Below are 71,373 nucleotides of genomic sequence, written 5' to 3'. Positions count from 1 at the left end.
CCTCAGAGAACGGCATCCTGAAAGCCATGTTGCGAAAGTTTGTGGAAGATGAGGGACTGGGATAAGTTTCCCCCAGTTTCTTCACCATGCGAGAGGTGCCACAGGCTTCCACAGGGTTCTACCCCTTCAAACTCCTCTACAGGAGGAAACCCCGGGGAATCTTGGATCTCCTGAGAGAAACATGGGAAGAACAGGAGACCTGGGTCAGAGGATCCATTCAATATATCCTCCACCTACGGGAGTGGCTCTGAGAGTTGGGAGCTTTGGCATGAGAGAACCTGGTGCAGGCCCAATGTCGTCAAGAGGCTCCGTATAATAGGGGGGTGAAGATGAGGAGTTTTGAGCCTGGGGACCGCATCCTCTTGTTACCTGCCTCTAATCAAAGTGGCAAGGCCTCTTCCAGGTGGGCCCGTCAACTACGAAGTTCGGGTGTCGGGGCAAAGGAAAGACACTCTCTGGTCTACCATGTGAACCTCCTCAAGTCCTGGAGAGATTGGGAAGGCCTGATGATCACCCCGTACCCTCCAGAACCTGAATTGGGGCGATTGGCCGGCAAACCAGCAGAGCCAGGGGTAGCAGCCAAAGGCCAGGAGCTTGGCCCAGTACAGCAGGAACAGGTACGACAGTTGATATCCACCTTCCCCACTGTCTTGTCAGCCCAGCCAGGGAAGACCACCTTAAGCAGCTATCATATCGCCACCATCCCCGGCCACAAAGTGAGGGAGAACCACCGCCCGCCCTCAAAAAGATGTGGGAGACCGTGCAGAAAGAGCTCGAGGTGATCCCTGCCGAGCTGGTGGCAAGGGGTACTTGCCACTGCCATGGCCCTGGGTTGGGACCCAGTGGAGTGGGCAGGCCTGGGTCCTCTTACACTTACACACAGTCCCCTTCACCCCCCAACCAGGGGGCGGGGGGCCTCAGCACAGAACCATGTGGACTCCGGCTGCTAGGCCGTGCTACCCTGCCTGAGACGGGTGATTATTATATGGATGTTGGGCCACACTGCCCTGGTGCTGGGGAGATTTCCATGACTGGCCATTGAGCCACACTGCCTTGATGCTTGAGGCGAGCCACTTGGATTCCAGCCGCTAGGCTGCACTATCCCATCCGTGAGGGGGGTTATATGGACTCTAGTCATTGGGCTGCACTGCTTCAATGCTGGGAGCAAGTTATATGGACCCTGGCCAGTGGGCCACCCTGCCCTGATGTTTGGGACGAGTTACAAGGACTCGGGCCGGTAGGCCGAACTACTCCACCTGCGAGGCGTGGTCAAAGGGACTCTGGCCGCTGGGCCGCATCACTCTGACGCTGGGAGTGATTTATATGGATTCCGGCCATTAGGGCACACTACCCTGACCAAGGGGTGTTTGCATGGAGGGAGGCCATTAGGCCGCATCAGGCCACCCACAGAGAGGCGAGCACGTGAACTTGGGAGTGGCAAGGCTCCGACACCTCATCTCCGCCCTGCCCCAAAGGGGTGGTAAGGTGCCAGGCCCGCCAGAGGCAGCAACTAAACATTCTCATTTAAAATGCCTGTCATCCACTCCCTCCATAGCCCTCTCTGGGTGTAAAGTGACTGCTTGTTGCAGAGGGCACATAGCCCTAGAGTGACGCAGCAGGGAGTGGGGAGTATTGACCTGGTAATGTTGCAGGGGAGTTTCACTGGGACTGTCTACATTGGGGGTAGGAGACTTTCCTTGGGGGAAGATATCTGAGCATGTAACATGAGAGCCCAGGACGGGGGTTGGGGCCAGGTGACACCTTCTGCCCAGGAAACTGGACAAAGGCTGGAGGAGGAACCAGGGGAGGGCGGTGAGAGATGGCTGGAGAGGGTTTTAGTTTGGAGCTGGCTGGGGAAACGGAGGGAGCCCCAGAGGACTGGGGTCTAAGCTCCCTGCCCCCCAGAAGGACTTGACTGAGGGGTCCTGGTTGTACCTACAAGCTCTGTTTGGGACTATTTGTGGTCCAATAAGCCTTCCGTTTTACTGGCTGACTGAGAGTCATGATGAATCGCAGGAAGGGGGGTGCAGGACCCTGACTCCCCCACACTCTGACACCTAGTCAACTTCCCTTCCTTCTCTCATGTGCAAAGTGCTGCTTTGGCAGCAGACATCGGATTAGGAGCTTTGGCGAGGGCGGTGGGTCATTGGATGCAGTAGCTTTAACATCAAGTGATCTGGGAGAACCCCAGTGGCAGCTTGATGATGAGATGTGCTCCCTTGAAAATCAACACAGGAGGGCAGCAGAGGGGAAGTTACAGTCAGCCTGAAAGTGCCTTCAGCATTCATCTGCAGAGAACCCACTCATCCTTGGAGCCCTAGCCCACTTACAGCGGAGGGTAAACATGTCAGGGGCCACAGCAGCTCTGGGATCCGCTCCTCTTTCCTGTGTGCTCCACTGATGCTGCCACCTTCAGGAATGAGTTAAATGTGGCTTTGGGGGCAAGCCCTGCCCCAAATCACCCAGACTATGGGGGCTCACTTTACATTTCAACATGTATTTCTTTCTCCTCTGCCATACAGAGACCCACAAGAGACTGAACAGGCAGGACTGGCTGTGTACCCCGACAAACTGACTAGACTGCAGTACTGATAAGTGTGCAGGAAGCAGACTGAAAAAACAGCAAATCATTTTTCCTCCTCTCAGCTGTGGGAATCTTTGGGGATTACTTGTAGTAGCAGGTAAAACTATTGGAGACAAGTGTGACTTTTAGAGTGATACGGTCTCTTTGTAGTTAGAAGTTGAGGTGCCTGTTGGCATGGATACAGTTTCTTTAACACTTTAGAGAGACAATTCCCAACAGCAGAGTAGGACCCCAGTCTCCCAGCACGAAAACTACAGCCCCCTTTGGCAAGTGTGTGGTGTTCTCACACCTCCCTTTTCTCTGCACAGATCTACGCCCTGAACAGAGTGATGACCGAGCTTGAACAGCAGCAGTTCGATGCCTTCTGCAAGCAGATGCAGCCCTCTGGAGAATGAGACCCTCTGTCTGCCATCCCAGGATTGCCAGGGCCATTTTAAAGCAGGAAACAACATGGATGAGTGGTGGTCGGGGCTCAGTGTCCCCAGGCATCTTTCTGCTGACCATGGGGAATAATTAATAAAGGGATCATGCAGAACTGCACACTTGCAGTTATAGAGGGGGTAGGATCACTTGTACGGCATGAACCTTCTTCCACCTGCCCTTCATTGTAACTGCCTCTGACCCATTGTCTGGAGTTTTCCCACAGCAGTGCAGAATTCTCTGGTTCATCCTTGTTAAGATGGCATATTTTTCATTTTTTTTTAAACACTGTCCTCCTTAAAGGTATTTATTACTTTGGTTTGACAAATAAACATTTTTTTAAATAGAAATTGTGGTTGCACTTACCTGGTCCTGATGCATAAGGGAAGCGTCTTTTAAAAGCAGCACGTGTCATGGCTGGAGCTGTGAGCTGTTGGCCAGGAGAATGAGACTACCACCCATTTCTTTTAAATGCTACTGGATACAAGACAGACCAGTAACTGCGTGGGGGCTAAGAACCTGCATGCCACAGGCACACACTGCTTAGAGCAGGTTGGGAGCAGAGAATGGACCTGCAGAAAGCATGCCATAAGCACACAGCTCTGAGCTTGGGAGAGGGTTGGGGAAGAGAATACCCACTGGCAGGATCTGACACCTCTCAGCTATTGTTTCAGTCCGTATTCATCTCCATGGGGGGCAGGGGGGGGAATGTGTGCTCACTCACCTAAGAACTTCCCATTGCGATCAATGGGCCATGTGACACCTTTGTGAGCCTCGTATGCTGCAGATAGACGTGTAGAGTCTCTACCCTAGTAGAATCTACCCCTTGCCGTCCTCCAGCTCGCAGATGCACTCCTCACAGCCCTATGGCTACCACATTCCCTCTCTCTCTCGTATCGCGGGTAGCTTGAGCAGGGATGTAGAGAATCGGTAGATGAGCGGCAGCAAGCTGTGACCGGGGAGCTCCCTGATTGCCTCTTCCCTTGTGTGTTGAGAAAGTGGTGATGGTGAAACAGGTGAAAGGGGAGTTGTGGCTGCCTGGCAGTATCTCGTTTTCTTTCTGAGTGTTTCTGAAAACGTTCACTTTGGCTGAAAAAAATTCAAGTAAATTTTTTGCAGCCAAAGTACAAGTGTGTTTTAAAACATGCATCTGCTTGAATCTCTGACTGAATTGCCCTCACCTTCCCAGCTCAACTTCAGTCACCTTTATTAGACGACGACTCTCTTCGGCACTTGCTTGAATGGTCACTTAGTACAAGTGTCGCTGTTTGTAAGACCAGGACTTGTGAAAGAAGAGTGTCCCCGTGTCTCTGACTGATGCGGGATGGATAAAAATTAATGATTAAAGATATTGTAAAAAATCAGATTTAAATAAAAAATCCAATTTTTGATTTAAATTAAATACAGGTTTATTTTTTAAAAATAAATTTACTTACATTTGAAACTTGAAAATCTATATCAAGACCTGAACATATAGTACCTTAAAATCAATTAAATTAAATACAAACAATAAAAAGCAGTATGTTTTCTGTCAAATTTTAAAGGAAGTCAAACCACTGAACTGGGGGAAGTCTCTGGCTAAGTCCCTGGAACCAGAGTTTGTTGAAGAGCTAAATCAGCTTTTGACAGCAGTCACCCCTGCTGCAGGTGCAGAGAGAATATTTTCTTCATTTTTGTGTATTTAGCTAGTTCACTTCAATGGCTAGTTCATGCAAAATTAAGAAACCGATTGGGAGTTGACAAAGCAGGAAAGCTTATTTTCCTCTTTCAATCTATGAATACAAATTAGGTGTGAGAGGATGAAAACTACTAGTTCTAAAATCTTGAAGAATGTGGTGGCCAGGAACAATCAGTTCAATTCACTAACTTTAGATAACGCTTCCTTCATTTAATAAATCAGTTTTAAATGCAAAACATTCTGATTTTTTTTTCCTTATGTACCCAGCACTGTTAAGGTCGATTTAAGTAATAATTTTTTAAATGCTGTTTTTGTGCAGTTTTATTTGAATTTCCGTAGAAATAGCGTTTGACAAATCACAAGTAAAAAAACCGCAGCATCTAGTAAATAAGAAATACATCATTTGCCATTTTCTACCATAATAAAAAGGTAAAAATTAAAACTATGAATAAATGTAAGTTAAGCTACATAATTGTTTAAATGTGTATAGATAATGTATCTTCCTGGTTAGCAAAAAGAAGCACCGAGTTTAGTGTAAAGGTTATATTTAGTTGCAAATCCACATGTTTTAATGGCTACTGATCAATGAGACTAAATCTTTCTTTAGGCAAGTAACTAAAATGTACAAATGCAAAACATGATTAACATTGATTATTTAAATCAAGGTTTCCTGCTTGCTGATTTAAATCGTAATTAAAATTGGTTATTTAAATCAATCCATCATGAACTAACGTCTTCAGCACTGCTGACTGTAAAATGGCTGGCTAGATTGTCCTATAGCTGATTAGTCCTTGTCTATGTGGGTTCTCGTTATAGATTCTTAGATTTCAAGGGCAGAAGGGACCGTTGGGTCATGTAGTTTGACCTCCTGCTTAACACAGGTGAGAGAATTTCATCCCAGTTACTTCTGTACTGAGCCCAACAATTTTTGTTTGACTAAAGCAGATCTAGAAAGGCATCCCATTTTGATTTGAAAACATGAAGAGATGGAGAGGCTATCCCTTCCCAGTCATTACAAAATAGAAAGGGATGGACAGGTGTAGAGGGAGTTGGTTATTAACTGACCGCTTTTTGGACCGATTGGGGTTCTGGGCTTTCATAAACTTGACTCTAGTAGGCAGGTTTGATTAATCTAGACAGGGGCTATAGTTGAAGAAACAGCTTGGTGTCTGTGTAGTTAACACAAATGCTTATTTGACCTTTGCTCTGTTGGTGTAAATATCCGTCTTTACAGCATCAGTGAGTTTGAAGAACCTTATTGCTAGGAGCGTAGGCACTTGTGGAATGAATCTCCCTCTGTTAGGTGCATAAATTCTTGCATTCCACGCAGGCGGGATTTGATTTAAATCAAATGGATTTAAATCAATCTAAATCACTAGTCTGGAAGACTCGATTTAATCATGGATTTCTACTTAAAAGTGCATTCTTGTTGGTTGTCATAACCTTAATACATATTCTTCACAACTCTGAGATAGAGATGTCAGTTTCATTTTTAGAAGGTACACACTATAGATTTTTTTTAAGTGATTTATATTGAAAACTTTTCAGATGAGTTTTACAGCTATATCAGAAAATGAATGATTGTTTGGCTATTTCATTTACCAAAGGTAATTGAAGCAGATAATTATGAAGTCATTGGGAGGTGAACGATCTCCAATTCAACAGGTTAATCATTAATATTTGGAGGATTTTCTTGCCATGCTGTTTTAGGAGGAGAACATCACCAGAGAGACATTTAAATTGTTTTATTTAACTAAAGCGACGTTATGTATTCTGGATTTTTTCTTCAACAGCAAACATATCATATTTAAATAAAACAAGCATATGAATTTTTGAATTTAAACATTCAAGTTTTTTAAAATCAGGTTTTTGTTAAAATTGTTTTCAACTAAAATAGTTAGATGGAATATTTTTTTAAAAACAAAATTAAATTGACTGCACTTTTAGAGCAAGGTAAGGGATTGACTCTGTGTACACAAATTTGCAGAGGGACAAAGGGGTTGAGGTTTGTTATTTCTCACCTCTATATTATTTACTTAAAAACATTTTTACTGATAACAAGCATGTTATCTTTGGAGACACATCCACAGTTTGAGAACTGCAAAACTAAGCATCTCTGATGGTATCTTCTAGACTGATCACTAAGTCCCAGTGGGTAGATAGAAAAATTAACCTAAATAATCTATACAGAAGCCCCTGGAACCGTATAAGATTGGGTCCCTAATCCATGAACTATTGGAACTCATTTACAAAACTTTTCTTAAACATGACATTAATATATTTTCATACTATAGAATTAGAATTTATAATCCCTATTCTCTGATGAGATATCTTTGAGCTATAATGTATCTTAATTAAAACTATCTTTAGATAGGTTTTTTTTCCCTCAAAAAACATTTTATCAAAAAAATCCAATTTAAAAATATTGGAATCAGGGTGGATAAAAATCACATGCTACCATACAAAATTCCAAACTGACTAGGCCTCTTGAGCAAAAGATACTTCAAAGAGGAAGAGAGAATGAAAAATAGGGTGAAACAAAGCAAAATAACCTCCTTAAACAGAATCTATGGGAGCACGAGGAGCTGTAAATGTTTTCCAGGAAACTTGTGTCACTTACTGCCAACTCCTGCTCTTACGAATGGGAACCCCCCCGGCCCATGGCGATAAAACCTTTCAAATTCCCCACCACAGTGTATCTGCTGTGGGGGGATAGTCTTGTGGGAGCTCAACAGCATGGGCAGAAAATGAGGCTGCTCTGTGCTGCTTTATTATGAAAGAAACGCTGTTGTCTGTTCTACGGGAACACTGATCCAAAGGAACCAGCAAGAACATACAAATTAGGAAATCCCACTGCTGGGAAGGCCATGCTGAAAATACAGGGATATGCCGATGATGTGAGCAGTGAAGGGAAGTGATATGTTCATCTGCGAGTCGTTTTGCAGCTTTGGAGGCTTGTGTCTGAAGAGGCTAATAACTGGGAGGTGAGGGAGATCATAGCCCTTTGTGCAGCTTTCCTGGCGGGAAGTCCCCGTTGTTATGATCAGATGATTATTAACTGATCAGATTTGTGAAAGAATTGCAGATTTTATGATAAAAGCATGAGATTTGCTAGAGTCTTAGGGCATGCCCTAATAAAGATTTTCAGAAAAGGGATCATCACCAGGGATCCTAGTTATCCGTGATAAAAAACTAAAATTCTCTGATAAAAAAACTTAAAAATCTGCATTTTTCTGCTATTAAATTAAAAAGCTGAACTTTCATTTCCCTAGCCACAATATGTTCAAGGATCACTTAAACACAAAGTTTTATTGATATACAGTAGAACCCCACTTATCCAAGCCTCCGCTATCCAGCTCTCCGTATTAACCAAATCATCAGTCTCCCCGGGGCTGACTAGCCGAGACCCCGCTGTCCAGGGCTGACCACCTGAGTCCACCCGGCCTCTTAAAATAAGGAACAGAAAGCTCTTTGCCAATCCTCCTGATTATCCCAATTTTTGATTATCCAATCTGCGCCCAGTCCCAATTAGATCAGATAAACAAGGTTCCACTGTAAATTTAAAGTGCATTCAAAAATCAACCACAAGAGGGGGAGGCTGTGCACATTCAATAAGTCAGTGGTTCTCAACCGGGGGTGCACGTATCTCTGGGGGTACGCAGATATCTTTTAGGGGGTACATCAACTCATATAGATATTTGCCTAGTTTTACAATAGGCTACATAAAAAGCACTAGTGTCATCTACAAACTCAAATTTCATACAATGACTTGTTTATACTGCTCTAAATACTGTACTATACACTGAAATGTAAGCACAATATTGATATTCCAATTGAGTTATTTGATAATTATATGGTAAAAATGAGAAAATAAGCAATGTTTCGGTCCTAGTGTGCTGTGCCACTTTTGTATTTCTACGTCTGATTTTGCAACCAAGTAGTTTTTAAGTGAGATGAAACTTGGGGTACTCAAGACAAATCAGACTCCTGACAGGGGTACAGCAGTTTAGAAAGGTTGAGAGCCATTGGACTAAGGGACACTAGTACTTTCAGTAAAATTTAGTTCAAAATTCATATGTTTTTCCCCCCCACAAAATGTAAAAACTAAAGATTCTCAGTAAAAATGCAAATTCCATATTTTTCAATGGCAAATGGATTTCTAATGTCCTTGGTCATCCTCAGCTCATGCCATGTTGGCTGTGGCAGCCATTTTAAATTACAAACGCTTTTTTTCTACTGATGTTTTTCTGTTATTGATTGGTTATGGTATTAAACTGTGACCAGGCAGGGTTTATATATTTATATTCCTATTTTCTTAGGTGTATTCAAAACTAAAGCAATTAATTGTGATGGCTTGAGATTGTACAGCTATAATAAGAATTAACATGCTCCGTAGTGGATCACCAGGGAGTATTTACTAACATATTAATTATATGGAAAAATAACATGAAGTTTACAATTTTCTGTTCATGAACAGCAAATTATACTTCTCTCTGCTGATAAGGATAGTTCAGATTGATCTGTGCGTAACAGGACATTGGTGTGTCTCAGAAAGACTGAAAAGGCAGTTTACCTAAATATGCAGCCTAATGCTAATTAAGACACAAAAAGGTCTTTCACAGTCTTCAGCATCTGAAACATCCTGTCTTCTCTTCTCCAGACTAAACAAACCCAATTTTTTTCAATCTTCCCTCATAGCTCATGTTTTCTAGATCTTTAATTGTTTTTGTTGCTCTTCTCTGGACTTTCTCCAATTTGTCCACATCCTTTCTGAAATGTGACACCCAGAACTGTACACAATACTCTAGTTGAGGCCAGTGTGGAGTAGAGCAGAAGAATTACTTCTCATGTCTTGCTTACAACATTCCTTCTAATACATCCCAGAGTAATGATCGCTTTTTTTCCCAACGGTGTTACATTGTTGACTCATATTTAGGTTGTGAACCACTATTACCCCAGAGCCCTTTCCTCTGTACTCCTTCCTAGGCCGTCATTTCCCATTGTCTATGTGTGCAACTGATTGTCCCTTCCAAAGTACTACTTTTTATTTGTCCTTATTGAATTTCATCCTACTTACTTCAGACCATTTCTCCAGTTTGTCCAGATCATTTTGAATTTTAATCCTATCCTCCAAAGCACTTGCAACCCCTCCCAGCTTGATATTGTCTGCAAACTTCATAAGTGTTCTCTCTTTGCCATGATCTAAATCAAGGGTCTCCAAACCTTTTGAATCGCGCACTCCCAGGGCCAGCTCTGCGGAAGCAAAAAGAAAAAAAAAAGAGCTGCTGCCAGCGTGCCGCCGAGGACGGAGCGGGAGAGCTGAGCTGCCGCCGGCGTGCGGCCCAAGACGGAGCGGGGAGAGCTGACCCGCCGGCGGGCGGCCCAAGACGGAGCGGGGAGAGCTGACCCGCCGGCGGGCGGCCCAAGACGGAGCGGGGAGAGCTGACCCGCCGGCGGGCGGCCCAAGACGGAGCGGGGAGAGCTGACCTGCCGGCGTGCCGCTGAAGACGGAGCGGGGAGAGCTGACCTGCCGGCGTGCCGCTGAAGACGGAGCGGGGAGAGCTGACCCGCCGGCGTGCCGCTGAAGACGGAGTGGGGAGAGCTGACCCGCCGGCGTGCGGCCCAAGACGGAGCGGGGAGAGCTGACCCGCCGGCGGGCGGCCCGAGACGGAGCGGGGAGAGCTGACCCGCCGGCGGGCGGCCCGAGACGGAGCGGGGAGAGCTGACCCGCCGGCGGGCGGCCCGAGACGGAGCGGGGAGAGCTGACCCGCCGGCGGGCGGCCCGAGACGGAGCGGGGAGAGCTGACCCGCCGGCGGGCGGCCCGAGACGGAGCGGGGAGAGCTGACCCGCCGGCGGGCGGCCCGAGACGGAGCGGGGAGAGCCGAGCTGCTGCCGAAGAATCGAAGGTCCAGGAGCACTGCTGCCACTGCGCCAGCAGGGCTCCTTTTGCCGCACACCCCCAGGGATGGTCTTGCGCACCCCCTGGGGTGCGCGAACCCCACTTTGGAGACCACTGATCTAAATCACTGATGAAGCTATTGAACAGAACCGGATCCAGAACCGATCCCTGTGCGACCCCACTCGTTATGCCCTTCCAGCATGACTGTGAACCACTGATGATTACTCTCTGGGAACAATTTTCCAGCCAGTTATGCACCCACCTTATAGGTTGTATTTCCCTCGTTTGTTTATGAGAAGGTCATGCGAGAGAGTATCAGAAGTCTTACTAAAGTCAAGATATACCACGTCTACCACTTCCCCCCATCACAAGGCTTGTTACCCTGTCAAAGAAAGATATTAGGTTGGTTTGACATGATTTGTTCTTGACAAATCCATGCTGTTACTTATCATTTTACTATCTTTTAGGTGAAGTGTGGTATGCCAGAAATGGAATACTGTTTTCTCTAATTTAACACCCGGGACCTTAGGTATACAGTACTAGGTGTGTGCATATTGGAGCAAGCTGTACAGTCTGCTGGCAGTTACTTGGTGACCATGCCTAATACCTGTGACATGAGACACTTTCAGGAAGGAGTCAGCCTTTTCTAGAGAGGCCACTTTGGCCTGAACAAGGGGTTCAGTCCATCCACTCTCTTTTAGCCAATCTCCAATCACCTTTATGACTTGCCATTTCCAGATGCAGACCACCCACCATAATGACAGATTTGTCCTCTCCATCCCCAGCAGGCCAGGTCCACTGTATCGGTTTGGTTATGGGGAAAAGAGGCTGATTCACAGGGATCACTGGGACTTGGCGTGGTGATGTACAATGTTCCTTATCACATCCATGGCTGGACGAATCATTGCCACAGGCTCAGGAAGGGAAGAAGCACAGTGCAGGCTGGGGTGAAGTCTTGCACTGGCTGTTGCTGGCTTGCCCTGTCGCTCATTCCTAGCTTCTGGCAAACAGAGGATAGAGACACCTTCCCTGCCCATCCTGGCTAATAGCCATTGATAGACCTATCCTCCATGAATTTATCTCGTTCTTTTTTGAACCCTATTATAGTCTTGGCCTTCACAACATCATGTGGCAAAGAGTTCCACAGGTTGACTGTGCGTTGTGTGGAAAAAATACTTGGTTTGTTTTAAACCTGCTGCCTATTAATTTTATTTGGTGACCCCTAGTTCTTGTGCTATGAGATGAAGTAAAGAACACTTCCTTATTTCCTTTCTCCATGTCATGATTTTATAGACCTCTATCATATCCCACCTTAGTTGTCTTTTTTCCAAGCTGAAAAGTCCCAGTCTTATTAATCTCTCCTCAGACAGAAGCCGTTCCATGTCCCTAATAATTTTTGTTGCCCTTTTCTGAACCTTTTCCCACCCCAATGTATCTTTTTTGTGATGGGGCGACCACATCTGCCCGCAGTATTCCAGGTGTGGGCATACCAGGGGTGTATATAGAGGCAATATATTTTCTGTCTTATTATTCCTTTCTTAATGATTCCCAACAGTCTGTTCACTTTTGTGGCTGCTGCTGCACATTGAGTGGATGTTTTCAGAAAACTCTCCACACTGACTCCAAGATCTCTTTCTTGAGTGGTAACAGCTAATTTAGACTCCATCATTTTATACGTATAGTTGGGATTATGTTTTCCAATGTGCATTACTCTGTATTTATCAACATTGAATTTCATCTGCCGTTTTGTTGCCCAGTCACCCAGTTTTGTGAAATCCTTTTTTAGCTCTTCGCAGTCTGCCTGGGACTTAACTATCTTTACTAGTTTTGTGTCATCTGCAAATTTTGCCACCTCACTGTTTACCCCTTTTTCCAGATCATTTATGAATATGTTGAATAGGACTGGTCCCAATACAGACCCGAGGGGGACACCACTATTTACCTCTCTCCATTCTGAAAACTGACCATTTATTCCTACCCTTTGTTTCCTATCTTTTAACCAGTTCCTCTTATCCCATGACGGCTTACTTTGCTTAATACCCTTTGGTGAGGGACCTTGTCAAAGGCTTTCTGAAAATCTAAATACATTATGTCCACTGGATCCCCCTTGTCCACATGCTTGTTGACCCCCTCAAAGAATTCTAGTTGAACACTCCTGCCAACAAAGCACTGTTCACACCAGCACTTAATGTAGACAAAACTTTTGTCTTTTAGTGTGTGTGTTTTTAACATCTCTGAACAAGAAAAGTTTTGTCTTTCACTTGCCAGTGTAGACAAAGCCTTACTTTTTCAAGCACTGATCTGTCAGCTGAACTGCATGCCTGTGGACTTGAGGATCTATGCCCAGAGTAGAAGCTTCATGTGTTTACCAAGCCAAGGTCAGATAAAAGCTGTAACCTTGGGAGTGTAATAAAAATTAATAGAAGCCTGGAGTGGCAAGTATTAATTTTTATTACACTCCCAAGGTTACAGCTTTCTCTGACCTTGGCTTGGTAAACGCTGCCACCACCCAAATGTAAAAAACCCCCTTGGATCCAGGAAAGAGCACTTGGGAATTCCTCCCTGTGCGCACGCTCGCGCGCTCTCTCTCTCTCTCTCTCTCACACACACACCCCCACCCCCCTCCCCGGGAAGAGCTGAGAGAGAAAACAAAGGAAAGTAGCTGTTGCCACCAGCTAATCAAACAGCATATGCACAAACCTCTTAGGACACCAAAAATCCAATCCTGTTCTTAAAAAAGGTAAATTTTATTAAAAACCACAAAGAAAGAAAATACATCTGGAACTTAGGCTTTTGCTAGATTTTAAAAGAGCAATTCCAAAAACCAAGCACCCAAACTAGCTTTCTTAAGGGTTCATCTTAAAAGTTACAAGCAAACAAAAGCATCTGGGATTAGCACAGAGGAGATCCATTAGCCAAAATAAAAAATAAACCTGATTGTGTCTAACTAAACATTCCCTATCCAAATCATTTCCTCTAGATTTGGAAGATGAATTTTCGTACCTGGTTCAAGCCTTACACAGCACTGCAGGGCAAAGCAGATTTCATCCTTGACAAAGTCATTTACTTCTCCCAGAGGTGAGGCCAAGTCAGATCGTACCATATGTGATCTAATGCTTTCTGGGAGTGCGAGAAGCAAGCTCTCCTTGTGACAGGTTTACTCACTGTTAAATAAATTGTGCATTATTCCAGTCTAAATATGTCTAGCTTCAGCTTCCCCCTTGGATCTGGTGATACTTTTGTCTGCTAGACTGACGACTTCTCTGTTCTACATCACTAGCAATTTTTAATTCAAGATCGTATGTTTTTATGAGCTCTGCTCTAGTTCTAACACAGGTTAATTCAGGGATGTCCTATGATCGGCGTTATACAGAACATGCTGGGTGATCACAGTGGACCTTTCTGGCTTTATAACCTATGACCGGTGTGTTAAGTCACATTGCTGCTCCTTGGTAGAAGCAATGGGTTTATTATGGCTGGGGTCAGCTTTTCAAGGCAGCCTTCTTTCTGCTGTAAGTGCAGTGATAAACAAGACCAGGCTCCTGCCATAAGGCGGAGATTGTGTGCTATTAAAATACTGACCAGATCAAAACTGCATGATGCATAATAAATACTGGCCTTTCAAAGCACATTTACAAAAAGGAGGGATTTGCTTTGTTTGTTTTTTGAACACACAGGGAAAGTAGGGGTAGGTGTGTTAATACCATTTCCAAACTTGGATCCATAAAGAAATACGGACTTAGGGGCAATCCTTTTGGTCCAAGAGACTTCACCAAGATCACAATGCAAGTCAGCAGCAGAGCTAGGATGCAGTTCTACTATGCTATCCTTTGCTCTATCTCCTGACTGGTACCTTCTGGAAAGTGTTCTCTTGTCCTCACTGGTCTAGTTTTAGTAGTGGTATCATGTGACAGCGGTGGGAATTCCAATCTCCCATGGGAATGTTTGCTGTACCTCTTTGCATACTAATAAGCAAGCCATTCTGCCAACACCCAGCCAAGCAGGGAACGCACTTTTGTCAAGTTACAATGAGCAGAGTTGTATTTCACAGAATGCCTGTGTTTGAAGGCAAGAATTGTGGAAGATTTTCCTCACATGCTTTCAGTCTCCAGCTTCTTTGCTTTTCAGGAGCAAACAGATTTACAAACAAAGCACAGCATTGGATGTTTCCCCAACAACATTTTATTTCCAGAGATTGAACTTCAATTTCAAGTACAATTTTCCATTCCTGTGCCCTTTCCCCAGATAAAGCAAATGCAGGGGGGAAACAATACGTTTCACTACAGTGATCAGTAAAAAATAAATATTCTAAAACTCCTGGACATCAAGACTTCATGTCATATTTTAAAAGAGCTGGTAGATTATTTTCTTCCCAACCAAAGATTTGATCAATAGAGAAGAGTTCTGTCCCCACAGTGTTCAGGTGGGGACGGAGCTAATTCTCTTTAAAATATATTCAGGACTTCAACAACAATAAAAAAACCACACTACAATTACTTCTGTACATTACATTACTATGTACATTTGTGATACATCTGCCAATTGAATGTTCTCTTGTTCAGATTTCAATTGCCAGAACAGAACAGCTTCGCAGCAGTCTCCGGTCCTGCACACCACAGCTACAGATGAGCTACAGTCCATTTCGCCAGGCAGCTTCTTGCTTGGTGCGTTCGCTTGCTCCAACCCGTTAGTGGTGCCAGCAAATGTGCAAACAAAAAATGGGGACATGGAAGTAATGCCAGGTGTAGTCACAGCATCAGATAAGGGGCCATGTTTAAAAAACACTTGGGAAGAGTCAGAGCACTCTGGGAGCGAAGGCTGTGCCTAATGGGAATGCTTCTGTTTGTCTTCCAGTTTTGCGTGTGTTGTGATAAGGTGCCATACGGGTGGATTCCTAGCTACTCCTTGCTCCACGCCAGAGGGAGGGGTACTGAAGGTCTCATAATGGAGCCATTCTTCTTCTGGCTGCAGAGGTTGCATCAATACCAGCCACAGGGCTATGCCTGCGCGTAGGCAGTCCCTGCTCCAGGGTCCATGAGCAACCACAATGCAAGAGAGACTAGGGCTCCAACAAGGCACTTCTGAGCACAGATAGGAAGCCACTGTTTAGCCTGGCTAGTTTTATCCCCTCTAGTCAACAGGACCAAGTTTAGATACTTCTAAGGATGCTGATGCAATCAGAATTAGGGACTCAATGGCTTGAAAACAGTCAAGTGCCCCTCTGCTTGGACCCACTGCAACAGCTGCCACATGCTATTGTGCCTGAATACCACTGGTGAATGCAAGGATTGCTCTACTGGCCCTCCTGGGGCACGCAAGTGACTCATTTGTCATTTCGAGACTCAAACACAGTGTAGCAGAAATATCAAGGTCTGGCACTGTGAAATGCTGAGCACCTTCAGTTCCCAGCGAAGTCAGTTGCATCTCCCAGGAGGCATTCAGGGCCTCGCAGGATCAGGCCTCTAGAAAAGGAGCTTCAAGGTGCAGGACTTGCTTCGGCAGTTCTCATCAGTCTGCTCTTCCAGGGGCACACTTTGAAGGTCAGGCTTATTTTCACAACCCTAGAGAAGGTAGGAGGCAGAATCTAGGTGCTTACATGACCCACTTTCCCCTTTCCCAGACAGCTCAAGTGAGAAAACCTCAACCTTTATGAGAACACGCATTTGTCAAAAAATTAAGGCAGAAGGATCTTACCCCAGTAGTTTGGCTATTTTATTTTCAAATGCACTCTCAGACTGAATCATTAATTAGGAGGACACCAATGTTAAAAACTAGTTAATCCAATGGTTATTTTAATTAATTTTCTTTATCGGAATGATACTCAAATCATAATTTGTCAATTGAGGCCATAACTTGAACTGTAAGGGCCTGATTTGGGTCTCACTCCAGCTTTACCCAGATGTTAGTCTGGCTTCAGTGACGTTACTCCAGATTGACACCACAGCAAAGAGATCAGAATCAGGTATCAAGTGTTTCCAAAAATTTGTTTTACTGTTTTGCAATAGTTTTTGATCTAGCTACGCCTGGACTGACATAGGTGCATATGTATTAGGTCAATTTCCCTGGTCTTTCATCTGAAGTGAAGTTTGGAGCCTCAGACTTGTAACCACAGGTACAGTCCAAGTTATGTCCAGGGAGAGGTTTTCACATTGCCAAGACGACTCACTGTTGGGTAAAGTCCCTTCACCAGCGAAGTTTACACAGTGGGCCAAATTCCTACCTCAGTAGGTTTCAGAGTAACAGCCGTGTTAGTCTGTATTCGCAAAAAGAAAAGGAGGACTTGTGGCACCTTAGAGACTAACCAATTTATTTGAGCATGAGCTTTCGTGGGCTACAGCTCACTTCATCGGAACCTGTACCTCAGTAGGTACAACTCCAGTACAGGCAATAAAGCTGGGCCAAGTTCAGACCTGGTGCAACTCCACAAACTTCAATGTAGTTACACCAGGATCCCAAACATTTAAGAGGTTATTCTTTATCCCTTGGTCTGCTAGACATTTTTCCCTTTTCAGAGGCAGGTGCTTTGTAGTGGGATAGTCATAACTTTCCTTCCTTCAGCACAGGATTCTCTGAAATGATAAGGTCCCACTGCAGTGGGATTTTGGTCTGGTATAGTGTATGTATGGTTTTACGTTTCACTTACAAGATGATCTCACTAGTCTGATTACTTCTATGTGAGCATTAGAGGAGTTGGTGGTTACAATTTATAATATACAGATCTCAAATTTCAATGGGGAGCTGTTCATAATTATCTAAAATAGTAAAATAACCGATCTACACTACTTTTTAGGTATACCTCTGCTTTCTCAGCCTAACTCTGATGAGAAGCCAAGGCCCTTAGAGCAGGATAAAAGCCCTACCAGATACAGTATCTGCAGAGAATATAGGACTAGGTGATTCAATGTAAGCCATGTGCTTATGTTCAGTTAGTCACTGGCTCTTCTAAACATACATTTCCTAGCTGTGTCCTACCGCAGTCTGGGCTGCATTGCACCACCTCTAGAAAGGGGTGGTACGTTTTCATCTTTCGTGCAAATGCAAACACTGTTGCTGAGAAGGACTGAGAGCAATTTCAAATTGTCCTCAGTGATCCATTAAGAAAAAAGCCACTGTTCTGCTCTCCTGTGTATTACAAATATACAAATAAACCTACTCTAACTATTTTCATGCCATTTCATTGGGTTAGGACAGGGGACCCCACCTACAGGCCACCAGAGCATTTCATAAGGCCCACACCCTGCTTCAACACAATATACTAATGGCCAATACATTAGCGTTTTGTCATCATGTTTACATCATTTTAGTTTACACGAGTGTGTAAACAGACAATACTTTACATAGAAACAACCTAGCTAAATACATACGAAACAAGCAGAACTTCAAATATAAATCAATACAGATGCCTTGAAATCTGATTAAAATCTGTCAAATCTGTTTGGCCCACCCAAGGGTCGTGCTTAAGTTCCTGTGGCCCACCCGTATAATAAGGTTGGGCACCACTGGGTCAAGGTGTTAAGCAGCAGTTTTCAAATCAACATCTCAGTGCTTAAGATACCAATCTCAGTGCTTCTGATACTGATCCCAGCCTTCCTGGGCCTCTTCCAGAGTCACAGCTGAGGTTGGGCCTGTGGGGTCGTTAGAGGAACCCCCATCGTGGGTGTCTACTGCCCTACAACTCTAGAAGAAGCAAATAACTTTATAAATTCATGATTTTAAGCCTAATAAAAATCTGAAAATGAATTTCTCAACTTAAATCCATACAGTATCTTTTTGTAAGGAACATGTGCTCACATCTTCAGCAAACCCTCAAATATCTGGGAGAGTTTAAATGAAGTTTCCCCATTAACAAGCGTTAAACTTCATGTTAGTTATTACATGTGGTGTCAGAGAGCAGGCACGACATGAACACTTTGAAACAGGCAGGGGAACTGCAGGAGCTGTGTTAACACAGATACTTCCTACCACTCCAGTTTGAAAGTGTTATTTGAAGTGACAAGTCGCTGTTACTTTCAAGTATAGATGATTTCAATGATGAAACCTTTAGTAAGGATTAGGCAACTCATGGATGTTAACACAGGATAAGTCTTCATTTAGGTCACAGGTGTTGCCTTTGGCAGGTTATCATGGTGACACATGAAGCTGTCATCTACACAATATCAAGCGTGCAGTTAAACTTTGCTGCTCCACAAGGCGACTGGAAAGAAGATGTAAGTAGTAGACCAAACGAGATAGTAGAGAGAGACTATTGAATAGGAAGAGAACAAAACCATCAGGATACCTGCAACAGGAAAGTAGCACAGAAAAGTAGGTCAGATACAATTGACAAGGTTAAACAAATGTAAATATGCATTTCACACACTTCCCCAAATCCCTGCCTTTCTGTCACTGAAAGATTTTCTAGCAGGTTTGAGCCTAAAAGATTCTTCTGTTCACTGCTGGAAATAAGTCCTTTTAAGAAACACCAGATACAGGTTGTTTAGTATGATCTGGTCTTCTCTTGCACCTTTCACAGCACGTAACTCTGCGGCAAAAGGAGCCATTGCCACCACGTATAATGTACTTCATGATCTTAAAAGAGAAAATATATAATCCATGAAAGTACAAGCTGCCAGAGCTACTCTTCTATACACCAGCAAAAACCTACTGCCTTCAAGGAAGTTGTGTTAAAGACTGCGACAGCAAATAGAGAGAAGGGTACTGCTAGACGCAGATGCAATGCCATTCCCATCGCAGAGTCTCTGCTGTGCAGCATACAGCTACTAGTCAAAGTTCTAACACTTCAACGGTCTCTTGTCACACTGCCTTCCTGCAGCACCATGCACAGTGCAGCTGCCAGCCTGGTGAGTTAGTTTCGTGACCCCACCTTTGTATACACACAGTGCTGTGCTTCTACTGTTTCCATGCCATGCCTAGAAGTCTGACAAAATACTTTTCTGGCTGTTTCATGGCTCCATTTCAGGGTTCTATAAATGAATAAAAACATTAATAAAAAATACAGTTGTCCAGTATGAGCTGCTGGGTATTTTACACCTTCCTCTGAAACATCTGGTACTGGCCATTCCCAGAGAAAGGAAACTGAGCTAGATGGACCATTGACAGGATCTGGCATGACACTTTCTCTGCTTCTGAATCATCTAGGTTTATTTCAGGGAGGAGGGAGCATGACCTAAGAGTTTGATCATAGCAATTGAGAGTTGAGAAACTGGTTCTATTCCTAATCCAAACATGGCCACTATGTGATCTTACACCAGTAACTTCTGTGCCTCTGCCTGTTTGCCAATCCCTAAACACTGAGAAAATCATAGAATCATAGAATCATAGAATATCAGGGTTGGAAGGGACCCCAGAAGGTCATCTAGTCCAACCCCCTGCTCAAAGCAGGACCAATTCCCAGTTAAATCATCCCAGCCAGGGCTTTGTCAAGCCTGACCTTAAAAACCTCTAAGGAAGGAGATTCTACCACCTCCCTAGGTAACGCATTCCAGTGTTTCACCACCCTCTTAGTGAAAAAGTTTTTCCTAATATCCAATCTAAACCTCCCCCACTGCAACTTGAGACCATTACTCCTCGTTCTGTCATCTGCTACCATTGAGAACAGTCTAGAGCCATCCTCTTTGGAACCCCCTTTCAGGTAGTTGAAAGCAGCTATCAAATCCCCCCTCATTCTTCTCTTCTGCAGGCTAAACAATCCCAGCTCCCTCAGCCTCTCCTCATAAGTCATGTGTTCCAGTCCCCTAATCATTTTTGTTGCCCTTCGCTGGACTCTCTCCAATTTATCCACATCCTTCTTGAAGTGTGGGGCCCAAAACTGGACACAGTACTCCAGATGAGGCCTCACCAATGTCGAATAGAGGGGAACGATCACATCCCTCGATCTGCTCGCTATGCCCCTACTTATACATCCCAAAATGCCATTGGCCTTCTTGGCAACAAGGGCACACTGCTGACTCATATCCAGCTTCTCGTCCACTGTCACCCCTAGGTCCTTTTCCGCAGAAAATGCTCTTCCCCATTTTGTAGTGTGTATTCACAATGTCTCTGGTGACAAGCACTATGGACATTCCATGTATTCTTATTTCTGCTTCTCTTAAAGAGGCACACACTGTATTCAGGCAAGTAAGAACCCCCTCATGTTTCAAACACATGTTGAAGAAGATATATATTTTAGGTTTACAGTACAAAAAAGAAATGTATATTTTCATACAGCTCCCAAGAACTCTTCACATTAGTTTACCTTTTCCAGCAGTTCGGCTGAAGGATGAAGTCAGTGAAGGGACTCGATAATGAAGGGCAAAAGCACTATGCCTTCACCCCTTGTGTGTGTGTTATAAGAAACAAATGAGAGCCAAGGTTTTGTGCTGGTTTGTTTTAAAAACTTACCCCCTGCATAGACCATCTTTTTCCAGAGCTGGGACTCCAGTACTTTGTCATGGGGATAGAAGCCCTGGTCAACCATGAACAGGATCATTATCATGGCCACAATCCGTAGAACCACAAGGTTGCCCCCTGTCAAGAGGTATGTGCCCGTCAGGAGGGAAGAAGCATAGGGACAGGGCAGGCCTCGGTACATGAAAGGGATTCCTACAAGAAAGAGGAAGGAATGGGTGACTTTTCCTTTTTAAATGGCCACAAAGCTATAAGACAGAGGATTCTGGGAAATAAAAGAGAATGCTTGGTTCAGCCCTAAAAAGGGGACATGGACAGATTAACCAAAAATTTGAACAGTTCTTCCCCGGTTTTATTTGTAACACCTGAGATAAGAAAAATGAACACTTAAAAATCACGTTTCACCATTTACTGTGTGTATTTTTCGTTTCCCTCAGCTGGACATCACCAACGATTAGACAGGGGAACAGATTATCTGGGAGTTCTCACTGTGCCCATCACTCACCATCTCAACGCTAAGAAAATGGATCATAACCGAAAGAAGGACTGCAACCAAAATAGGGTCGTGGGCTAATTTTCCCTCCCTCCTTCCCCTCGAGCAATCAGGACTACGTTTGTTTTCTTCTTTCCTCTCTTCTCCTCCCCAAGAGGTTTCCTCCCTCTTGCTTTCCTTTCTTCCACCTTCTCTTTTGTTGCTCTCTCACTCCAGCTATTGAAAGGGAAAATGCAGATGTTCACTGAGTCTTGGAGCACTGGGGAAACCCCAGATGACTGGAGGAAAGTCAATGTTGGGCCAGTTTTAAAAAGGGTTTAAACAGGCCGACCCAGGTAGTTATAGGCCTGTCTGCCAAACATCGACCCAAGAATTAAAAGGCGGCAACGCAATTAACGAAAGTCAACATGGGCTTATGGAAAACAGACCCTGCCTCACTAAACGTGGTATCTTTTTGAGGAGAGTACTTTTATCAACCAAATTTATAACCGTGCTACTGTAATTTCCTGAGACTTCTGTAAGGCAAGTGACTCGGTGCCACACCACATTTTAATTCAACAACTAGAACAGTATAAAGTGAACATGGCACACATTCAATGGACTAAACGGGCTAATACAGAGTCTCAACGTGTAACTGTAAATGGGGAGCCGTCACCAAGTGGGTGTGTTTCCACTGGGGTCCCTCAGGGATTGGTTCTTGGCCCTGCGCTATTTCACATTTCTATCAATAACCTGGGAGGAAACATAAAACCACCACTGATAAAGTTTGCAGATGACACAAACATTGGGCAAGTGGCAAATAATGAAGAGGACAGGGCACGGATACAGTTTGGAGAGTTTAATGTGTTGTTAACAGCACAGATAGACACTAAAGTTGAAAGTCTCTAACATATACACAGCATCTCACCCACTCTCTCCCACAGAGGGCAAAACTATATCCTCTGAAAGAAAAACCTGCTGGAGTGGGACAGAGAGACCAGGAAACTCCACAAGGAGAACATGGTGGCCCCGAGGAGCCTGGACCCTTCCCACTGCTCCCCAGCCCCCAGGGGCTGACCTGCTCCCTCCTCCACAGCAGCAGAGATCCATCACTGGGGCCTCCCACACCTCCGAGCACTACCCCTCCCCCTGCCCCTGCCCTTCCCCCTCCCACAGGTGGGAGCAGCAGAGGATATGAAATAAAACCAATGAGAGTCCACACTGTTTAGGGCGGCCTCAGAAACGCACAGGGCATGGCTGCTTCTCAGCTACAGGAGTTCAAAAAGCAGGACCAGCACAATTCTCTCATTCCATTTCCTCCCAGCAGGAGGTGCTGCCCGGCCCGTTAGCAGAGACTGGAGCAGAACTCCTACAACCAGGTGACCGACTTTCAGCCGCATTACACCCTACTTACACGCCCTTACGACTGGCTGCAGCCACGCTCCAGACCCGCGCAGAGGGAGGGAGACCACGCACTTACCACTCGAGAAGAAACACAAGCGGGCAAAGACTGCGAGCACATAGACCATCGCCAGCAAGCCATCCAGGATCCCGTGAGCCTGCAGCAGCAGAGCTGTGGCCAGACCGAATGACGTGAAGTCAGCAAAGTCATCCAGCTTGGCACCTGCAGCGAGTGACAAGTAGCTGCTCAGGTTGCGTGGTCGCTGATCCCAGCACCACAAATGGCAGGAAGGGGCAAACAGATTTCCCAAACCCAGCAGTGCTCTTGGGGTGAGTTCAGCACCACCCACTAGGGAACTCCATGGGCTGGACACGACTAGCATCATCACCACCAACACAGCACGTCCCTTACAGAGACTAAAGGAGCTACAGCTGTGCCTTGCTCAGGACCCAGAAGTGTCTAGACAGGGAGATTTCTGACAGCAGGGGTCTCTTTAGTCCAGCCAAGGCAGAATAAGAGCCAAGAGCTGGAAGTAGAAGCTAGTCACACTCAAGTGGAAATAAGGCCCAACTGTGTAACTTTCAAGATAACAAACCACTGGAAGAACAGGTAAGAGGCATGGTGGGGTTACTCTCTGGCTTGGGCTCCAGTGAGGCAGATGATGGCAGGAAAGATGTTCCAGCTTTGGCGGATGGGAAGAGTCAAGTTTTGACCTTCGATTTTACAAACCACTTGGAACAGTCAGCTAGGCACATTTTAAACTGCCCCCACTTTCTGGTGCAACTCCTTTCACCTCAAGAAAGGCCTGCCCTACTGGCTCCTTAGGGCCTCCTTCTGCCAAAGAGGAGGGTACTGAGCCTGGAGGATGAGGAGAGGAGACGGATCCTCTTGTCAAAGGGTTCATTTTTCCCCACGCTATTTCTGACCCATCCATGATCAAGTTCTACCTGATGAAGAAGGAGCTGAGTTAGGCATTCAGGCTTGGCACCTCCCAGGGCATGCATGAGAAGTTCAGTTTGCAAAGTGGATGAGTTTCTCCACTTTGGGAGCTCTCCTGTCCTCTCAAATGAGCCATATTGCTCCTCCTCGCCTTTCCCCAGCCCTTTCCGCACAGCCGTAGCGGAGCACTGAATTTGGCTTGTTTCACATTCAGTGCACAGTGAGATACACGATTTTCTCTCCCTCAAGGCTACTACGGGTGTGAAAAGGCACCTAGGATCACCACCGCTCCCTCCCCTCCCCACACGCAACAGCCTTGGAAGAGCCGGTGGAGGCGCTCGCTGGAGCGGGACGGTTAGTTTTCAATCAGCCCGGGAATGCTGGAGAAGTTCCAGAAGAAAGCTGGTGTGGTGCTGATATTTAGAAAGGGTAAGTGAGTTGACCCAGGTAATTACAGACCTGTCAGTCTGATCACGGAGCGGCTGACACAGGACTCAATTACTACAGAATTAATAGTGGTGCTGGAAATTCTTTTGTTAATACATTTATTGCGGTTTGCCCTGACTCAGCTGCCACACAAGCATTCTTTTATTAGTCCCAAAGGCCACTTGATGTTGGTTACATCCAAAATACAGATGTAAACAGATAAACTCACAGTCAATATCCACCAACAATACAGTGATAAGCAAATAAGTGATAAGCCAAAACACAACCAGATCAGGCCTGGGAGACACCTTCCCATGAAAGCACGACTCCAGAGAGGTAAGGAAAAGCTCGGACAAGGAACCCATAGAAAAACCATGCTTTATATACACTAATGCATGAGGGATGTCATTGCGAATTACTGGACCTTTGCTAAAGTCAGCTGAAGCAGTTTATATTGCTTTGCCGTATTTTTCCTGAGCTACTGGTCTAAGCATTTCTAACCAATTAGTTACTATGCCTGGGATCCAGTTAACACATTCTCTTTATTTCTGCTGCTTATCCTAAATCTTAAATAAGAAAACTCTAGTACTTCCAGGCCCAATACAAGTCTAACACGAACAATGCTTCATTCTCGTGATTTTTTTTTTTTTTTTGTCTCATGCTTCAGGCCTATCACGCATATTAAAATCCGCACTCAATTTAAAACCATAGTTTAGTGGGGTCTAATGTGGGCTTATATTCCTATAGAAGGGTAATATAATCAATGCCAACCAACACCTGTAAATGGAAAGTATATCCTGTCTAACTCTCTCTTTTTTTGACGGGATTACAAGTTTGGTTGCCAAAGGTAACAGTGACTTAATATACTTAGACTTCTGCAAGGCATTTGACATGGAACTGCATGTTATATGCATTAAAAGCTGCCTAACTGATAGATCTGAAAATGTGATTGTAAGCAGGGGATCATCGAGCCGATGTGTTTGTAATGGGCTCCAACTCTTAGCCTGACGCTGTTTCACATTTTTAATCAGTGACCTGGAGGAAAACAAAATAATCACTAATTATGTTTGCAGAGGCCACAAAACTGGGGGAGTGGTAAATAATGAAGACAGGTCACTGATACAGAGTGATCTGGATCGCTTGGTAAACTGGGCACAAGCAAACAATATGCATTTTAATGTGGCTAAATGTATCCATCTAGGAATAATGAATGTGGGCCATACTTTCAGGATGGGGGACTCTATCCTGGGAAGCAGTGGGGGTCATGGAGGATAATCAGCTGACCATGAGCTCCCAGTGTGACTCTGTGGCCAAAAGAGCTAATGTGATCCTGGGATGCATAAACTTTATTACTCCTGAGGACATTCTGCACCACAAAATAATAAATTCTGCACATAGTATTTTAAAATTCTGCAAAATTCTGAAAATTTTATTTGTCAAATAAATGTGGACACTCCAGATTGGCACTGGGAAGCACAGGCCACTGGCTGCACTGAGGTGGGAAATCACTGTGCGGCTCCCCCCAGGATACAGACTCAGCAGTGAGGCTGCACCCAACCCTGACACAGAGCAAGCCAGGCCTATCCCAGAAACACCCCAGGGCCCTGCTCCTCCGTGCCAGGTATACCAGGTGCGGGCAGGCAGGCTCAGGAAGGCATGATCCAAGTGTGGAGGGGCCTAGTGTGGGGGGATCCAGGTGTGGGTTGAGATACTTCGGTGTGTGGCAATCTGGGCGCGGGAGGGATCTGGATGCACAGTGGCTTGTTGGGGGTTTTTGGGTGCAACAGTAATGGGACTCCACAGGGGGATCCAGGTGAAGGTGGTTGAGGCTTGGCAGGGGGGTCTGGGTGTGGGGAGCTCAGTGGGAGGGTCCAGATGCTGGGGGAGTGCGGCTCAGTGGGGTCGGGATCCAGGTGCAGCTGGTTAGGGCTCAGTAGGGTGTGGATCCGGATGCAGGTGGCTCATTGGGGTGGTTTAGGTGCAGGGGGAGTGGGGCTTGTCGGGGGGGGGGGGTGTGTGTGGGGGGAGCCTCGGGAGGCTCGGTAGGAGGGTCTGGGTTTGAGGGGGTCTAGATGCACAGGGGTTGGGGGGATGGGGGAGCGGCTCCCTGTACAGTGATCTCTTCCCCTGCAGCTGAGGAGCAATAAGTGCAGGAAGGTGAGGGGGAGAAGGGGAAGGCCAGTTTGCAGAGCTTCCTACAGCCGGGGGAGAAGTCTGGGGGTGGGTCTGACACAGCCCCAGATGCTGTGCGGGGGGAAGAGGAAGTCCCGTCCCCCCCAGCCCAGCTGGGACTAGCAGCTGAGCCCAGCACAGGGTGGGAGCAACCAGCCAGGTCTTCCCCAATCCCATCCCCTGCCCCACAGTGAGTTACCGCTCTGCCAGCTGCCCTGGGCACCCGAAACATACTGCTGGGGAGGGTCGTATGACCGCTCTTGTGGCTTCCCTTTGCTTCCTCATCAGAAAGTCATTTTCTGTGGGGAAGAAAAGAAATCTGCAGGGGACATAAATTCTGTGCACGCACAGTGGCACAAAATTCCCCAAGAAGTAATAGACAGGGAATTCTGGAGTAGGAATAGAGGTTATTTTACCTGTGCATTTGGCACTGGTGTGACCGTTGCTGGCATCCTGGGTCCAGATCTAGTTCTCACAATTCAAGGAGGATGTTGGTAAATTAGAGCGGGTTCAAAGAAGAGCCACGAGAATGATTAAAGGATTTGAAAACCTGCCTTATAGTGATAGACTCAAGAAGCTCAATCTATTTAGCTTAACAAAGAGAAGGTTAAGGGGTGACTTGATCACAGTCTGTAAGTACCTACACAGGGCACAACTGCTTAATAATGGGTTCTTCAATCTAGCAGAGAAAGGGCTAACACGATTCAGTGGCTGGAAGTTGAAGCTAGACAAATTCAGACTGGATATTAGGTCTAAAATTTTAACAGTGCGGGGAATTAACTACTGCAACAATTTACCAAAGGTTGTGGTGGATTCTCTGTCACTGAGAATTTTAAAATCAAGATTCAGCGTTTTTCTAAAATATCTGCTCTAGGAATTATTTTAGGTAACTTCTCTGGCCTGTGTAATATCGGAGGTCAGACCAGATGATCACAATGGTCCTGTCTGGCCTTGGAGTCTATTAATCTACAAAGAGTAGGTGCCCTTTGGCTTAAGAACTTTCCTGCTTACTTCAGCTGAGGACTGTCAAAGGCATAACCTGTTTCCCTGCCCTGGCACAAACCCACCCACACCTGAGGACAAGTCAGAGTCCCACACTCCCAAGATTACCAGGTACTGGAGGCAGCCACCATTTACAATTAATCCTGCCAATTCAGATAGTTGGACAGAGCCAGCACTAACCAAGTACTGGCTAAGAGAAAGGCAGTCCTCTGCTTTCCCCACTTCCTGTACTTGCCAAGCTTCCAGTGGAGGCTCCCCATTGACTTGTGCAAGTGTCTTGGTGCACAGCACAGTCAGAAGTAAACCACACCCTAGAGCATGAGACACCAGAATTGGTGCCACCACAAGATGGGTTTGAGTCAATGGGGAAGGACAGGGCATAAATAGCACCAGCACAGTCTAGAGTTATGGGAGACAGGAGGTGCTGCAGGAAAGGAGGAAGAGGAATTGGTCTGGAGAAGGTAATTAAGAGAGCTTCTGTTCTTGCTCTTTCATAACACCAGAACAAGGGACCATTCAATAACATTGAAATGTGACAAATTCAAAACTGATAAAAGAAAATCCTTTACACAGTGGGCCTCATTTACACATTGAGTCTGTGAAACTCATTGCTAGGCTGTTGTTGAGGCCAAGAAGTTGGTAACATTCAACAAGGGATCGAGAACAAGAATATTCAGCATTACAATAACTAATGCTAACAAAAGAAATTTTGGAAGGGAGGGATATAAAACTGGATGCTGCAAGGCTTAGCCTGATCTCTGATTATATGGGGTTAGAACAAGACATTCACGTGGAGGTTCAATTAGCCCACATCTGCCAGCCAAGAGGGTTCGTGCACCTTCCTGAGGCATCTGGTTATGGGGCTGGGCATGTCAGGGGCAGAATACAGGACTAGAAGGACCAGGGGTCTGAGCTGGTATGGTGTCTTCCTATGTTTCTGCTTTCCTCCCCTGAAAGAGTACTAGGACAGAGGTCTGGGTTTTTTTATTGTAAGTTTAAAGCTCTGGATACTCTACTCCCCCGAGCAGATACTTTTACTTCATTCGTCTTGGGGGCCAAAATTATTATTAGTAGCAATTATTTGTTCTGTAAGACACAAAAGACTTTTACTGCACTAGACAGTTAAACCCAGCCCCAAAGAGTTACTGTCTGCAAGAGAAGAGGAGTTCAAGCTCCGTTTTTAGGACTCGGTCTTCGTTTTCCCTGAAGACCCTTTCTTTTAAAATTGGCACCTTCTTCTATGCTCCCTGGGTGTATCAAAGCCTCATCTGCCAACTTCACTGACTAAAATAAGTGTAGTTGTTTTCATTCCCATTGGCCCTGGAGAGCCAAGCTACAGCAGAGGGAGCAGGAATCGGTTCTGGCCTGCGTATCGTCAGAACTGTTGACCCCCTGAGCCTTATGGAACAACCTAGCTTGACTCCTGGTTCCCAAGGGCACCTGGCAGGGCTGCCAGTTAGAAAAATGCTGCTTATAAACCAAGCACACCTGATCTAGAGTCGCTGAGAGACAACAAACCTGGAGAGCACCACAACGCCTTTTTCCCAGGAAACCAGTGAGCCAGTGGGGCCAGAGGCCGAGTTGCTCAGATGGAGGCAGTGTCCACAGCTCAACCCTACGCATGCTGCTCTACTCCCAAACATGGACTTACCTGGCTACATGCACAGGACAATCCTACATGGGGCACAGAGAGTCCATCATAGAGAAACAACCTGGGAATGTCCAGGGGCCTGGCTGTATAGTCCTTGCACTCCCAAAGCCCAATTCGGTGTTGCCCTGGGGCAATCATTCACACCAGTCCAACACAGGTGTTAAATGCCACCATTCAGATTTGGGAGCGGGAGTTTATACTCACTTTGCACTTGTGTAAAAGACTCCCCCAAGTGCAGGGCAATGGCGAATCTGATCCCAGTGACTGCAGTGGAGGCTTTGGGTGGGTTAAAAGTGTAGCACTGGACTCCAGATCCCTACCCATCTCATGAACTTATCTTTTGAATACTATATTTAGCCCTCTGCCTTTGCAAGGCTGATTCTGTATTCACATACTCCTGTGGTACAGCAGGCCTGGAAAACCTAGAACCATACCATATAACTCTCTTCGCGCTGGTCTGAAGGATAACAGATGAAGGCGGACTGCACTGGAAATTTGGATCTAATATACAATTTCTCTCCTCTGCCTCCAAACAGACTCTTCCATTAGCATGCTGCAGGAGTTGACGTAGAGCAATCACTATGGCCCAAATAGTTGGGTGGGAAAAAAAACAGGTGGCAATAGAAAACTAAGGGAGGTTTCTCTCAGTTTCCCCATCAGATCATTTATTGGCGATACAGGGAAGTTGCCTCCCTGCAGAATTAGAAGGGTTTTAAACCCACCCATCGGCAAGACTCACCACTCCAGAGTTTCACATGGATCTTGGGCCAAGCCAGAAACAAGGGCTCTTTGCAGTCAATCTGATGGTGGAAGATGAATGGAGAGCACCCATCCACATATGTGGATCCCCACTGGAAGTAGAGTCAAGGGGAAGAGTGCAGCAGAAGTCTCCATTCCACAGCCTCTGGACAGGAATGCAGTATGTTTCCTCTCTATGTCCAGACGCCAGGGTCAAGGCCTGTCATTTTCCCCTCCCACACGGAATTTGCTCCCCACCTGTGTTTTCCATACCGACAGCTCAAACTGATATGGTTGTTTTAGTGATTCATAACGGCCTGTCTGCAATGCCATCATTTACGAGAACGACTGGAGAAACTGCTGCTGCTGATTGACTACCAGGAGAGGCACCATGTTAATGGCTATTGAGTTTTGGTGTTTCAATTTGCAACAAGGAAGGCTAGAATTAAAAAAGGACATAATCTGAAATCCTCTGGATTCTAATACGTTCCAGGCAAATTGGGGACTAACTGCGATTCTGAAGAATGCTTTTAAAGCACAGAATCCTGACCGAAATCTCAGAAATTCTACAGGCAAACGACCCTACGTTTAGCAAGAAGCCCCCAACACCAACGTGTGTAACGATTACCTGGCACAACAGTCTCTGTGCTTGAAAACCCACTGTCTGGTTGTGCAGTGATGGGGTAGCAATACAGCCCGTGGGCTAATTTTATCCCTAGGGTGCAATTTATCCTGCCCGACAGGGATGAGTGCACCTGTTATGTCTCGTTTGTTCATTAAGTAGATTGGACACTGCCTGTCTCACAGCCTGAGCAACAGGCCTCGTATTCTGAGCTTCTAAAGGACGACAAGATGGAACTCACCCAGGGCTGAGCAAGCATTCAGTTGCCTAGCAACCGCTCCGTCAGCTAGGTCAAGCAGGAACCCGATCAGGAGCAGCCAGCAAGCACAGTGGTATTGCCTAGAGGACAAGAGCAAGGGAAGGACATTAGGGTCTCCATGACTACGTCAGGTTCGGAGGTTTATAACAGGCAACAAGAGCAGGGTTGCTGGGAGACAGCCTGTGAAGCTGGAATGCGCATGGCTCTGCATCAGTGCAGGAGACTGAAGTCAGAGCTCACGCCCAGATCTTCTGATACACGCTGCCTTTCCCACCTCCCAAGCAGTAGCTCTCCCAGGGGCCTGCCCGCACCTCCTGCTGCCTTGTTCACACAGGCTCTCGGGAAGGGGAGGAGCAAATTCCACTCTGTGATGTGGGGGAGACAAGAGTCCTGTTCCATACACATGCCACTTGCTCAGCCTTGGAAGAAGGGGACGTCCTTGACCTTGACCACAGGCAGGGGCTGATAGGCTTTAATAGGGAAGCATTAGAGGATAATCACACAGGGGAGGAGGAGGGCAGTCAGCAGTGTGTCCGGGATGGCATGGCCTTGACTGAACCGGATTAAAGTGCGTAAGAGCTTCCCAGGGAGATCAAGCAGCCAAAACAGATTTGGCAGGGGAGCGTTGCAAGATGCCTTAGCATAGGGGCAATCATTTTTGAAGCGCAAAATAAGTCCCTCCACAGCTCTTCACTCTCCTGCTGATGTCCCCCCAACGTGCCTATGGATCTCCTGCATTGTCCTTCCAAGGGCCCCTCTCTTTTTGTTCAAGTTGTATCTCTGTCCCTCCCAGGTGTAAATGGAGGACAGAATTTGGTCCAACTTAGTAACAGGATACTGACTAGCAGTACAGTGCTGCGACTTCCTGGGCTCTGGGAGTTACTGTAACATCTGGCCAAGGCATCACTCATGGGCGGCGAGAACAACAGACTCAGCCTCCCCTCGTGCAGCCACTGCTGCCGGACCCCTGTTGTGGGTTTGGTGGGGGAAATTTTTGCTTTTTATTATGCCCCATGCAGGTTCTGGGGTGGCTGAGGCAGCGGAATGTGCTACTCAGCTTCCTGGGTTCATCAGTAACTCGCTAGACTCCAGGGAGATGAACCCAGGAAGCTGAGTAAGACATACCGCCTCTCAGCTGCCCCAGAACCTGCATGGGGCATAGCAAAATCTCAGGTTCCTCTTCTGGAAGAGAGACGACAACAGCTTTTGAATTTTCCCATGCGGAGGCTTGGGGTCTGCAGAGGGGAGGTGTGGTCGCGGTGGCTCTGGCCAGCCCAGGGCTCCTCTAAGCAGGTTGGGGGGCCCCCCCTCAGGGCTCCGGCTGGCACGGGGCTCCTTTGGCAGTGGGGGGGGGGCAGGGTGGTTTCAGGGCTCTGGCCGTGGAGGGGAGCAAGGGGAAGGGGTGGAGTGGGGCTCCACTCGCCACTCATGGCTTCGCTGCTTTCATAAGCGCCGCATTTATTCATTCCTGTGCACCAGGCACATCCCTTAGGCTGCTGAGGTACGATCTCCATTTGGTTGCTGTGGTACAAGGTGGTATCCAAACGGCAACAGAATCCCTGCCCTTCAAGGAGTATCTGTTCATCTGTCATCCCCATCTACCTAATTTGTTGTGTTCACTTCACCTTGAGGGAGAAAGGGTGAGCGTCTCTCGTCCAAACAGAGCTAATACATTTCCCTGCAGGCATTCGATGATCGCAGAGGTTCCTAAATATGATTCATGAAAAGGGCCTTACCAAATTCACAGCCATGAAAAACATGTCATGCACCATGAAATCTGGTCTCCCCTGAGAAATCTTGCTATTGTAGGGGGGTCACAGTATTGCCACCCTTTCTTCTGCGCTGCCTTCAGACCTGGGCGGGTGGAGAGTGGTGGCTGCTCGCTGGCACCCAGCTCTGAAGGCAGCACAACAGAAGGGAACCGTCCTTACTTCTGTTGGCAGCAGCGCTACCTTCAGAGCGGGGTGCCCAGCCCCCAGCTACTGCTCTCATGCCCCCGCTACAATAGTCTTGAGACCCTCTTTTGGGTCAGGACCTCCTGTTTGAGAAATGCTGACGTCTGAAGACATCTGCAAAATTTGCTATTTATGCCATGACCAACTCGTGAAAAATTTGTGATTTCTCCATGATTTAAGTAGACCTCTATTCATAAATGGGATATTTGGGTGCAAACCCCAAATTGTGTGGTTTAATACCACTTAGAAACGACAGTAATAGGTGTTATAGAAATATCCAAAATAGGTACTGGGTTGTCCTATTATGTTCTCTCTTGCACAATTTTTGTTTGCCCCATGGATCAAAATGTTTGTATTGTAATTTCATAGTTTTCACTACACTGCATACCGTGAACTCCTGGCCCTTTGCACTGCCAGCCAGGATAGAACTCAGCTCCTCCAGTTATGAAAGCAGAATCTCCTCCCACCTGAGCTAAGTGTTGAATAATAAATGTTCCTTTTGATTTTATAGACTAAGTTTTTTGTTTAAAAAACACCCAAACCTAAATTTGGGGGCTCTATTGCTTGACATCTCCCTTCCCCCCTCACTTTAATATTAACAGGTTTCAGAGTAACAGCCGTGTTAGTCTGTATTCGCAAAAAGAAAAGGAGTACTTGTGGCACCCTAGAGACTAACCAATTTATTTGAGCATGAGCTTTCGTGAGCTACAGCTCACTTCATCGGTTGCATCCAATAAAGTGAGCTGTAGCTTACGAAAGCTCATGCACAAATAAATTGGTTAGTCTCTAGGGTGCCACAAGTACTCCTTTTCTTTTTAATATTAACATAAATTGTGCATTAGGGAGCCATCTGTGTTACCACAACAGAGTCATGTACACCACGATCAGATCTGTAGTGTGGACAGGAGCTAGCCGTATTGTAACCAGGTCACATAACGAAGCTAAAGCCTGGCATGTGACCAAAGCTCAATTACAGAGCTTTACTCTAGTCAGTGGAACTACGCCAATTTACACTATGGGGGACTGTGACAAAGTGGGACTGTTCTTAATGTTTCCTCTGAATAGTGTGGGGGTGCCTCAGTTTCCCCTAGGCAGTTCTTAAGTATCTAGGTGGTGGGGTAAGGGTGTATGATCATTGCAGAGCCCTAGAGGGCAGGGGTGTGCAGGAGTCTGGACACAGAGAATGGCCGACACCCTGTTTCCTGGCAACTGATGGCCTGGGCCCTTCCCCCCTGCAAGGTGAGAGCTAAAGGGTTGGAAAACAAAGGAATCAGGTGACCTCCTGGCCCAGGAAATGGACAAAGCCCAGAGGAGGAGGGGCTGGAGGGAGGTTCAATTGGGGGCTGGCTGGGACATGGAGTGAATGGCAGATGTGGTTGTCTGGCTCACTGCCCCCCAAAATGGACCCAGCTGAGGGGTCCTGTTCTCTGCACCTGCAAGCTCTGTTTTAGACCATGTTCCTGTCATCTAATAAACCTCTGTTTTACTGGCTGGCTGAGAGTCACGTCTGACTGCGGAGTTGGGGTGCAGGACCCTCTGGCTTCCCCAGGAGCCCGCCTGAGTGGACTCGCAATGGGAAGCGCACGGAGGGGCAGAGTAGGCTGAATGCTCCGAGGTCAGACCCAGGAAGGTGGAAGCTGTGTGAGCTGTGTGTCCTGAAGACAGGCTGCTCACAGGAAGGCAACTGCCCCAGAGTCCTGACTGGCTTCATGGGGAGCAGTTCCAGAGCATCATCCAGGGACTCCGTGACAGGGACTAAGAAACCAGCCCTTTTACTGAGCTGTAACCAAGCCTCCAACTCTGTTTTTGTAGCTGTAGACAGGCTTAAAGTGAAGCTAAGGAGAGCAACAACTGCACACTAGACTGCCACGTTGGCTCTGCTCCAGGAAAGTGTCTCCCTGGGATTCCCCCTCCTGAACGAAACAGCACAAAAGTGATATCACATGGAAATAACTCTTAGGCCATGCAGTGCTATTTGTTGTTCTATCAAAGAACATTTCAAATGTTTGCCTGGAGGGCAAAAGTCTGGGATGACCACCTCTTTCCTTTTTATTCTATTTATGAGCAGACACGATTCCCTGTTTGACAAGCCCCGATGAGATTTCAGACCCCGAGTTAGCAGTCTGAACTGAGGCAGATCTCTACAGTGATGTCAACAGGAGCTGTATCTGAGTAGGGCTGCTGGACTGGGCAGTCAATTCCGGATGCACCGTATAAATTAACAAGTTCAAGGAATATTTTTAGCTGGGTATCCTTACAGGACAATGTATAAGTAAAGGCCCCTTTGGCATCCTGCAGAAATTGATGGAAATTCCCACTCCTACAGGAGGAAGACAACCTTGAATATATTCCCCTGTGCCTGTTTAACTCTCTTCAATCACTTTGCTGTTTTGTTACCTCGTCAGGTCTCTTTTCTTTCCTACCTACCGTGTTGCTTACTGAGCCTAGAGGAGATACTTTGGCAGCACACTGGTAATGCAGTGCAGAGAATTTTACGGTACATAGGCCAATTCTTATCCTGATTTACAGTCCAGGCATTCCACTGAAGTCCACAAGGGGGCAGAGGGTATAAATCATGGCAGGACATAGCACAGAAATACCTTGTGGCAACAGCCACCCCTCACCAGCGCCGATAGCCGTCACCTTGGAGATGTCAGGGGACATCAACGCAACCTGGTCACCTTAGGCCACGCCCACACGAGGACAAAATGTCACGTTTTGAAATGCACACCTGTTAGCAAATGGTTTGTCTACACAGCACTGCAGTGCAGCTACGGGGGTACGAACTGCAGGGCTCACCAGAGCGGCTCTTTAGCTGCCCCCTGCGCACGCTGTGGGTGTGAACTAAAAGGTTCCTAGTTCACATTAACACAGTCCTGGTGGAAAGACTGAATTCACGTGCACTCGGTCCTTTTTGGTTTGCAGCAGGAGTGTCCACGGGGCAGTTAGCGTGCAGACCTTTGGTGCACTCTGCCATTCACACCCCTGTAGTCTTTTCAAACGTAAAGATGGCCTTACCGGCCCAGACCCTTCCCCCAGTGGGGCAAACAGAAGTTTTGCCATTGATTATAATGCGGATTCCCTGTCCCTCCCTCCACCCCTGCCAATTATGCAGTCCTTCCCATGAAATCACGACACTGTGTGAAGCCCCAGACCCAGACATACCCATTTAGACTGCAGAGGATGGAAGACAGACCCATGATCAGGTTAGCCACAGAGAGGGCATTGGCGACATTCTTGCGGACAAACTCCAGAGCCTGGGCTCGGCCTGCTTGCTCACTCAGGAACAGCTTCTTAAAGTGGTGAAATATACCTGGAACCCAGCAGGGGGAGAGAGTCAGGACGAGAAGACCTTTGCGGCTGCCTTTCAAAAGGAAATTATTTAAGCACAGATCCTTGAAGAACAGGAGAGGCCCAATGGATCAGCGTTGAGTCTATAGTTAAATTCCCCAAGTATCTGTGAATCGCGTCTAGGGTCAAGCTGAGGGAGTCTTAGAGAAGGCTGATTTTATTGTGTGAACATGGAGCTAGGTTTCTTATAGGGATCCTATTGCAATGTGTCCTGGGACACAGAACAGCTGTTACAAGGGGACAGGAGCTTCTTGGCCTTATAGGTTTTTTTCCTTAAATAAAAGTAAAGCCAATAAAACACTAAATACCAATCGCAGCCCAGTTTGGATTTTAAAGAATTGATGCAAAAGTGGTGGAACAGGGACAAGGACTAGTGCCCCGCAACTCCAATGCTCTATATTTAGATCCTTCCTTCAAAAAAGTTTGTTTTGGGACAGCCTTACAAAGAGGGGAGTTTTCCGGCTATTGGTGTGTAAATTAGTACCTGACTCCTCTTCTTCGTGGGGAGACCCGAGACAGCCAGCAGTTCCTCTGCCATTAAAGGGGTCAGCACTCATCTTGGTGCTTCCTTTGGCAGCTGTCAATGCTGAAGTGCCAGCCTGGCTGTAGCCCTTCTGCCCCACATCATGAGACGATTAACATGAGATTAGCTCCCAGAGTTGTCTTTTAAAAACCATACATGCTGCCCAGAGTATTTTCATGCACTTTCAAGCCTTATAGTTTCACACCTGCCTAATTTCTAGTCACTGCATGTCCTCACTCAGCTCAGCTTCACTCACTTGCGATGATCTGGCCAGTTGCAGCCCTTGCATTCTTATATATGCACACCTGTATATATTCATAGGGATAGATGCCTTTTGCTTTCCTCTGTCCTTTTAGCCCCGCTCCCCTGAATAGCATGTTACAGAGGGGAGGAAAGACTGCAACATTAAGATGTCATCTCAGGTAGTAGTCCAGGAGAACTGCTACCTCTGTAGACTTTTTATTCATAGGAAGGGGACATTCCTGTGCAGGGGGCTAGCACAAAGCCTACGCACCACTGAAGTCATCAAAATTGGGTTTAAATGGAGCATAGGGCTTGTGCTGGCCGAAAGTGATGGGAGTTTATGCACGTTAGTTTTGCAAGACATTGGGGGGGGGGGGGGGACCACATCAGTTGAGTTCTAAACCACCGCAGCCAGAGATAACATCACAAATGAGCAATTCACTCTTCAGATGTTCAGCCCAGCTGCCCCAGTGGCTTTCATTCACCCCATTCTATAACCATGTGCCACAATTATACAATTGAATATGCATTTTTTTAAAAAGCTTATCAGAAAATTCTTAAAGCTGTTTCTATTTTACTCCCCCACACCCAACCACTAAAAGAAACATTTTTACTTAGGAAAAAAACCAAAAACCAAAACTTACAATAAAACCAACCCCACGTTTTAAGCTCTATTTATCTTATATACCTATAGGGCTACTCTTTAGAGAAAAAGGTTAAGGGTCATGTCCTACTAGTGTGTTTTGCACCCTGCCCTTGACGTGTTTCCAAAGCCAGGCAAGTTCATGAGATTCTTCATCTGAAAGAAAACAGCATGTCAGAGCAAAAGCCATCAATGTGAAACGAGTCAGATTGGTGTATACGGCTTTACCGCCCTCCCTTCAAGCCCTCCCAAGGCTCATACTGGGACAATACAGTAAAAGCCAGTAACGTGTAAGACACATCTTTATCAAAGTTTCACTAGCACTTTCTCTCGTGAAAACAAGTTTCCCACGAGGCAGCCATTGGGCCCCCATTTGGAGGTACCATCTGCAGTCAGGCTTATTCTTTTTAAACTTCAGCGGCCTGCTCACTTGCTTGATCTTTGTACAAAAGCACAAGTTAGTTTTTAAAAAATAACTGTTAAACATCCCATCAAAACTGTAAAGCTGTGTCCATTCTAGGCAAAGTCAGAGGAACCGAGGGAACTAGTCCACTTAAACCTAATACTTGAGCAGATAAAACATGCACCTGGAGGACTACGAAGTCTATTTACCCCACATTAGAAACAACCCCATTTAGATTAACATAAAACACAGCAAAAAATTGGTTAGAAGAGGCACCATTTACATCAGTGTGTGCATTTGAAATGTTTGATTGACTAAAACCAAACTGATTGTCAAAGTAATGCTCACGAATCACTGAAATGAGATACCTACTAACAGATCTCCCAAAGTAAAAATGTTTCCTGTACTTAGGGCTTGTGGGGAGCAGTCAATTACATCCAAATTTTCAAATGAACTTCCTGAAAAATATTCTGTAAGAAATGAAATGTAAAGGACAGATTCTTTTGTAACCATCAAAAGCTGAACAGCTGGGCTGTTGGTTCATTTAGCATCTGTTCCATTTTTGTAGGCTGTGCTCTTTTACCACAAGCTAAGAGAAATGTCAAAGGTTACAGACACCATGGAAAGAGAGGCAAGTAACATAAAAGAAATCGAGGTGATTCCATATGAATTAAATGCATGTCTATTTGTAGATTTGGGACCAAATTTGCCACCTCACTTTGGCTGCTCTGTACTGTTACAATGATTAAAAGCAGCAATAAACCAGTCTTCAACAACCATTTAAACCAAGTTTGCAGCCACCTAGCTCCTTTATGTTGCAAACTTGGTTTAAATGGTTGTTGAAGACTGTGGTGTGGTGATACAAAATGTACTGGTGATACTGGCTCATTATATTTGCAGGGATAAGGCTGTTTACAAGATTACACCCGTGCACTCCCACACAATTCAGTAGATACAACCAAGGGAAGAGTCTTGTCTCTCTATCTCGAGTGCTTTTTTAATTGTGCTGCTGGTTGGAGATTGGGAACAGCAATAAAGAAATAACATTTTTAAATAGATTATAATTGCACTTTAACTTTTCATCTCAGTAATGTAAAGACTCCAATATCACTGTTTATCAAAGAAATAGAAGGCCGCCTATATGCACAAAAAAAAACCAAAACCACAGAACAGCAGGGAAGGGCAGGAACAAAAGAAAAAAATGCCCCTGCCCTAACTTGTCCACCTTTGTGCAACTATGGGAACTGAAAACAGCAGCCAATGGTAAGAAGCCAGTTTCAATCATTTTATTTAATCGCTCATTTTCTTCTCTGGAGCAAAATTCATCCCTTTGTAACACCATTGACTTTAATGGGTTTGTACTAGGCTTGAATGTAGTTTTGTATGTTACAAGCGACTTGGCATCAGATCTTGTATTGGGCATTCCATTGAAAACTGGGGCTCTGGGTTTTCAGCAACTGAAACTAAGCCTGGGGCAGAAGACCCACTTGCAAGGGCCTATGTACCATTTAAATCCCATTTAACTCTTGAAAATAGGGTTTATGTAGGACTTAAGAACACCAGAGTGCCTTGCAAGCGACCCTCCATACAGGGTGGGTATCACCCAGAGTGAAAGACTGAGCCTTCTATTCTGAGACCCACTCATTCCAGCCTGCAGAGTGTTTTCCTGGGTTACACACATTCCGCTTTGTACCAGTTTGCTTTGTTTTATGTTAATTCACCTGCATTCTACATATTCCAGCAGGAACCTTTAGCACCGGGACTTCGTTTCCTCTCTCAATTAGAAGGGAGCTTGTTCTCCCTCTCTATTGCAAGGACAGTGCAGTCATGTTGTAGGGAGAGTTGCAAAATATCTTGACCTTTCCCTACCTGGATTTGGGGTCTACCCAAGATGAAATTTTTGTCTTCCCTATGTAATTTTGCAGAAGAACCTCAGATGATCCTTGGAGGATTCCTATTCAGGTACAGACCCAGCCAGATCCTGTTTAGCAACATACTCTGGAGGCACAATGGCAAGATGGGCATAATATAGTGCATGTTTTATGTGCTAAAATAGTATTTTAAGTGAACAGCTCTCTTCATTCATATCCCAAAACACCAGTTAACAGCTCCTTAGTTTGGTGCAATAAGTGGACATCACAGTTCATACTATACCTCTCAAATGGAACACATCTGTGATGTTTAAAGACAAAAAAAAGACTTCTTTGCCTATAAATTATTTCATCATCAGGTACTATTCCCTCTGCCTTTGAATGCCTAGTGTATTGAACACTGCGCAGTCACACACACCCCTGCCCCTACTCAATAATCACCACCCACCTGATTTTATTTGTTGCTTTTGTTGGAATTCAGCAACTAACATGCAGCCAAATGCAACAGATGCAACATTAACAAGAGACCCTCACAGCGTATTAAATTTAAAAATCTAACCACGGATATTCAGTTTTACTCCTTCAGCTTTTCCAGCTGAATTAAACAAAATACTTAAATCTATTTAAGGAACAACCCCTGATAGGACACCTGTTCTCACCCCATACCAAGTGGACCTTTCCCCATCTCTATGATTTTCTGTCACAGTTGAGAGGTAGGCCGAAAATTATTGCAAATGTCATGAAAGTGTTTTGTCTTCAGACACACAGGTGGATCTGGCTCATGCTAGAAAATTCCCAGAATGAGCCTTGCAAGTGTCTTTTCCTTAGATGCCAATACCGTTACAAGTCCAAAATTTAAAAACATCCAAGATCTCTGCTGGGATTTTTTTTTCATTATTATGATTTGATGTACAACAGCTGTTCTCCCACATTATGAGCTTCTTCAGAAGAAACAGAACCTCTGAACTGAATCTGCCAGGCAGCGGCTTGCTGGGTTTTTTTTATTCTACCACTGATACTGGCTCAAGTTTTATTTATTATGAAACAGTTATTTTCACAGGGAGCATACAACAGGGTCTTGACTGAGCGTTAACAGAAACCTACCAAAGGCCTAGAGGCCTGATTTTCCCCTCACGCACACTGGTACAAACCCAGAGTAACTCACTAATGTCAGCGGAGCTACATCACCATACAGAGGAGGTGAGACTCATGCCCTGTGCAGTCCTTCACGTCCATGCAACGTGGGTATAAATAAATCCCCCACGCCAGATGTCTTCATTCACTTACACTCATTTAGGGCCTGATATTGCATTCCCTACTCAGGAAAGGCTCCAACTGACTTTAATGAAGCTTTGCAGAAGAAAGCCCTGAAGGATCCAGCCTTTGCACACTAACCCTGGCTAACTCTTGGGATCAATGTCACCCCAATCCCAAGGGGGCCTGTATAAACTCCAGTACACCTCTAGACCCGTAACAAGGGGCCTTGTTTAGGCCCTCTGCACTAGGATGACTTTCACTCTTTATAACCTCATTCTTACAAGATAAGTTTGAGAAAACACCATATCCTGAACCAAAATTAGGGCATTCAGAAGAGGGGTCTTAAAAAGGAGGGCTGAGCAGGGTTGTTTACATAGGTTAATTCTTTGCGTCACTCCATAGTTGCAGGGGGACTAATTAAGTCAGGCCATTAAATAAAGAACTCTAAACCTATTATAAGCCCGTACTGTGACATCAGTGAAAATCCAGCCTTATTAAAGTAGCCTCAGAACTGTCATCACTGACCCTTCTTCAGCCCATAACATCTGGAAAGTAGTGTCAGGAAAAAATAGCAGGATATATTCCTCAGCGCCGCAATAGCAGCCAGCTTGATGGTCTTCAGTCAGATCACAAGTGAGTAGCCTTGAGAGCTACCTGGTGAATTTCAAGATGCTTAGATAGATATTCTTGGTAGTTATCCAACAAAGCAGCCATCAAAACTGATAATTCACTAGACGTATGAGACAACCTTGAGCACACACATTATGCCTATTTATGCCAACGGAGTTCGACAGCGTGTCAGAGAATGGACTCCACAGTGTAACTTTTAAAATTATTTGTCCTCTTCCTCCCCTCTCATTTCCCTGCTCCCATAGAGGTCAACACAAGTTTTGCCATTGACTTTAATGGAACTGGACTGGGCCCTCAAGTTATAGGACCTGATTCATCTCACCAGATGCATACAAGTCTAACTTCCACTGACTTGCAGTAGTATCACTCATTAGTCATTCTGGTGTAAGTAAGAGCAAAAAACAAGAGTAACTCCACTGAAGTCGAGTTACAGTGCTGTAAAACGGAGGAAAGTGAGAGGAGAATCAGGCCCATAGACTTACGTTAACTCCTTTCAGCCATGTCACAAAATAGGGCAGACATTTAGTTTAAATAAGCTAAATCCTTACTCCAAACTCCCCTTTGAATGGATTGTCTCGGAGTTTTGCTGGTGTAGATCCAGAGTAACTCTGCCAGGATTACTTGTCATTTTCAATGTACATCAGGCTAAATAAGATCTGAATCCAGTCCATTACCTTCAGTGGTCAGAATAAGGGCTGACGGATGTGGCCCACAGAAGTGTATTCTCCTATTATTCTCTTTCAAGTTAAATATCAGCCCATCCCCCAAGAGTTAAAACTTAGTTCTTCTGAAGAGCCCTGTCGAATTAATGAAACCTCCCGGCCCAATATGAACTGCGGGGTTACTAACCACCTCAGAGTTGTTGCAGACAGGAATCCTCCCCAGCAGAAATCTTGGATTTTAACAATCAGTGAAAACAGAGAAAAGCAGCAACAAAAGGATCAGAATCTTGATATCCAACGATGCTTTTGGCATCACAATGGCCGGCTGCTGGCATCAGCAGTAACAGAACATGGAGAGAGGGTGCTCAAAGGGTTTTAAAAACAAACCAAAAAAAAAAACAAAAAAACAAATCCAAGTATGAAATTGGCATTTCTTTACCTTTCTGTTGTAAAAAAGGGATTATCCACTGGCCTCCAGTAAGGCAAGTTTGTTCCACTTTTGAGCAGTGTCTTTCACAATAACCTGTGTACACTTGCATCAACTGTGATTACTTGGGGGAAGGAGGTTAAAACATTCAACCAATGAGTGTTAACTATCAACATCCCACTCCCATGTCCACAGGGCCTGATTCTCCTATCGCATCAATGAGACTCCACTGGCTTCAGCAACGTTTCCCCAGTGTGACAGGAGGATCAGGCTCAGTGTGTCCGGCGTGGTGTGAGGCAGTCTAGCCTCCCCACATTAAAGGCACAATCCAGCTCCCACTGAAGTCAATGAGTCTTTCCAATGGGGCCAGATCAGGTCCCCATGCCATATGGGCCACATTCTACCTTTGGATGCACATGGGCCTCTCCTGTGGAAGTCAGTAGAAGTTCTCAGTAGAGGCCAAAGGCAGGCTGGGCTCCTGCAACTTCCCTCTAATTTTTCCCATCCATGGGCAGAATGAATTTTGTTATGTGTACCAATATGGAGGTGATGTTTGGTGGGATTGGGGTTAGGAGTGTGGAAGGGGTCTCAGGGCTGGGGATGCAGGCTCTGGGGAAGAGTCAGGGATGAGGAGTTTGGGGTGCAGAAGGGGGCTCAGGGCTGGGGCAGAGGGTTGTGGTGCGGGGGTGAGAGCTCCAGCTGGGGATGCAGGCTCTGGGGTGGGGCCAGAGATGAGGAGTTTGGGATGCAGGCTGTCCTGGGCCTGGGGCCAGAGGACTCCCCCCAGCCCTCTCCCCACCAGCAGCAGCTCTGGGGCAGGGGCAGAGGCCCATGGCAGCCCTGCATTCCCCAACTTGCTCCCCTCCCCCCACCTGTGCTGCCCTTTATAGCTTGCTGCGTGGCCGCGCAGCTTAGCAGGAACTTTGGGCGCCTCTATTTCCGAATACAGAACACCATTGCTAGAGAGATAGGAGAATGCCTCTGGTTCTTGGAGCATTTCCAACATGAGCTGTCCAAGCCAATGAGCTCATTATACATGAATTGTCCCAAGACAGACCAAGAAGGCAAATCCTCACTAAGTCATCCAGGTTGCAAGCAACATATTGCCTAACCTATACCCTTCTACAGAGAAAATCTTCTTGTGGAAATTCCCACTTCAAATAGTCTTTTCTCCGAGTTTCCAATCTTGAATTTAAAAAACAAAATGCTAGCTCAGCAAAATGATATTGAGACCCTAGTGAATCTGAAGAAAAATTCTGTCTCTCTCCATCCAGCTAACACTCGATGGTGCCAAGAAAGTGTCTGAAAAAGGGAACGGGGGTTCTTTGTGCACAGTACACACAGTACTATGCAAGTGGGCTTCTTGCACGGCTGGCTTATTTTAATTGTGACATGGTTTAACGTGGCTTTCAAAATTGTAGCTTTTTGTGGCTTCCTGCAGGAACAGCTAGACAGAGAGCAAACATGCCTCTTCGTATAAACTGAAAACAAGATAGCCAAGCTCGGATGATCCACAGTAGAAGAGTCAGAAAGAGGTTTAAAACAATAAAATAGTTCTAGGATAGGTTTAGATCGTATTCAAATCCAATGTAAGTCTAGCAGGAGGCACTCTTCTGGCTGAAATGAATATAGTTATTTCTCATAAATTTACACATTGGCATATTGAAAAGGAAGTGACAAGAGATAATGCAGGGTTTCCCCCAAGATTTTAGGTAAAGGTGTGGACAAGTTCCCAGATGTCCGAATATGCAGCCTCAAATGTACAATAGAGCGTAGTTGGCTCCCTGTGGAGTTAGTTTTAGAGCTGGTTAAGAGGGGAGCAAAGTCTTTAAGGAACAGGGATGAATGGAGGAGTTGGTGCAGAAAATGACATCATCAACCCCTCCGTAGAGCTTAGGGGAAACTCTGCAAAGGAAGAGGAGAGCAGTGAAGGCTCTAGAAGGTTTTCCAGTGTCCCTGCTGGGCATGCTCAAAGTGGTGCCATTGAGCAGGGGAAACAAATTCAAAGTCAATTCTAAGAGCATGCAGTTTCACCTGCCAGGAAGCCATTGTGGGCCTGATTCTCAGGTGATGTAAACAGGTGTAGCGCCAATGACTTTGCGCCAATTTGCACCAGCTGAGATCCTGGCCCTGCAGGAGGTAGTTTTATAGTTTATGAATATTGGTGACCTACCTCTCTTACAGGTTCAGATCCAAAGTATGCCTGTTAAGGTGACACACACCCCTTTTTGGTCCCCTTCACTCAGTTTTATACCAACAGTGACAATTCTCCACTAGGTAAGAGGGAATCGGAGTGACTTGCAAAGGAATAGGGGAAACGTGTCTCATAGGTAAATGGCAGGATAGGAGATTTTGCTTCTTGGAATAATGTTGCTGCAGTAGACTCCGATGAAGATTAAGTGGTAAACTGCTATTTTTGTTTCCAGTGAAGCAACTGTTTGTGCTTCCAACCCAGAGGGGCCTTCCTGTCCATCAGGAACCTACCATATTCTGGATCACCACCTTGTACTTGAAAAAACGTCATCTAGGTTTCAAAACATGAGCTTTGTTATGGTAGCCTCAGAGCTTTTTAACAGCTGGCATGGGTTGATGCAAAGGCTGAGTCTAAGAACCCCTAGAAACTGTGGTCAGACTAAATTAAAGTAACTCCTCCCACTCTCCCCAATTTGGAGAGCTAAACTCAGGGCTTGTCTACACTACCTGCTGGATCAGGTATAGACGCGATAAATCGACCGCTGAACGCTCTTCTGTCGACTCCGGTACTCCACCAGAACGAGAGGCACATGCTGAGTCGATGGGAGAGCGTCAGCTGTCGTCTTACCACAAGTAGATCTGAGTACGTCGACATCAGCTACGCTATTCACGTAGCTGAAGTTCCATATCCTAGACTGACCCTGCGCGGTAGTGTAGACAAGCCTTCAGAAAAGCCAGCATGCTTAGATGCTATGATCAATACATTTTCCTTCAGTAAATCCCATTAAAAGGGACATCAAGGTTGGTAGACCCAAAGAGCTAACTTGTATTTGCAAAAACCTACATAATTCATTAACAGCTCAATACTTAAATGCTATTTTCTCAGATAAGAAAAAACCCATGCAAGTCACCCAGCAGTCATGCATGCAAGTTTTAAAGAACATAATTCTGATAAGGGAATTTCAGTATCATCAAGTTCCCAAAGGGTGATTAATCAGCAAGAAAAATGGAACTTAAACCTCAGTGTCCTTTTAAAGGACAGATTTGCAGTAAAATTCCCCTTAGTCTCACTATAACTAATTTTGTATGACTTCAATTATCTCAGTCTACCAAGCAAAAGCCTTTCAGCAAAGTTACCTTTAAAATATGAACGTGCTTCCCCCTCTCTCACCTGTTCACGAAAGCATGAAATGTGCTGCTTACAAAGCAAGTTATCAATTTCCAGCCACAATTAAACAAGACATGTCACCCCTCTGTTCTCTAATAATACAGGGAGCTGAGTGGCAAAGAGACAACAGCCTGATCTGCATTCCCTGCCTGCACTATCGTCCCCAAGGACCTGCCTCTCCACTGTCTTACGTCTTGTGCAGCCATTTACACCTATGCAAATGGGGGTAGAACACACAACTTCTCACTCACATAAACTAGTGTTAATCAGCAGTAACATCAATGAGGTTAATGGCATTACACTAGTTTTTCCACCACAAAGTGCAATCAGAATCAGTCGCACAGGATTTAAACACTATCTCTGCTAACTCCGTTGTTCATGCTGATGTGAATGGGACATAATTAAGAGACTGTCTATTCCTCTACCTTCTACAGCAAGGTCCCCTGATTTCTATGGGACCCCAGTGCTGAAACGTAGAAATTCTGCAGCAGCTTCAGGAAAATGTGGTTTCTTTTAAAGGCTTTTTTTCAATTACATATGAAAATGCTTCATACAATCACTACGGAAGCTCCTGCATTATTTATATCTACATTAAAATGAATTTGTTTTCCACTCCCACAATATTTGCAAAGCACTGTGTATTGGCAACTCAACTGCAGTGCAGAAGATGTCAGGGAGAAGCTGAGGTTTTGGCAACTAGGAAGGCATGGGCTGGACATATTAGCTGAATTAACTTGCTAGAGTGAAAGAGTTAAACAGGAGCATTTGAATTTTCATCATCAGCCATCAATAGCCAACACGCCACTGACATGAATGGGGCTAGTCACCATCTCTCAGATGTTGTTCCCAGCCGGCTGCATAATCAGCAAGACAATTTTGCATTGATGTAGGCTCAGTTCACACTTAAAAGATTATCTGGCAAACACAGGGATGAGCACTTTTTAAAAAAATGAAATGCACTTCTGTGGCACAGGATGGATTCTGTGACACTGTCAAATAGATGGGTATAATTAGACCTATTGAGACTGGGGAGACACCCAAGGCCAGATTCTGATCTCACTTATCCTGCTTTTACACCAGCATAATGCCATCGACTTCACGTGGTGTTTGCCCTGATTGACATCACTACCAGAGAAAACACACAGTCTGGGCTCAGGGTCACAAGAATGATTCAGGACAAGTTTCAAAATTGCATCCCAGGTACACAGGACAGCACGGCTGTATTGCTCTCGTGTAATCCTTCTGTGGGGTGGGGGGGGAGGGGGGGGAAGAGGGGATTTCACCCATGATTAATTTCAACCGAACGCTGGCATCTTAACCCAATGGAGAAACTGTTGCACGGAGAGGCTGTGAAAGCTAATCTCATGCTCCAAATCCAGTCATTCTGCAACCAAGCAAAACAGAAATTACAGTTTAAGAAATTTAAACCCGTCTCCATTCAAATCTTAAAGACAGTGGTTTTGCATGACTCAGCTACATCCAGTGTATTCCTTGGCTGTTAGAAGGAAGTATTTAAAAGAGGATCCAATTCCTGTTCCCCAATGCAATCACCTCTCTCGTTCAAAGCAGACGGAACTCACCCTTACTAACTGCACAGGAGTACACAATTGCTAGTTCAAGCTGACTGCAGTCTGCGTTAGGCTAGCAGGGGGAAAAAGGATAGTAGGAGAGAAGCAGCTATCACATGAGCCAGCTAGATTCTCTCATAAGCAGCACACAGAGCCTCTCTAGTTGTATACCTCCAGTGGAGTGAATGTGAAAAAAAGGAAATAGTCAGAGACATTTAAAAACTAGCAATATCACACAATCCTGATACTGTAGGGCCATTCAGGAGAGGATTTCTAAGTAAAAATGCTCCCTTGGCACATACTGTGTTTTAGGGGAGCTGAAGAAATGCTAATTCAGAACCTGTGTTTTCCTACTTGTTTCCTCATTAGGTGGAGGGCAGCATGTGACAGCATAGGGACCGGCTATCTTGGAAGGGAACTGTCGCTGGGGGGTTGTTTGGTCATTAGTAGTTACACGATCATTCAAATCGGATTGTGAAAGTTCAGAAGTAAAGATGGATCATGCCCAGGAATGGTTGTGTGAAAAACCTTCTAGAACACAGACATGGCGACCAGTGAGGAAAGAGAAAACTCAAACCTACGTTAAAACAACCACAAACAAACCAACCTCAGCAATATCAAGGAAGGAACTTTATGGACATCACAGAATCACACATTACAGACCAAATGCTGCCTTTGGATGCGTGTGCACGGCTCCTAATGACTTCAAGGAGAGTCGCATGCACCCATCGCAGAATATAGCTATTTGGCTCCTTGGTCAGCCTATCACAAAAGGAGACAGAAAAGGCCCTGATCCAAGAGCCATTAAATTCCATGGAAAGACTCATGGATTTCAACAGGAAATGGACTGGGCCCCAAGTACAAGAACAGTGTCAGGCTTAACTTTCAATCTCCAGGCTTTGTTCCTTGTCAAACCAACACTTACAGTGCACTTGGGGGGGGGGGGGGAATTTTAATACACACAAACACACGTTAAAATTACACTGAGACCCCAGCAGGCCAGGCTGGCCAGAATGTTAAATGATTATGTTTAATATTTTTAGCTCTTTGAGACAGAAACCATGTCTTCCTATAGGTTTGTACATTAAGTGCAATGAAGTCTCCTGTTCTTGGGACTTCAGATGACAGGAGCTACTGCCATTAATAAGAGGTCAAGTTTTATTTTTTCCATGAAGTACTGAAAAGAAGGGGAATGACTTTTGGCTGAATTCATCTTTTTACACCTTGTCTCAGTTGTACCAGAGTAATAAACCCCACATGCCAGTGGATTGTTAATCACAAGTAATTAAGGGCTTGTCTACACTGGCAAAGCGCCCGTGTAGACAGTGCCCCAGCGCTGGGAGCTGCGTCCCCCGTGGAGGTGGCTCTGCTGTGACCATACAAGCCATGTTACGTTGCCACTGTAGACTAGCCCCAAATCTTACATCTACATGTTGTGTAGTTCTTTGTGTGGCTAAGCCTGGTAGGCCACATTTCAGCCCAAGGGCTGGCTGTACCTTATACTTCGGCCAGGGGGAGAGGGGGAACTAAAGTCACCAGGAACAGGCAGGAAGAAAGGGTGTGGAAAGCAGGGCACGGTGACTCTGCTCTGTGCTCCTTTCCTCTATAAACTGTCCCTCCACAAGCATCCACAGGGCTGGGGCTCTGCGGAGTACGAAGGGGTGTGCTGGGACCAGATGCTCCACTTTAAGCTGGTGGATTCTGAGAACTCCAGCTTCCCCTTCAATTCCTCATCTAGGACAGTATGGGGTGAACATGTGTGGGAGGTGCAGAGCCAGTGTCAGAATGGCTTCGGAAGAATCAAGCGGTTGGCAGAGGGGGAAATGGGAAACCCAGGGACCACTGCCTGCCTATGCCACAATCCCAGGATCTGTGGAGTTGCAGTCTGGTAGCTCTGCAGGATTTCAGACTACAACTCCTTCCCTCTGCTCAAACTGTAATCAAAGCCAGAAAAAAGGTCCCATTAAGAAGGGCAACACAACTGGCCAAAAATGACCAGAAGTGGGTGAAAAGTTTTGAAATTCTGACCCCAAAACAAGTGATGAGCAGGGGGTGTACAAAAACATTCACAAATTCCCACCATTTTCCAACCAGCTGCAAGAACTACTGGACAAGCTTGGTGGTTGTCTCTTTGCAGTTTCTGGTCTAAAATGAAATCTTTTCTCCCCTCGTCCTCATCTATACACTAACAAACCTCTGGCAACTAAACATCTTTGCATGATAAATTGAACATTTGCTCCATGCTTCCTCTCTGGTTCTCAAGTTTTATGGATGCTGGTTTGTTTGTTGGTGTTTTCAGTGGGAAAAAAAAAAAAAAAAAAAAAAAAAGAGTTGGATCAGTAGATCAGTATGCAGAAAGGAGTAAGACATGCTCAAAGTTTCAAGAAGTACTCACCAGAAGGGGGCGACACCATCCACATCTTTGCTGAATTATTATGGGATACTGCACTCTTCTACTACTGAAGACTAATAAAAACATTTACAGAGGTTAGATCATGCTCACAGCATCTAGTGATCATTGCCCAAATTGCTCATCTCAGTTACCAAATGGGTATTATAAAAGGCCAATTAACTGGGGAAGGCTCTGCCTGCATCTAAATACACCCACCGTGTGCGAGACTTGTTACCAAAGCACAACAAAAAACACTTTCAAGAAGTGCTGTTGTACCAAATACCCAAACTTCCCTAGTGGCCAGAAGTACAAAAGCTACACACCAGAGACGGGCATATCCTTCGGAACAATACAGCTCAGCATTTCTGCTTGCTGGCACAACACCTCATTAGCACGAGGCCAAAGCTTGCTTCACACAGTTAAACAAACAATGCTCTCAACTGACAGAAGCAGGCTCAACTAGCAAATAGATTGCTTCCTGGTCTCCTGTGACAGCCCCCACCGCTGTGCTTCCGCGGGAGCATTTGGTCCTAGAACCCCCTGAAAGCAAAGCGCTGAGATTCTGTGCGTGAGTTTGAGCTTTGTCATTGCTGCATAAAGTGAGCATCCACATGGCACTACTAAACTCACAGGCTGGGTCTTCCAAGGGGCCGAGATGAGTTGGGGGTTTAAATCCCACTGATACGGAGTGGGAGCAGAATTCCTAACCCAGCCTGCACTAGGCTCAGAATGAAACTTCCCAGGACTGATCTGGGGACAATTCCACAGGATATTATGGTAATTACTGTAGTCTGAAAGGAAGATTAGTGCTTGTGCAATTTCAAGACAAAACTTGCTTATACAAAAGAATCCCTGAGATTTGAAAGACAATTTATTAAGTTTAGAAACGCACTGTTAAATAATTAAACAACCCTTCCCTCTTACACAGAGAAAAACTTTAAGGAAACTGATAATTAACATATAGATACAGTAAGAGTAAGTGGCAGAGATGGACTAAAAGTGATTTTGCTATAAGGCCCTGTTCGAAAAACAAGATTTAAGCCTGAAGAAAAGTTTATCCTCTGCTGGATCCAGTTACATGTCCCTGCAGTCGGAGACTTCCCTGGTATTTTCATCCCGCAGTGCATTGCGCTCCTGAAATCCCAGGGTTCAGAGACTGCTCCGAGGTTTCGGAGATGCAATGTTATCATTCTAGAGCAGGGGCGGGCAAACTTTTTGGCCTGAGGGCCGCATCAGGTTTTGGAAATTGTATGGAGGGCCAGTTAGGGGAGGGAGGCGTGCCCCCCCCCCACTTCTTGCCCCCTGACAGCCCCCCGGGACCCCTGCCCCATCCAACCCCCCCTGTTCCCTGACTACCCCCCTGAGACCTCTGCCCCCATTCAATCCCCCCTGTTCCCTGCCCTCTGACCACCCCGACCCCTATCCACCCCCCACCCGCTGACCAACCCCCCAAACTCCCCTGCCCTCTAGCCAACCCGCCCTTCTCCCTGCCCCCTCACCGCGCAGCGCAGAGCCCAGGGTCAGGCCGGGCTCTGCAGCTGCTCTGCCCCAGGAGCTCGCAGCCCCCCCACCCGAAGCATCATGCTGCCGGCCGTGCAGTGAGTGGAGGCTGCAGGGGAGGGGCCGGGGGACAGCCTCCCAGGCCAGGCAGGAGGGTCCCGCAGGCCAGATGTGGCCTGTAGTTTGCCCACCTCTGTTCTAGAGCATGAAAACGGGGAAGTTTTAAAGTGCAAGGATGAGTGAATTGAGGGACAATAGCAGATGGATCCAACCAGGGTCGGCCTTCACTGCCCAGAGCGGGTGGGGGTGGGGGTGTGGTCAAAAGACAAGAAGCAGGGTGGGGCTGTGAGGCCGGCCATGGAAGGGAGTTTGGGACAATGGGGGGAGGCAGTGGGGCCCAAGGGCGATGGCTGGGGAGCCCAGGGGGAACAGCGGGGACCGGGAGGATGGGTGGGGAGGCAGTAGAGGCCGGGGTCATGGACTAGGGGAGGCAGTGGGAGCCAGGAGCAATTGGGAGGGGAGGGGGACACAGCTGGGGGCCAGAAGCAATGGGAGGGAGGTCCCGGGGAGGCAGAGTGGGCCAGGAGAGACAGGGGCAATGGGAAAGGGGGAACTTGCATGTGTATTGGAGATGTAGCCACCTGCAGCATCTGGCAAGTGGTGTGGAGAAGGGGTGAATGTTAGGGGAGGCCAGATTGCACATGTGACAGCTTTTCAAAAGTTTAGAGGGAAAGGAAGGTCTGAGCTGCAGTTCGGGGATGGAAGGGGGCTCAGAAGGTTGGTGTAGTTCAGAGAAAACTTTGGAGCAACCCTCTGGGCTAGTCTTCTTCTCGTTCCACCCTCCACACCAGAGCTTGTCAGGTAAAAAACTTGCAAGTACTCCTTCTAACCTCAGAACATGATCAGGCCCTTTTTTATTGGCAGTGGGTAGATTTTTAGCCACTCTAAATCCTTTTGATCAGCGTAATCCATCACACAAGTACCACTTCCTTTGTAAGAGACACCTACTAAATCCAGTGCCTTTATCCCACCAAGTCACTTGCAATAAGAGCCCATGGCAACAGAATGCCAACACTGGACTGTGTTACCTAGGGAGGTGGTAGAATCTCCTTCCTTCGAGGTTTTTAAGGTCAGGGTTGACAAAGCCCTGGCTAGGATGATTTAGTTGGGGATTGGTCCCGCTTTGAGCAAGGGGTTGGACTAGATACCTCGTGAGTCCCTTCCAAGCCTGGTATTCTATGATTCTATGAACCAGGAGGAAAAAGGCCTGACTGTAAGGGACCAAAGTGATCAGTTTTGCAAATCACTCAGACAGCTCTTGCATTTATTGCACTTTGGCCTGGACAGCATGAGAAATCTCCCGTCAGTCCCAGCCACTGGAAGGGAAAGGAGGAGCTTGGCTGGTCAAGCTGTGCCCATCTTTTGTAAATGCCTCACCCGGACTGGACATTCTTCTACTGCTTTACTAAAAGCTACTCAATCTGCAGGGTAAGCTTAGAAGAAAAACAAGTTTTCCTCTGGGAAGGCTCCCCCTGTGGAGAACAATAAGAAAGCACCATAGGCAGCTCTGGTTGTCCCCACCAAGAAGGTAACAGGATAAATTGGACAATCTGGGCTATTAATATCTTCTGCAGACAAAGCAGCCCCAATGCCACTATGAAGGCGATTAGACGGCGAGGAGAGAGCATTGCCCGGCAGCCCATAGTCAGTGACCATTAGGGGCCCTGGGCCAGGTTCTCCTCTCATTTACCCTCGTGGGAATCAAGGAATGGCACCAAAGTTATTGGCATAATACTGATGTAAAAATCAGGTGAAGGGAGAGGAAACTGTTCTAAAAAGTCAGTCAGCTGCGAACCAGCTGAGTGGCGAACAGCAGAGAGGCTAACAGAGGGAGTTTGCCTGGGATCTGCCTGAGAGGAGGTACGCTAAGGGCTGCATTAGGGAGGCCGTGTTGGTGAGTATCTGAATGTCTGTTGTGGGGACAGTTTGACCGTGTGCTTGATTGGTTGTTTGCAAAGTGTGAATTGGGCATGCTTTGTTCCGAGGTGAGCCTTGAGAGGGCCCGACTGTTATAAAAAGCCAGTCAGCTGCAAACCAGTGAACAGCAGAGAGGCTAACAGAGGGAGTTTGTCTGGGAGTTTGCCCGGGGAGAGCTCACTGAGGCTTACATCTTGCCGGCTTCTCTGAGTAGTCACTACAACTCCTGAGAGGTTTCAGAGTAACAGCCGTGTTAGTCTGTATTCGCAAAAAGAAAAGGAGCACTTGTGGCACCTTAGAGACTAACCAATTTATTTGAGCATAAGCTTTGGTGAGCTACAGCTCACTTCATCGGATGTAGCTCACGAAAGCTTATGCTCAAATAAATTGGTTAGTCTCTAAGGTGCCACAAGTACTCCTTTTCTTTTTACAACTCCTGAGGAAGCTCGTAGAAGGAAGGTAACATGGACGGGGGGTGTTCAGCTGTTGTGACCTGCACTGGATGTGCCAGGTTTGTCTTTCTTCCACAGGACAGAAGCGACTGTCTGTACAAAGTGCAAGCTGGTCTCCATATTGGAAGAGAAGGTTCAAGGTCTGGAGCAACAGGTATCGACCCTGCGTTGCATAAGAGAAACTGAAGATTTCCTGGACAGACGTCAGGATATGCTTCTACGGACACAAGGTTCTGAAGATTCAGAGCAGGCTGCGCAGCGGGGACAGGAGGACGGTGAAAAAATTTGGCAGCATGTGACCTCCAGAAGAAGAAAGGGGAGCGTCCATGTACCAGCAGGGCAGATACAGGTAAGCAATCGTTTTCATGTTCTCTCCACAGGTACTAATGTGGAGAGTGGACTAGATGATACATCTGAGGGAAGGGAACAGAAGGAGACTCCACCGATTGGAAGGCATGAGATGCACTGTCCCAGGGATGGGGGTTCCACGACCATCGCTCCCAAGAGCTAGGATTCACAATGTGACGGAGAGACTGCCGAGGCTCATCAAGCCCTCGGATCGCTACCCCTTCCTGCTTCTCCACGTGGACACCCATGATACTGCCAAGAATGACCTTGAGTGGATCACTGCAGACTACGTGGCTCTGGGAAGAAGGATAAAGGAGTTTGAGGCGCAAGTGATGTTCTCGTCCATCCTCCCCGTGGAAGGAAAAGGCCTGGGTAGAGACCGTTGAATCATGGAAGTCAACGAATGGCTACGCAGGTGGTGTCGGAGAGAAGGCTTTGGATTCTTTGACCATGGGATGGTGTTCCAAGAAGGAGGAGTGCTAGGCAGAGACGGGCTCCACTTAACGAAGAAAGGGAAGAGCATCTTCGCGAGCAGGCTGGCTAACCTAGTGAGGAGGGCTTTAAACTAGGTTCACCAGGGGAAGGAGACCAAAGCCCTGAGGTAAGTGGGGAAGTGGGATACAGGGGGGAAGCAGGAGCAGGAGTGCGCAAGAGGGGAGGGCTCCTGCCTCATACTAAGAAAGCAGGACAAACAGCAAGTTATCTCAAGTACCTATACACAAATGCAAGAAGCCTGGGAAACAAGCAGTCTGGAAGTCCTGGCACAGTCAAGGAATTATGATGTGATTGGAATAACAGAGACTTGGTGGGATAACTCACATGACTGGAGACTGTCATGGATGGATATAAACTGTTCAGGAAGGACAGGCAGGGCAGAAAAGGTGGGGGAGTTGCACTGTATGTAAGGTTTCAGAGTAACAGCCGTGTTAGTCTGTATTCGCAAAAAGAAAAAGGAGTACTTGTGGCACCTCAGAGACTAACCAATTTATTTGAACATAAGCTTTCGTGAGCTACAGCTCACTTCTTCGGATGCATCGAAAGCTTATGCTCAAATAAATTGGTTAGTCTCTGAGGTGCCAGAAGTCCTCCTTTTCTTTTTACTGTATGTAAGAAAACAGTACGACTACTCTGAGCTCAAGTATGAAACTGCAGAAAAACCCGAGTGTCTCTGGATTAAGTTTAGAACCGTGAGCAACAAGGGTGATGTCATGGTGGGAGTCTGCTATAGACCACCGGACCGGGGGATGAGGTGGACGAGGCTTTCTTCTGGCAACTCGCAGAAGCTACTAGATCGCAGGCCCTGGTTCTCATGGGAGACTTCAATCACCCTGATATCTGCTGGGAGAGCAATAGAGCAGTGCACAGACAATCCAGGAAGTTTTTGGAAAGTGTAGGGGACAATTTCCTGGTGCAAGTGCTGGAGGAACCAACTAGGGGCAGAGCTCTTCTTGACCTGCTGCTCACAAACCGGGAAGAATTAGTAGGGGAAGCAAAACTGGATGGGAACCTGGGAGGCAGTGACCATGAGATGGTCGAGTTCAGGATCCTGACACAAGGAAGAAAGGAGAGCAGCAGAACATGGACCCTGGACTTCAGGAAAGATGACTTTGACAACCTCAGGGAACTGAGGGGCAGGATCCCCTGAGAGAACAACATGAGGGGGAAAGGAGTACAGGAGAGCTGGCTGTATTTTAAAAAGAAAAGGAGTACTTGTGGCACCTTAGAGACTAACCAATTTATTTGAGCATAAGCTTTCGATGCATCCGATGAAGTGAGCTGTAGCTCACGAAAGCTTATGTTCAAATAAATTGGTTAGTCTCTAAGGTGCCACAAGTACTCCTTTTCTTTTTGCTAATACAGACTAACACGGCTACTACTCTGAAACCTGTATTTAAAAGAATCCTTATTGAGGTTACAGGGACAAACCATCCCGAAGTGTAGAAAGAATAGTAAATATGGCAGGCGACCAGCTTGGCTTAACAGTGAAATCCTTGCTGATCTTAAACACAAAAAAGAAGCTTACAAGAAGTGGAAGATTGGACAAATGACCAGGGAAGAGTATAAAAATATTGCTCGGGCATGCAGGAGTGAAATCAGGAAGGCCAAATCACACCTGGAGTTGCAGCTAGCAAGAGATGTTAAGAGTAACAAGAAGGGTTTCTTCAGATATGTTAGCAACAAGAAGAAAGTCAAGGAAAGTGTGGGCCCCTTACTGAATGAGAGAGGCAACCTAGTGACAGAGGATGTGGAAAAAGCTAATGTACTCAATGCTTTTTTTCCCTCTGTCTTCACGAACAAGATCAGCTCCCAGACTACTCCACTGGGCAGCACAGCATGGGGAGGAGGTGACCAGCCCTCTGTGGAGAAAGAAATGGTTCAGGACTATTTAGAAAAGCTGGACGAGCACAAGTCCATGGGGCTGGATGCGTTGCATCCGAGAGTGCTAAAGGAGTTGGCGGATGTGATTGCAGAGCCATTGGCCATTATCTTTGAAAACTCATGGCGACCGGGGAAGTCCCGGACGATTGGAAAAAGGCTAATGTAGTGCCCATCTTTAAAAAGGGGAAGAAGGAGGATCCTGGGAACTACAGGCCAGTCAGCCTCACCTCAGTCCCTGGAAAAATCATGGAGCAGGTCCTCAAGAAATCAATTCTGAAGCACTTAGAGGGGAGGAAAGTGATCAGGAACAGTCAGCATGGATTTACCAAGGGCACGTCCTGCCTGAGTAATCTAATTGCCTTCTATGATGAGATGACTGGCTCTGTGGATGAGGGGAAAGCAGTGGACGTGTTGTTCCTTGACTTTAGCAAAGCTTTTGACACAGTCTCCTACAGTATTCTTGCCAGCAAGTTAAAGAAGTGTGGGCTGGATGAAAGGACTATAAGGTGGATAGAAAGTTGGCTAGATTGTCGGGCTCAACACATAGTGATCAATGGCTCCATGTCTAGTTGGCAGCTGGTATCTAGCGGAGTGCCCCAAGGGTCGGTCCTGGGGCCGGTTTTGTTCAATATCTTCATAAATGATCTGGAGGATGGTGTGGATTGCACCCTCAGCAAGTTTGCAGATGACACTAAACTGGGAGGAGAGGTAGATACGCTGAGGGTAGGGATAGGATACAGAGGGCCCTAGACAAATTAGAGGATTGGGCCAAAAGAAATCTGATGAGGTTCAGCAAGGACAAGTGCAGAGTCCTGCCCTTAGGACGAAGAATCCCCTGCACCGCTACGGACTAGGGACTGAATGGCTCGGCAGCAGTTCTGCAGAAAAGGACCTAGGGGTGACAGTGGAGGAGAAGCTGGATATGAGTCAACAGTGTGCCCAAGAAGGCCAATGGCATTTTGGGATGAATATGTAGGGGCATTGCCAGCAGATCGAGGGACATGATCATTCCCCTCTATCTGGCATTGGTGAGTCCTCATCTGGAGTACTGTGTCCAGTTTTGGGCCACACACTACAAGAAGATGTGGAAAAATTGGAAAGCGTCCAGCGGAGGGCAACAAAAAGGATGAGGGAACTGGAACACATGAGTTATGAGGAGAGGCTGAGGGAACTGGGATTGTTTAATCTGCAGAAGAGAAGAATGATGGGAGATTTGATAACTGCTTTCAACTACCTGAAAGGGGGTTCCAAAGAGGATGGATCTAGACTGTTCTCAGTGGTAGCAGATGACAGAACAAGGAGTAATGGTCTCAAGTTGCAGTGGGGGAGGTTTAGATTGGATATTAGGAAAAACTTTTTCACTAGGAGGGTGGTGAAACACTGGAATGCGTTACCTAGGGAGGTGGTGGAATCTCCTTCCTTAGAGGTTTTTGAGATCAGGCTTGACAAAGCCCTGGCTGGGATGATTTACATGGGATTGGTCCTGCTTTGAGCAAGGGGTTGGACTGGATGACCTCGTGAGGTCCCTTCCAACCCTGATATTCTATGATTCTATGGTAGGAGAATCTGGCCTTGGATTTGCTCGCCAGTGAGGGAACTTGGCTCTTCCATAGGATCTGCCTGTCCTGACGCTGAGAACACCTCGCGGAGTCACTCCTGAGGCGGGGCGGCGGCAGAAGAGGCCAGGGAAGGCTCTGGCTCCCGTGGGCTGCCGTCGGACCCGCGGCTGCTGTATTATGCCCCATGCAGGTTCCGGGGCGGCGAGCAGGCGGCATGTATCATTCAGCTTCCCGGATTATCTCCCTGGACTCCAGCGAGTTACTGATGGACCCTGGAAGCGGAGTAAGACATACCGCCCCCTCGGCCGCCCCGGAACCTGCATGGGGCATAGCACAGCTGCTTCGGACCAAGCCGGAGGCTTTTCCAGGCAGCCGCTTGGGCTCCGCGGAGGGGGGCGCGGCGCGGCCAGCCCGGGACTCCGCCGGCCGCGGGGGTCTCGGGGCTGCTCCGGGCGCGGGGGAGGAGCAGGGGGGCTCGGGGCTCGCCTCCCCTAAGGGGGGGGCTCCACCCGCCGCCCATGCTTGCCCCTACTGCATTCAAGGCACGGTCCACAAACCAGACCCAGCCTCACATCCAGGCCTGTTACCGCTTTGAAAGACGGGAAACCGAGGCACGGAGACGTGACTTACCCAAATCAGTGGCAGAGCCAGGACTGGAGTGAAGCGTTTCTTTGCTCCTAGCCCTCTGCTGAGAACAGTGACCTGGCGCACGCCTTCATTTTATAGCCAATGCCCGTCTCAGATGCCGGAGTCACGGAGCCGGGCGGGGCTAATTTACAGGGCAGAGGCTTTTTGCAAATCATGGTGGACTAGCGGGGTGGGAGGAGCGCTGGAGATCGCGGGCGCAGTGCTTGGACCAGGGTTTACTGCCTTCCGCGACGGGGCGGCCCGAGGGGTGCAGCTGCAGAAGCGGCGGGGCGCTGGTTCCAGCCCCAGCCCCGCCGCTGCACTGCGGTAGTGTAGACAAGCCTCAGCGCGGCCCTCCAGGACAGCCGAGGGTTACGATGTAGATTTCAGTTCGTGTAGGTTTCGATGCAGTTTGGTGTCGGTGCCTGGGGCATCGCGGGGAAAGTGGACCAAGAAGCAAATATTTTTTTCTGCGAAATGGGCAAGACCTGTCATGCCGCCTTCGGTTCTGAAGCCGCATAGAACAGTTGTGCAGCGCTGACAATTGTGGTGGAGAGCTGGGAGCAGGTGTTCCCAAGGGAACGTAGTTGGGGGCCTAGATAAAACCCTTCAGAGACTGGGGGCGAGGAGTAACTTGGCACAAAGGCACTGAGGGTTGTGGGGGCAAAACGAGGCCCCAGGCAGTTACTGGGTTACTGCAGCTAAGATCACTTGGGGGGAACATGTCGTGCCTGAGGGTGTGAGGAAGGGATGGAAAGGGAGTAAGGGGGGGGGGCAGGGGGAATAGGCTGTGGCCGAAGGAACAACAGGCTGCTGCTAAGAGGGACCAAGGTGGCTGAGTGGGGCCAAGGCGGGTCAGGGCGCAACAGGCTGAGGCCTGAGGTGGGGGGGCTAGGGAGATGACGGGCTGGAGCTGGGGTCGAGTGAGACAGGCTGCAACTGGATGGAGGGGAGTCCAGGAGGGTGAGAGGGAGACAGGCGGCAGCCAGGGGGTAGCAGGGCTGGGGGGGGGTGGGATGATGTGGGGCAGACCGGGGGTGTCAGGTGCAGGGCTGGGGGCTTGGGATGATGGGGGCAGAATGGGGGTGCAGGACAGAGGAGGCTGGAGGCGGGACTGGAGTGCAAAGGGACAGGGCGGGGTGGGGGGATGGGGGCAGGATAGGGGAGCGGGCAAGCCAGGGGGCAAGCCAGGGGTGCAGGGCTGGCTGGGAGGGGGTCAAGGGTGCAGGGCTGGGGGCTTGGGGGTGATGCGGGCAAGCTGGGGGTGAAGGGCTCGCTGAGGGGGGTCGCGGGGTGCAGGGCTGGTCCCGCTCCCCGCGCACGGGTGCTCGCAGACGCTGGACAGCTCCCGGGGAGACCCGGACCCGGACCCGGACCCGGACCCGCCCGTACTCACCAGGGGGGCGGCGCTCCGCACTCCGACTTGACTCCGGCTCCGGCTGCTGCTCCCGGCGGCCCCGCGGTCGCTTTTATGCCCGCTCCCCTCCTCCATCCCCGGGAAAATTCCACAGGAAGTGACGGCCGGGGCCTCCGGAGGGAGGGAGGGAAGGAGGGGAAGCAGCCCCCTGCACCGGCCCCATGCACCCCCTGCACCCCCTGCCCGTGGCCCCCGAGCCCCAGTATGCCGCCCCCTGTACACCTGCCCTGTGCCACCCTCAGCAGCCCCCTACATCTCCTATGCCTTCCCCCAGCAGCCCCTATACACCCCTACTCTGCTACCCGCAGCAGCCTCCCCCCCATATATCCGCCGCTTTACTGTTCCCCGGGAATCTCTGTACACCCCCTATGCTGCCCCCAGGCAACCCCTTTACCACCACCAGGAGCCCCCTTTATCAACACTGTCACTATATCACCCCCAATAGTCCCCTATACATCTCCTCATCTTGCCCTCAAGCATTCCCATACTGCCCCAAGAAGCCCCTTACACTGCTCCCTGCCACCCCCATAGCCTGCTATATTGCCCCCATACAACCCCTAACAACCCATTAAAAAGAACAGGAGGACTTGTGGCACCTTAGAGACTAACAAATTTATTAAAGCATAAGCCTTCGTGAGCTACAGCTCACTGCATCGGATGCATAGAATGGAACATATAGTAAGATTTTATATATATATATATACACACATACAGATAAGTGGAAATTACCATACAAACTGTGAGAGGCTAATTAGTTAAGATGAGCTAGTATCAGCAGGAGAAAAAAGCTTTTGTAGTGATAATCAAGATGGCCCATTTAGACAGTTGACAAGAAGGTGTGAGGATGCTTAACCTAAGGAACTAGATTCAGTATGTGTAATGACCCAGCCACTCCCAGTGTCTATTCAAACCCGTTGTATATCTTACTGTATGTTCCATTCTATGCATCCGAAGAAGTGGGCTGTAGCCCACGAAAGCTTATGCTCTAATCAATTTGTTAGTCTCTAAGGTGCCACAAGTACTCCTTTTCTTTTTGCAGATACAGACCAACACGGCTGCTACTCTGAAACCTAACAACCCTTTATACATCCCCTATTTAACCCCCCATCCTGCCCCAACATCTCCTTATATATTCACCAATACAATCTCTGTACTGCCCGACAAGCAGCCCTGTGTACATCGCTCGATAGGTAACCTTCCCATACTCACCCTGGAGCCGTCCAGCTGAGGTAACCGCCTTCACGCCTCAACAGCTGCCCTCCTGAGACAGCTCCCCTGCTAAAAAAAAAATTGGAATTGCCCATGATATTTTTTTTAATTTAGCACTGAAATTGTATTAACTCGCTGTTTAATGACAGGTGGTTATAGATAGAAAAGGTGAAAAGCAGCTACTTGAAAGTCTTCTGTTTGTTCACAGGCCTTATTTCATTTTCAAGGGTGAGGAGAAAACCTCAGAGACCATCTACATCAGTGCAGAATTCTGCTCACAAACAACCTCCTGGCTTTTTATTCACAAAGGGGACTTGGGGGTTGCCATGCTCAGCATTGCAGTGCCTAAATTTCAGGCACCTTGCTACCTCGTGGAATCCACAGTTAGGCACCTAGACAATGCATGGGGAGAGTAAAGTGCATAGGAATGGGATCCACAGAAGCCAGCGTGCTAGCCAGAGAGGGGTCTGGCCTAAGCCCCATCCCTCAAAGTGTGTGTGTGGATCAGAGGGAGTGCCCATCTCTATTTTGGGTTCTCGGCTGTGAGCCCTTTCCTGCAAAAAACGTGTGTGTGTGTGGGGGGGGGGGGAACTGTTACTGTCTCCCCTTAGAACTTTTAGCCCAGAAGTCAGAGCACTCACCCAGGATATGGGACCCTGGGTTCCAATCCCCCTGCTCCAAGGCATATGTAATTATGTATGCACCATGAAACTGTATCAACAGAAGCGATTGAGGAGCCCTGACCCAAGAATACCCCATAGGCCAGTAGTCAGGGCACTGTCTGGGGAGGTGGGAGACCCACATTCAAATCCCTTCTCCACAGCAGGCCGAGGAAGGAAATGAACCCAGGCCCTGGGTGAGAGCACTAACCACTGAGCTAAAAGGTACAAAGGGGAGGATGTTGACAGGGGTCCAGCTCCCTCTTCCCTCTCCGTTCCCAGACACAGTTCGCCGGAAGATAACAGTCCAGAGTCCAGTCTGCAGGCAATGGGAGGGGTTTACTGGGGCTAAACAAGCAAGCATATTCCAAAGCCCTTCACAGCAGTCGGGCCAAACGCTACATGCCAATAGAGTTTTCTTCTTCGCCTCCCACAATTAGAGTTCTATAGGCCGCTAGAACCCCCTTCGTCTCCTAACCCCTAGCTCCGCACACCGCTGGACCCCCCCTCTTCTCTCACCTCGTCTTGGCAAACTTAATTATACTTGTAGTGCCCCTCCCCTTCCAATATATGGTCATGTTCCGTTCAGGGGGTCTGGAGTCTAGGGGCAATAAGACCACCTCTTTCGTACTTGACAGGAGGGGTAAGGAGCGGGGTTACTTTTGGCCGTGGTCACTCTCTCCTGGACTCAGTGTCTCTTCCTTACACCTTCCAACTGCTTGGTTACCATAGCAACCCCTTGCTCGACTGGGTCCTCTTATCTTCTCCTGTTACTGAAAGGCAAGGCTGGGGGGGGGGCAGCCTTGTGCTTTCACTTCCATTCTCTTGCTTATTCCGCCTGTTTAAACTAAAAGCAAGGCCAGAAGCAAGATTATTATTGTTTAGTCTTTATCCTATTTACTTCACATTCTTCTAACAGGGTGCTTCCTCCTCTGGTGGCTTTTTGTGACCCCCCCTCCCCCACACACACAGGGACCTGCGGATGAGACAGGCCTAGTTTGAGGATCATGCTGGGGTTTAGGAGTGAGGAGAGTGCCAAGACCAAGGCAGCTGTCCACCTGTTCACTGGCAGAAATGTAGGTATGATGGGACTTTAATGGCTGAATGTCAGCACCCTGGAACCTTAGGCACCAGCTGAATGGGGTTTTTGAGGATCTCAGTGGTGCTGATGTCCTTTTGTGGCTCTAGCCCAAATACATTGACTATTGAGGGATGAGAGGTATAAAGCTCCAATTACTATGTACTGTTTAAGGCCCCATCTATGCTTAATTAATGTTTTCTGCAGTGGCTATTAATTTAAAAAATACTTCAGGTCAAAAGGGTTTTAACCTCATTTGGCCCCATCTGTGTTGTGCAACTAAAATTTGTTAGCCTGAAGGGTTTTCAGGACTGCTTCAGAACCCCTGGTTAAAATGAAAGTCTGGGATTTTCAAGGAAGCTAGAGAGTTAGTTGCCCAAATTAATGAGAATTGGACACCAAACTCCCTTTGACTCCTTTGAAAATCTGAACCCAAGTGTCTGTTTGATTGATCTATGAGCAGGTAGCCAGAGAAACATCCACTCATATTTTGGAAATGTTCTATTTTTCATCAGAACCAGGTGGATCTCCCCTACTGATGTTCTGAACCAAGTTTGTCTATTGACCAGAGTGATTGAGATCACATTTCCACAGTCACTGCTTCTGAGGGGTGGATGTTGTTCTCCTCCACTTCAGGTCTTGGTGATTTCTCTTCCCTGGACACTCAGTTACAGACCTAAAAGTCGCAATTATTCAACAACTTCAAAAACAGACTCCAACGAAAAACAGCAGAAATGGAATTAATCTGCAAACTGGACACCATTAAATTAGGCTTGAATAAATACTGGGAGTGGATGAGTCATTACACTAACTAAAAACTATTTCCCCATGCTAATTTTTCCCCTACTGTTACTCACACCTTCTTGTCAACTGTTTGAAATGGGCCATCCTGATTATCACTACAAAAGTTTTTCTTTTCTCTTGCTGATAATAGCCCACCTTAATCGATTGGTCTCGTTAAGAGTTGGTATGGCAACCCCCATTTTTTCATGTTCTCTGTGTGTGTATGTGTATATATATATATATATATAAATATCTTCCTACTGTATTTTCCACTGCATGCATCTGATGAAGTGGGCTTTAGCCCACGAAACCTTATGCTCAAATAAATTTGTTAGTTTCTAAAGTGCCACAAGGACTCCTTGTTCTTTCTGCTGATACAGACTAACACGGCTACCACTCTGAAACCTCTTAATTCTGCTGGTTGATAATGCATGATGAAGATGAAGCAGTGAAAATATGTATATGGCTTCAGGTTTTAATTTCTTAAGTTTGTCAGAGATTAAGAGCCCATTTCTGAAGTCCTTAATCAAAGGTCCCTGCTGAAGTCAAAATCTGTGAGAATGTTACCAGTAAGGACTTCAGTATCATTAAGTCTTTTAGAAGTCATATTTTGCTAGGATTGATCAAAGCTGCACAGAATCTATGTTTCAGAGGAACAGCCGTGTTAGTCTGTATTCGCAAAAAGAAAAGGAGGACTTGTGGCACCTTAGAGACTAACCAATTTATTTGAGCATGAGCTTTCGTGAGCTACAGCTCACGCTCAAATAAATTGGTTAGTCTCTAAGGTGCCACAAGAATCTATGTTGGCGCCACACTGGTTCTTCCCAGATTTGCCACATTCAGTACAATTCTTTGGCATCTCAATTGCCTGATGTAAAACAAACTGGTAATCAAAACAAGCCACTTCGACCTCTTACCTGCTCCATGTTTTATAAGGAACTTCAGATGCAAGCAATCTGTTTTGTTATTCATTAGTTCCTGATGCAGTTCATTGTGGTTGTAGATCAGTGTGTGGTTAAGTCCCATAGATATTTTCCTGTTTGCTGGCTATTGAGAGAGTGACATTTCTTCACAGGTTAAAATCTCATTCTCATAATCATAGTTTTTGGTAACATTATATACAGCTTCCTCTTTTATCCCTTTGTTTCTTTTTCTTTGTTTTTTTTTTCTTTGCACACCAGTTTGCCAGGTTTGTCCAGCTCTTCTCCTCTGTGCTTTGTTTCATGGCTTCTCTTCACGGTTGACAGCTTCTTCTGAGAAAAGCACTATCGAGAGTCAGTTGTCTTCTTCCTGAACATCACACCAGCTAGCCTAGGATCTTCTTAGCTGGTCACTTAGGGTATAGATCCCTTTCGAAAAGAGGGACCTAATTCTTGGCAGTGGATTTATAAGAGTCATCAGAGGAATCAAAATGAGCTTTCTCATAGGCCACCATGCCCTTGGCAGGAAATGAACGGTTAGGAGAGAAGCCTGGTTCAGTGGTTAGGGCAGTAGCTTGGAAGACTTGAACCCAGGTCTTTGCTCCATCACAGACTCACTGTGTGACTTTGGACCAGTCTCTTGAAGGTAGAATCTTTGACAGGACTTTGGTGTTGCAATGCTGAGCATCACGTTGCCCTAGTATTCCCAGGAACAACACTGTGATTCACAAAGCCACCTAAGGACCTAGATGCCCTAAACAGAATAAGTGGAGAGAGATAGGGGCCTTAGACCAGGATGTGCAAAAGCCAGCATGCTAGGTGAAGAACCGCCTAAGCTAGCCAGTGGGAAATGCTGACAAGGGGGTGTTAATCCCCACCCTTCTCATGGAGCTAGGCACTTGTCTCTGGTAGTGGTACAGGAACCAACTGCCTGGAGTTCCAGGCCTTAGGTATCTACATTGTTTCCTGCATGAAGGAGTGAGGAACCCGCCTGGCTCCACACAAAACAGCTGAAGGAAGAGTGGGTGGTTTCCACCTTGTCACTTTGGTCCAGTGGCTGATGCACTCTCTGGGGTGTGGGAGACTCAGGCAGTGGTGGATTATCCATGGGGCCCATGCCCAGGGGCCCCTGTCACTTGGGGACCCCCGGAAAAATGGGCACCCCAGCAGAAATCTGCTGCTGGGTAGCAGAAGCCCAGAGCCCTGGCAGAAGCCATGGGGTGGGCAGGGAAACCCCAGCTCCCTGACCCCGGCAGAAGCACCAAACGGGCAGGGCAGGGGAAGCCCCCGCTCCCCAACCCCAGTCCCCAGCAGAAGTGCCAGCAGGGGAAGCCCCAGCACCCAGACCTTGACTGCAGCCCTGGGACAGGAGGAGCTCTCGCTCCCTGCCATGGCCCCAGGGCCATGGCGGGGGGAAAGGGCTTCTCCGGTCTTGGGGCAGCACTATGGGGTGGGGTTGTGGGTGGAATAGGGGTGGAGCTGCGGGGGAAGGGGCAGAATGGGGTGGGGTCATGGGCAGGGCCGCAGGAGGAAGGGGCAGAATGGGGGCAGGGCCACCGGTGGAAGAGGTGGAGTAGGGCCATGGTTCTGGCGCCAGGGCCCCCCCACTTGCTCTGGCCCAGGGCCCCAGGAGACCTTAATCCGCCTTTGGACCAGGTTCAATTCCCCTCTCTGCCAGAGGGGGAGAAAGGATTTGAACAGGGGTCCCACCTCTCAGGAGTGCTCTAACCACTGGGCTCTGGGATACTCTGCAGTGGGGCTCCCTCATTCTCTCCTGTTGAAGCTGTTCCACTGTGGATAAATACATAAATAGTCACTGGGTCAGAAAGTGAGAATGACTCTGAAGACCAGTAGTTAGGTACGCAGCTACGAGGTGGGAGACCCAGGGTCTAGCCCCCTGCTTCAGTCATTCTTACATTTCTTTATCCAGAGTGGAACAGCTTCAGCAGAAGTGACTGAGGGCACCCCACATTAAAGTATCACAAAGCTCAGTGGTTAGACCACCCTCTGAAGAGGTGCCAGACCCCACTCCAAATCCTTTCTCCCCTGTGGAAGAGGGGAGAATTGAACCTCGGTCTCCCACATCCCAGGTGAGTGCTTTAACCACTGAGCTCAAAGTTCTTACTTAGCTACCCTCTTCCCATACAGCCGTATTCTGAACTGGACTGGATCCAGTAGGCAGCCTCTGTGCATGCCTATGGGATCAGGCCCAGCACATGAGTTAGGCGGGTGAACTTCTATCCTCCCCTGGTTTGGAATCCTCCTGGAGTTCAGGCTTGGAGATAGGCAGCCGGATGCCTAGAGGAAGGCAGAAACATTGGCATCTAGGGAACTTTTACCTTGAGAAGTTAGGTGTTGAGTGGGTTTAGGCACCTGCAGGTTCAGCAGGAGTTTTGCAGATGGCCGTGGAGCCAAAACTGGAACTTGAACATCTAAACCCGAGACACAGGCACCCAAATCTGGGGTTTAGGCACCTAAGCAGCTTTGTGGGTCTAGGCCTCTGTCTCCCAGTTCCCCATCTGTGCAATAGGGCTAATAGCACAGCCCTGCCTCACAGGAAAAATACATGAAAGATCGTGAGGTGCTCAGATCTCCTGGTGACTGGGGCCAGGTCAGAACCGTAGCTGGACCTTTCAAACATCAGTGTTCCATGCCAGCCAGCCAGCCAGCCAGAACTCACTTTTACACTCTCCCCACCAAGGTGTCTGTCATTAATCTCCAGATCACCCCATTCATAAAACACCTTCGCCGTCCAAGCATTGCCTCCTTTCACTATTCTGCTGATGATGATCATGAGTAGAGCTGTTTGAGTAATTCATTGTGTCTAGTCATTGCAAGTTGTGTCCTTTATTCATCAAACAATTTTTTGCCAACAACTTTTTTCGCTATCCAACCTGTTGTAATAGTGTCTTCTTCACTGGTGCTATAGCACCCAACGGATACTTCAAGGCTTTCCAGCACAAACTGTTTTAACTGTCTCTGCTCCAACATTCTCACAAACTCTTTCCTCCACAACTTGCTTTGGCTGCATTCCATGCTCTGCAACCTGAAGCATTAAAACAAATTTAATTTAAAATTTAAAACAAAATTTAAAACATTTAAAACAAAGCATTAAACTCCCGCTCATCTTTCTGCTGACTGGTTTTCAAAACACATAGTACAAACAGGGAGACTCCAGATCTGTACAAATCTCTTCTGTTTTTCCTGTGCAATGTGCTCACATATGCTGTGATGAAGCTCTGGGCCTGATTCTCTGTGTATTTTACACAGGTTTGCAGGAGCATAACTCAGCTAGCTTGGTTCCTTATTGCCTGGCACATTGTGTCATCATTTACACCTGTACAAAGGTGTTGTGTGAAATACTACCACCTCAGAATTCTCCACCCACATTGGCGGTAGCATTTTACACTCATTTAGCACAGGTATAAGTAGCTACCTATGTTGCAAGCAGGGGAATTGGGCTCGTTAATTGAAATGGAATTACTCTTAATACAGAACAAAGTACCCAAGGAGAGAATCAGACCTTGTGTATCTTAAATGTAGCCTGGGAATGGGCATTTTAGACAAACTGTAAAATGACAGTGAGATCCTTCTGTCTCCTGTGGTAAACCCAGGACAAACAGCTACAAAAGGGGGGGGGTAGTAATTAGTCCCAGGGGATTAAAAGGCGCCTCCCTATCCACTGAGGAGAGAGAACCAGGGGGCAATAAGGTTCAGCTGGAAAAGGAGTTGCTAGGGAACCAATTAGGTTCAGCTGACTCCAACTACTTCTGACCTTTTTAAACCCTCCCTTGGTAGGGTGGTAGGAGGGAGAGAGTGGGGGAGTGAGAGGAGCAGGGAAGCTGCCAGTAGGCTCTTTGCAGCAAGACACCAGAACTTCCCAGTAGGGAGGCTGCACTTGCTCCCAGAAGGAAAGGAAAGGAAAGGAAAACAAGCACAAGAGACTGACTGAGGAGAGAAGTAGCAGGACCCTGTGCCTCCTATAAGAATTTGCCTTGCCCCAAACCTGAGTCTCCAAGGCTAAAAAGGACTCAACCTACTGAGGCAAACAAGGTATTTTGTCACACATGGTGTCAGCGGTGGGATGTGGTGAGTGAGTAAGGCTCTGTGGCAAGCCATCTCAGGGCAGGGTAAATCTCACACACACACACACACAAAGGAGGATGTAGTGAAGGCACTGGTACAGGCCACTGCGGCCCAACAAGAGGCTACCTGGGTGCAGATGCTTGCCCAGCAAGAGTCAGTACGCGTCCAACAGGAGACGAACCAATTACTGATGAACCAGGCGGCCCAAGATTAAGCCACCCTGAATGAAGTAGCGAACCAGTTAAAAGCCCTGACCATGCTGATGCACGGGTCCCAGGGGATCTGGCCGCTGCGGGCAAGCAACTATTTACAGCAGATGACTATGGATGACGATATAGGGGCATATCTCCTCGCCTTTGAGAGGACAGAACTGCTGGACGCCTGGCCCCAAGACCAGTGGGCAGGTATCCTGGCTCTATTTCTGTGTGGGGAGCCCCAGAAGGCCTATTTCGACATGACCACAGAGACAGCTATGGATTACCCCCAGCTGAAGGCAGAAATCCTGGCAAGGTCAGGTGTGACGTCAGCCATATGGGCCCAGCGCTTCCATGAGTGAAAATACCAGGACAGCAAACCACCGAGGTCCCAGCTATTTGATTTAATCAACCTCGCCCGGAAGTTGCTCCACCCCGAGACCCATGGGCCGGAGAAGATAGTGGAAATCCTCTTGTTCGACAGGTACATGAGGGGGTTGCTGCCAGACATACGGGGGTGGGTCCGCCAAAACTATCCCTACTTCTATGATGAACTATTTCAGAGTAACAGCCGTGTTAGTCTGTATTCGCAAAAAGAAAAGGAGTACTTGTGGCACCTTAGAGACTAACCAATTTATTTGAGCATGAGCTTTCGTGAGCTACAGCTCACTTCATCGGATGCAAACCATGGAAACTGCAGCAGACATTATATACACACTGTCTGCTGCAGTTTCCACGGTTTGCATCCGATGAAGTGAGCTGTAGCTCACGAAAGCTCATGTTCAAATAAATTGGTTAGTCTCTAAGGTGCCACAAGTACTCCTTTTCTTTTTATGATGAACTAGTTGCCCTCATAGAGAGACACCTACCAGCCCAAGAACTTTCGCGGACCACGGAGAAAGAAAGGCGCCAGAATCGGAGACAAGTCTCTGTGCCGAGGCCCTGGTTTGCCCTAGCACCAGGCCGGACTATGGAGGGGAGGAAGGAGGCCAAAGAGCAGCCAGAGGCCCTGGAGAGACTTGAGGACTGGGGGAGAATGGCTTGGGGGATAGAATGATAGAATATCAGGGTCATCTCGTACAACCCCCTGCTCAAAGCAGGACCAATTCCCAACTAAATCATCCCAGCCAGGGCTTTGTCAATCCTGACCTTAAAAAACTTCTAAGGAAGGAGATTCCACCACCTCCCTAGGTAACGCATTCCAGTGTTTCACCACCCTCCTAGTGAAAATGTTTTTCCTAATATCCAACCTAAACCTCCCCCACTGCAACTTGAGACCATTACTCCTTGTTCTGTCATCAGCTACCACTGAGAACAGTCTAGATCCATCCTCTTTGCAACCCTCTTTCAGGTAGTTGAAAGCAGCTATCAAATCTCCCCTCATTCTTCTCTTCCGCAGACTAAACAATCCCAGTTCCTCAGCCTCTCCTCATAAATCATGTATTCCAGTCCCCTAATCCTTTTTGTTGCCCTCCGCTGGACGCTTTCCAATTTTTCCACATCCTTCTTGTAGTGTGGGGCCCAAAACTGGACACAGTACTCCAGATGAGGCCTCACCAATGTCGAATAGAGGGGAATGATCACGTTCCTCGATCTGCTGGCAATGCTCCTGCTTTCATGCAGCCCAAAATGCCGTTAGCCTTCTTGGCAACAAGGGCACACTGTTGACTCATATCCAGCTTCTCGTCCACTGTAATCCCCAGGTCCTTTTCTGCAGAACTGCTGCCGAGCCATTCGGTCCCTAGTCTGTAGCAATGCATGGGATTCTTCCGTCCTAAGGGCAGGACTCTGCACTTGTCCTTGTTGAACCTCATCAGATTTCTTTTGGCCCCATCTTCTAATTTGTCTAGGGCCCTCTGTATCCTGTCTCTACCCTCCAGCATATCTACCTCTCCTCCCAGTTTAGTGTCATCTGCAAACTTGCTGAAGGTGCAATCCACACCATCCCCCAGATCACTTATGAAGATATTGAACAAAACCGGCCCCAGGACCGACCCTTGGGGTACTCCACTTGATACCGGCTGCCAACTAGATATGGAGCCATTGATCACTACCCGTTGAGCCCGACAATCTAGCCAGCTTTCTACCCACCTTGTAGTGCATTCATCCAGCCCATACTTCCTTAACTTGCTGACAAGAATACTGTGGGAGACCGTGTCAAAAGCTTTGCTAAAGTCAAGAAACAATACATCCACTGCTTTCCCTTCATCCACAGAACCAGTAATCTCATCATAAAAGGCGATTAGAT

The 71,373-nt window shown here is 47.1% G+C and overlaps 2 protein-coding genes across 5 annotated transcripts in view; one reads left to right on the top strand and one right to left on the bottom strand.

The window, feature by feature from the left end:
- The window catches only part of SVBP (small vasohibin binding protein), an 8,329-nt gene extending 4,975 nt beyond the window's left edge, over nucleotides 1-3,354 (top strand). Inside the window, exon 2 of the mRNA XM_073316405.2 lies at nucleotides 2,893-3,354. Coding sequence (XP_073172506.2) covers nucleotides 2,893-2,979 — 87 coding nt within the window. The 3' untranslated portion in view covers nucleotides 2,980-3,354. The remainder of the gene's footprint in view (nucleotides 1-2,892) is intronic.
- Nucleotides 3,355-14,741: 11,387 nt separating this feature from the next.
- TMEM269 (transmembrane protein 269) lies at nucleotides 14,742-60,285 on the bottom strand. 4 transcript variants are annotated; one of them, XM_073317200.2, is made up of 8 exons: nucleotides 60,176-60,285; nucleotides 58,783-59,249; nucleotides 49,941-50,011; nucleotides 35,772-35,919; nucleotides 30,634-30,731; nucleotides 22,921-23,064; nucleotides 20,963-21,163; nucleotides 14,742-18,860 (listed from the first exon to the last, which is right to left on the bottom strand). In XM_073317200.2, exons 3-8 carry the CDS (start codon nucleotides 49,963-49,965, stop codon nucleotides 18,751-18,753), a joined length of 726 nt encoding a protein of 241 aa, XP_073173301.1. In that variant the 5' UTR covers nucleotides 49,966-50,011; nucleotides 58,783-59,249; nucleotides 60,176-60,285; the 3' UTR covers nucleotides 14,742-18,750. The 4 variants fall into 4 exon arrangements, with proteins under 4 accessions (XP_073173301.1, XP_073173300.1, XP_073173302.1 ...); XM_073317199.2 differs by lacking the exon at nucleotides 58,783-59,249; XM_073317201.1 differs by lacking the exons at nucleotides 58,783-59,249; nucleotides 60,176-60,285 and adding an exon at nucleotides 37,412-37,522.
- Nucleotides 60,286-71,373: the final 11,088 nt, after the last annotated feature.

This window comes from Lepidochelys kempii, chromosome 18 (genome assembly GCF_965140285.1).
Source record: "Lepidochelys kempii isolate rLepKem1 chromosome 18, rLepKem1.hap1, whole genome shotgun sequence".
In the NCBI taxonomy this organism is placed as follows: Eukaryota; Metazoa; Chordata; order Testudines; family Cheloniidae; genus Lepidochelys; species Lepidochelys kempii.
This window is presented reverse-complemented; position numbering and strand designations above follow the sequence as displayed.

Excerpts from the sequence above, each read along its gene's own strand:
- TMEM269 (XM_073317200.2), bottom strand. The coding sequence starts at position 49,965 with ATGTGGATGGTGTCGCCCCCTTCTG. Across the intron at positions 35,920-49,940 it reads GATGGTGTCGCCCCCTTCTG|GTATATTTCACCACTTTAAG; the intron begins GTGAGTACTTCT and ends GCTGGGTTCCAG. Across the intron at positions 21,164-22,920 it reads CTTGTGTTTCTTCTCGAGTG|GAATCCCTTTCATGTACCGA; the intron begins GTAAGTGCGTGG and ends TCTTTCTTGTAG.